The 62,639-nt window shown below is 40.7% G+C and overlaps 4 protein-coding genes across 5 annotated transcripts in view; 3 read left to right on the top strand and 1 right to left on the bottom strand.

Annotated features, from left to right (window-relative positions):
• The first annotated feature begins 4,849 nt into the window (after positions 1 to 4,849).
• On the top strand, positions 4,850 to 13,974 carry nme9 (NME/NM23 family member 9). Its single transcript, XM_069154660.1, has 17 exons — positions 4,850 to 4,931; positions 5,017 to 5,074; positions 5,310 to 5,413; positions 5,552 to 5,623; positions 6,337 to 6,453; positions 7,384 to 7,465; positions 7,640 to 7,722; positions 7,824 to 7,916; positions 8,569 to 8,723; positions 9,044 to 9,240; positions 9,455 to 9,599; positions 9,680 to 9,787; positions 10,305 to 10,456; positions 10,547 to 10,691; positions 11,451 to 11,713; positions 11,886 to 11,975; positions 13,175 to 13,974. Exons 1-17 carry the CDS (start codon positions 4,899 to 4,901, stop codon positions 13,189 to 13,191), a joined length of 1,914 nt encoding a protein of 637 aa, XP_069010761.1. The 5' UTR covers positions 4,850 to 4,898; the 3' UTR covers positions 13,192 to 13,974.
• smarcal1 (SWI/SNF related, matrix associated, actin dependent regulator of chromatin, subfamily a-like 1) lies at positions 13,866 to 26,351 on the bottom strand. The gene is made up of 17 exons (XM_069154658.1): positions 25,680 to 26,351; positions 25,265 to 25,601; positions 24,790 to 24,840; positions 24,431 to 24,691; positions 24,296 to 24,346; positions 24,014 to 24,197; positions 23,661 to 23,811; positions 21,631 to 21,792; positions 21,405 to 21,470; positions 19,661 to 19,801; positions 18,101 to 18,319; positions 17,203 to 17,273; positions 16,893 to 16,995; positions 16,010 to 16,192; positions 14,704 to 14,804; positions 14,392 to 14,488; positions 13,866 to 14,251 (listed from the first exon to the last, which is right to left on the bottom strand). The coding sequence occupies exons 1-17, from the start codon at positions 26,022 to 26,024 to the stop codon at positions 14,054 to 14,056; spliced, it is 2,721 nt and encodes a 906-aa protein (XP_069010759.1). The 5' UTR covers positions 26,025 to 26,351; the 3' UTR covers positions 13,866 to 14,053.
• Positions 26,352 to 28,582: 2,231 nt separating this feature from the next.
• On the top strand, positions 28,583 to 40,702 carry marchf4b (membrane associated ring-CH-type finger 4b). 2 transcript variants are annotated; one of them, XM_069154657.1, is made up of 5 exons: positions 28,583 to 28,874; positions 29,254 to 29,953; positions 37,114 to 37,236; positions 37,988 to 38,180; positions 40,121 to 40,702. In XM_069154657.1, exons 2-5 carry the CDS (start codon positions 29,531 to 29,533, stop codon positions 40,534 to 40,536), a joined length of 1,155 nt encoding a protein of 384 aa, XP_069010758.1. In that variant the 5' UTR covers positions 28,583 to 28,874; positions 29,254 to 29,530; the 3' UTR covers positions 40,537 to 40,702. The 2 variants fall into 2 exon arrangements, with proteins under 2 accessions (XP_069010758.1, XP_069010757.1); XM_069154656.1 differs by having other exon boundaries at positions 28,585 to 28,874; positions 37,114 to 37,269.
• Positions 40,703 to 50,306: 9,604 nt separating this feature from the next.
• LOC138201287 (collagen alpha-2(VI) chain-like) overlaps positions 50,307 to 62,639 on the top strand; it is a 12,640-nt gene continuing 307 nt past the window's right edge. The window contains exons 1-28 of the mRNA XM_069154653.1: positions 50,307 to 50,392; positions 53,050 to 53,203; positions 53,772 to 54,382; positions 54,480 to 54,500; positions 54,653 to 54,718; positions 54,823 to 54,876; positions 55,006 to 55,050; positions 55,155 to 55,181; positions 55,277 to 55,303; positions 55,422 to 55,466; positions 55,552 to 55,605; positions 55,830 to 55,892; positions 56,242 to 56,304; positions 56,394 to 56,447; positions 56,545 to 56,580; positions 56,666 to 56,728; positions 57,262 to 57,324; positions 57,580 to 57,642; positions 57,749 to 57,811; positions 57,904 to 57,954; positions 58,039 to 58,137; positions 59,365 to 59,427; positions 59,518 to 59,553; positions 59,673 to 59,718; positions 59,801 to 59,953; positions 60,646 to 61,101; positions 61,190 to 61,228; positions 61,319 to 62,639. The exon at positions 61,319 to 62,639 is cut by the window's right edge and continues 307 nt beyond it. Coding sequence (XP_069010754.1) covers positions 53,056 to 53,203; positions 53,772 to 54,382; positions 54,480 to 54,500; positions 54,653 to 54,718; positions 54,823 to 54,876; positions 55,006 to 55,050; positions 55,155 to 55,181; positions 55,277 to 55,303; positions 55,422 to 55,466; positions 55,552 to 55,605; positions 55,830 to 55,892; positions 56,242 to 56,304; positions 56,394 to 56,447; positions 56,545 to 56,580; positions 56,666 to 56,728; positions 57,262 to 57,324; positions 57,580 to 57,642; positions 57,749 to 57,811; positions 57,904 to 57,954; positions 58,039 to 58,137; positions 59,365 to 59,427; positions 59,518 to 59,553; positions 59,673 to 59,718; positions 59,801 to 59,953; positions 60,646 to 61,101; positions 61,190 to 61,228; positions 61,319 to 61,920 — 3,111 coding nt within the window. The 5' untranslated portion in view covers positions 50,307 to 50,392; positions 53,050 to 53,055 and the 3' untranslated portion in view covers positions 61,921 to 62,639. The remainder of the gene's footprint in view (positions 50,393 to 53,049; positions 53,204 to 53,771; positions 54,383 to 54,479; positions 54,501 to 54,652; positions 54,719 to 54,822; positions 54,877 to 55,005; positions 55,051 to 55,154; positions 55,182 to 55,276; positions 55,304 to 55,421; positions 55,467 to 55,551; positions 55,606 to 55,829; positions 55,893 to 56,241; positions 56,305 to 56,393; positions 56,448 to 56,544; positions 56,581 to 56,665; positions 56,729 to 57,261; positions 57,325 to 57,579; positions 57,643 to 57,748; positions 57,812 to 57,903; positions 57,955 to 58,038; positions 58,138 to 59,364; positions 59,428 to 59,517; positions 59,554 to 59,672; positions 59,719 to 59,800; positions 59,954 to 60,645; positions 61,102 to 61,189; positions 61,229 to 61,318) is intronic.

The following is a 62,639-nucleotide window of genomic DNA, read 5'->3' as shown; positions in this document are numbered from 1 at the left end:
GCATATCTCCCCCTCCTAAACACAGTCTGGTGGAATAGTGAGATGAAATAGTGTCTCTAATTCTTTCATTTTGACAGTACTTGATAACATACACCATGACTTTTAACAAATATGTCAACAAAAATTAAGCTATTCTGTATTCAATTGCTGTATTGCTTATGGGAAAGTTTTAGGCCTGGAAGAGCTGATAAGCATGCGACCAGCATACTGAAAGCACAAGGCTTCCCTGCTGTTACAGAAACTCACAAGAGCATCAGCCTCTGCTGTTGGATGGTGGATATTAATATCTCCTACCACACAGTTCCGTTTTTCATGAACTTTTTCTTTTAAAAAAACATTTGCGAATCGGCGGGTAATTAAAGTATCACAAATATATACTGGCTTTTTTTCCACATCTGTTTTTTAAAGTGAAATGTTTATTTTGCTTTATCTATAACAGAAATGATTAGTTGTTTCATAAATTAGTCATTGAAGAGAAAAAGTATTAGCAAATATGTTAATAGTCGTTTTCATTAATCTTTTAAGCAAGTGCAACAACAACAAAAAAATGCCATTCTCTGTTTGTTTGTTCAAACAAAAGAAGATATTTGAAAATAGCATATTAATCAAAAGACAAATTAAATGTGAACTTCTCAGTAAGGTTCGGGGGCAGGGCCAAGCCTCAACCACTGCCCTAATCACCTGGCAAGCCTATATATAAAATATACCTGATTAACCTGTCCAGCACTGTTTGTCTATGTTATATTGATAACAGGCTGTGCTTTGTGCCATTAATTCAAAAGCAGATTAACTGTACCTTAAAAAAAAAAAAATCACTTCACCATGTATCCTGAACTACAAGAGATGAATCCATCTGATTCAGGCCTCCATCTTCCACAGCAATTCTCCTATAGTTATGAAATAACCACAGCAGGCACACCACAGCCAAACCTCTCAGCAAAGCAGCTTGCGCTCTGCCTAATACATTCCTTAGCCCTGTGGACACGCCCATCCAAGCTCAAAGCCCAATTCTTTCAGTATCGCATGCAGTCGTTGCATCCCACGGGCGCAGACCTCAGGTTAACTTAGAAATGTCTTGATTAATTGAAGCAGCCTTTAACCAATTGGGATTGTCCATCATGCGCAACAAAATGTTACCATCATTGCAACTACTACTACTAATTAAAAAAAAACAACTAAAAAAAACGTTTTACTTCAACGTCATCACATTCGGCCACCCACACAGGTCTCTGAATGGTCCGCCCTTCAGAGTGGCTGCCCTTTACTCAGAACTTTACTGAGGCATCTTCACAGCTCGTACATCACTCTCCTTTTAGCTACGTGGAGCTCCTTCACATCCGGCCACAGCATACACAGCCATCTCCCACCTTTCCTTGCGAAACACCCCGGTATTTAGTTAGATCAGAAACAAAGGTTGATCTTGTTCTCCAGTGATCATGCAGTTCCTCCACAGACTCACATAGCACAGACCCGCAACTTCATTGCCTATCCATTCTCTTGCTTCTCCTTTCAGAAATTCTGACCCATGGCCCCAGAACGTCCATCCCATACCAGTCCTACCATTTTCAGCCACACTGTTCAACTAGCTCCAGAGTTGGTTAAGCCGTTTAAATGCTTCTCAAGAAGCTATCCTGAACAGCTTTACCCCACGCACAGCTCACCTCACCAGGTGACACTATTTTCAAGGCATCTTGCCACCTACCAACCATCCTCTTCTTTCCAACAGAAACCATGAAAATGGCCACCAGATGCTTCCAACAAATTCTTCACATCCCTAGATTATCCACAAGCACTGTTATATCCATCCCTTCTGTATTGGAGCATCTTCTACCTATAGACTCATTGCTCATCTCAGGCAAATTGTTCTTACATTCGCAATAATCTCAACATCTTCCACCAAGCCCGGGTCACTTCAGATCCATTCTACTCTTAAACTTTTGAGGTCCATAGTCGGCTTGGGAAAACCATCACCTGAGACAAAAGCCCCACCCTAAGTTTCCTCCTCCCCAGCCATCAAATGTCAGAGATGTCTGATGACCTTCACATTCTCATCTTACTTCCATTATTCAATACCATCGTTCAAACTTTATCTTCTCATTAAACCTGTAAACTCACATTGGTTGTAAATTGTTGCAGCTCGACAAAAGAAGAAAAACAAAACAACAACAACAAAAAAATAACTTGAAACCTAAAGCTAAAGACCAACCAAAATTTCATGAAGTAGTTTCCTAATAATAAGACTAAAGTCCTTTGGGTCTCAGCTTTCAGGATGGTAGGATGAAGCCTTTTGCCAAAATAAACATAACAAATGGAGTTATTTTTTAATGAGGCTTAAATATGACTTCTGTGCTTAAGATGTGCTAATGGAGTCTAATCTTCAGCACTGCAGTAGCTTCAAATCTACTGTGTTTCTCATCGTGGAAGAGAGATTAACTGCTATCCAGCAGGGAAGATGATAAGTGTTTTTTTTCCTGGTCCACCTGGGGCCTGCAGGTCTACTGGGAGACTGGGAAATGACCTGTATTGTACCATGAAAGCCTTTAACATTAGTATGGTAACCAACTTTGAGCAAAGACCTTTAAAGTCAGTCAAACAAATGCCCATGGCAGAAACTCTTACATCCTGCAGAGAGAGTCTCTCTGAATTCAGCAGAGGGTCAGTGGCGATGTACTGTTAGAGTTAGATCTCTTATAGAGCTTTTATTTAAGGGAGTTTGTTTGATGTTTATGAAACACAATGTTTTGAGGCCAAGATCTACAAAAAAAAACATCTTTACTTTAAGATAATGTAAGTAGACAAATACGCAGAAGCTTGTCAGTAACTGCACAAGAAGCCTAAATGAATCAGACAATATTTTAAAACCCATTTGGTTCTTAGTTTTGTTGAGAGTTTAAAGAAAATATTAAAGCAATATTGCAGGGCATGATTTCTCACCACCTATGTAGTAAAGGGCAGTACAACATACACACTTGAAGAGTGTACAGCACTCTTTCTTTGAACATGTGCCATACTGACTTAATAATCAGGTCAGCTTTGTGGTGTCGAATGACATCTTGTGTAAACTTCCTCCAACAATCTTATCTCATTGTGTTCTCCAATTTGCAGAAGCGTAACTGTTCGTAACACGGTCAACTGCAGGCAAGCAGCAGCAGTCATTACTGATGACATTTGATGACACAAAGGTCAATGTTTGAATCGGGCACAAGGGACAAAAGCATCAAATCAGTGTTTCTCATTGACTTGATAGCACAAAAGCAATCACTTCGTTGCAACTCACTGATGAAAAGTAGTGCAAAAACACAGCATATTATACACCGTGTGAGCGTTGTTTGTGTGGGCAAGGGGCTCTGTCAGGACCTTGTTACAGCAGCCATGATGGAGGGGAGGTGATTGTTGTTCCCATCTGGCCGCAAAATGAGCTCAGAGTGAGACACGGAGTTACTAATAGAAACATGTGGTACATCCAGCACAGTGGGAGCAAAACAAACTGTACAGCTGTTGTCGATAACATGGAGGACCCTGGCATTTCTTTTTGAGGGTCTCATTATATGATTCTCTTTCTCACTTACTGTCACAGTGCATTGCAATTTGTCCTTTTATAAAATTACTCCAGTTGAACAGCTTGTTTTTCATGGGCCCACTTTGTGAGGGAGGAGGCTGTGGAGCTGAACCACTTAAATGCAGCAGTTCATTGAACTTCATGTGGGAAGAGCATGCAAAAAGTGATCTGATCTCTTCAGAGGACCTATTTCACTTTCAAATAAAATGTTAGAGTTGGAGGGTAACATCTCTGAGGCGTCGGGATGACACGAAGGAAGAACATATCAGAGATCCAACACCAATTTTTGCTTTTTGACTCTGCCTTTGGTATTTTCTCACAAACACATTTACATCTTACAAGACTGGGTAGAGATTAGAGCATTAATATGAGCTCTGACACGGGAAAAAGTCGGATAGATCATCAGGTGACAGCCTGCAATTACAGGAAATGTTATACATGAGGAGTATGGATAAAATACCAGCACCTACAACTACAAAAATGAAGGCTAGGGGGCGATGTTTCAAAAGCTTTTGAGATACATGTCATCACTTTATTTGCACAGTGCAGCTGTAGTGAACATTCATCGATACATCTGCTTAAAGGGGAACTTAAGTGATGCAGTTTTCCACTTCCATAAAGTTTAGGGGCTTGCAAGAGGAGAGAGAATTGTGAAAATGATGCAGCAAGGCAGAAACAACACAAGCTTTAGTCCCCAGTATGGGTGATTCTCCATAATCACATCCAATAATACAACTCTGCAGTATCTGTTACTTTTCTCTTCCTGTCTGGCAGTGAACCACATCTTTCGTTTGTTTAGTCTGCATCTCCTCTTGTAACAGGAACCACAACTTTAGTTTGGTTAATGTCTCATTGGAATAATGTAAATCTGAGTATGCTATGCAAATTGCGTGTTTACGTATAGCCTCTAAATGTTCATTTTCCTATAGCCTCTTATACTATGTGTATAATAATTGTATTTTCAATATCCAAACTAGTAAACTGTAACATTATTTATCAATACAGGTGAGTTTTTCTTGTATTGAAATTGGTTTTAAGATGATGGCTGAAAGAGGGGAAAAAAATAAAAATAATTTTAAAAAAAAAAGGTGCACGAGACGGTAGAAAAGAGATGTGAGCTCCCACTCTGACGTCATTTTCACTGCCATGCCAACAACTCTAATAGGCCTCGTGACAGCGGACAGAGATCCGAGCGGGGATTGCTACGGAAAGCGGAAGGCACCGTTACTTAGCAACGAGGGGGGGCCAAACAAGCGCGAGCAGCATCTGAGGAAAACCCTCGCATTTCTCCGTCGTTAGCGTTTGAGACACAATCATTTCTATTTGACATTGTAGTTAAATGGCGGGCAAGAAGAAAGAGGCGAGCCTCCAGGTTGAACAGACGCAGCATGGTTTCTGTGTTTTAAGTCACTTTTATGAGCCCTGCTGATATTAATGCAGTTTTTTTTCTCGTCCAGGCGTCAGTAACAAACCAAGAACAGTGGGAGGAGATGCTCACAACCAAGGGCTTAACGGGTAAGACCTTCAGAGGGGAAGTTGTTGTTGTTGTCCCCTTAAAGAAGTAATACTTGAAAAAAAAAAAACTGTTTGAATGACCTCTGTCATTATTATTTATTGTATTCTGCTGCCCCACTGTGTTCACTGAGATAACTGCAGATTGTGTGTTTGCACCAGTCTCCCACCCTTCCTCTGTCTCTCTACTTTGTCCCCCAGTCTGACACCAACACGCACACTGTGTCTTACCTTGCAGTTGTAGATGTGTACCAACAGTGGTGTGGTCCCTGTCGAGCCATGGTCAGCCTCCTGAGAAAGATAAAGAACGAACTGGGGGACGACCTGCTTCATTTTGCCACAGTGAGAGTCAATCAAAATGTAAACACACTAAAGTTTGTGAAGGAGTACCTTTTAACATGCCTGTGTGTGTGTGTGTGTGTGTGTGTGTGTGTGTGTGTGTGTGTGTGTGTGTGTGTGTGTGTGTGTGTGTGTGTGTAGGCCGAGGCAGACAGCATTGATGCTCTGGAGAGGTACAGAGGTAAATGTCAACCCACCTTCCACTTCTATGGGGTGAGTGTGTACATATGCTGCATGTGTATTACATGTTTGGTCAAGGCAATGTATCGCTTTTATATTGTCTTGGGTTTTGGATATTGTAATATCATTATGTGACATAAGTGTTGTCATTTCCTGAACATGATTAGTACCAGTCTGCATTTCTACAAGATCACCGCAATTTTATTATCAAAGTATTTGGTCAAAAATATTGTGATATTATATTTGTGTGTGTGTTTATATGCTGTATGTGTATGTTTGTTTGGACAGTAAATGTGTGTGTGCATGGTTCAGTATGAGCCGTCAGGTTTGTGAACATTCAACTGGAGTTATATCACCTTATATCTCAGCCTGGGGTTTACAATGCACTTGTGTTGTATGAATTTGTACATTTAAGTATCACAAGGAACCAGTAAGTGATTCATAAAGTAAAACTCAACTAAAGATTGTTGGCTGTAGCAGAAAATGTTACTGGTATTCCCAATTTATCTGTTTAATTCTCCTCTGTTTGTTTCACCTTTTATCTTGACTTTACGATGCTCTAATGTTGTAGGCCAGGAATTAGGGCTTCCCAGAACATGGCTGACCTTTCAGGAAAGCAATAGTCTTCTATTTTTACATATTTATTTTCACATTTTATTTATCTCATCACACGTTGAGTTCAATTTAATTACAAAATCTTGAGAAAAAAAAAAAGAAGACTTAGCAGGCCTGTGTTGAATGAACAGGGTGGGGAGCTGGTGGCTGTGCTGCGAGGGGCCAACGCTCCAATGCTTCAGAGGCTGATCGTGGATGAGCTGGCCAAAGAGAAGCTGGTCCTGGAACAAGGTGGCGAACGCACAGCGGTGAGCAGTAAGATGTGTGCAATGGCAGATATCCACTCACACATACTGCTGCAGAAACAATGGTGTTTTCACAGCAGGCATCGTGACTTGTCACAGGCTGGAAAAGCACAGCTGCAGCTAATATCACGAACAACAGCTCTGTTTTAAAAACACTTTTTCCACAGCAGACAGTTTGACTTGTCACTTTAGGTAATGCACTGGTGTATTAATGATGACTCAGTTCCATTAAGTGTCTCGATAAGACCAAACCTACTCCAAACCTCCTCCTCCTGTGCTTTTCCTACAATGACTGCTGTGAAGAAGGTCGATACAATAGGTCACAACAGCGGGGCAGTGAGCCAGCGTGCCAAAGACCAGCACACTGGCACTCAACCAAATAATGCAAATCGATCATCATCAAATGTATTATTTACACGTGCTTTTCCTACTGTGTTATGTCAACATGTCCTCCGCCAAAAATAAATCAAAACAAATCAAAAAAACTGAAAATCAATCAAGCAGTTAGTTTGACAACTTCTTCGGTGTTTGTGACTTTGTCTGTTTTTTTACTTTTAAAAATAAATATATACAAAAACACAACCTAAAGACAACAAAACAGAAAAAAAAAAACACTTCCCCCAATACTTCTGCTGACATACAATCAAAGTAAAAGAAAAAAGTTGCTGGAGTTGTGAGTAATTGTCCATATTAGATCTCAGGTGCAGTCACACTGTCTGTGCGATGTCGCAATCTGCCATTTTTCCCAGTTTTGTGCCATTTTATAAATCAAATAATTATAGATTGACCAAGACTATAACAGGCAGATTAATCAATAATAAAGTAACCAGTGGTGGTGGCTGTATTCATACAAGAGAATATTTCTGCTAGTGTTTATTGACAGCATTGTTTAGCGATCTAGTGTTTTTATTTGGTCTCGTTGTGTCTTGACAGGTTAAAGATGATAATCTGCTGGATGATGAGAACAAAGAGGAGGAGTCGCCTCAGCGGTCAGAAAATGAAGAAAGCATAATTGGTAATGTGGAAACTATCTAATATAATATAGATTCAATCTTTATTGGCGTAAGTATCATTTTCAGTACTGTTGTTGTCGTGATTACTAGTGTTGTTTCCCGGTGATTCTGTGGACCGTTTAGTTTTTTTGATCAGTACTACTGATCATCATTCAAGCTCCTCTCTTCTCCTGTAGTTCCTGCCAGTAAATCCTACACAGTCGCCCTCATTAAACCAGATGCTGTTGCTCACGGCAAGGCAAATGAGATCATTATGAAGGTACACACAGACCAGCACTGCTCACATATTGAGAAGACAAGATTGTCTCAAGCCTGCCTGCTGACAGTAATTCATTATGATGACATTACTCCCCCGGCTAGATTCAAGATGCTGGGTTTGAGATCTTGGCCCACGAGGAACGGACAATGACTGAGGTTGAGGCTCGAGATTTTTATCAACACAAAGCAGCAGAGGTAGAGTACATTGAGTCACATGAAATCAAAGAAAATAGCCTAGAATAATAGAAAAAGTTCATATAATGCATTTGTATATCTGGACAATATTTTTGCCAGACGGTCGCCTGTTGTACAGATTGGCTTACTAGTCAAAAACTCCTGATGGTGCAGTTTATGTTTGTGAGGTTAGTCACGCCCATTAATATTCTGACTCTACATACTAATGAGAGAGCAGTCACGACCAGTGCAAAAGAGTATTTCAGTTACTTTGCAATACCTTACACATCCATCTGCATTTCTGCACGAGGCTCAAAATAGAGTTGCTGTGTAAGCAGCTTCTTTTTTTTTTTTTTTTTGCTTATGTTTTTTGTTTGTGACGAAAGCAAATTGTTCGGGACACAGAAATACAAAATATGGGAGAAAAGGTGGCCAGGTTAAGCAGAAATGTTGATTAAATTATAAACATGTACATTCCCTGTAGTGTATTTATTACATTTTCTCTCTTTCTCCTTGTATAATCTGTAAATCCTCCAAAAAGGTTTTCTGAATTATCTGGATAACTTTGCTGAGTAAAACCACCAATGTAAAGCATTGATAGATTTGATGTATTCGATGGATGAACATAGTGTCTGCTCTCGCCTCTGCCTTTGTGTGTAATGGTGGTTTGTAGGCCTGCTTTGAGGACTTGGTGCAGTTCATGTCCAGTGGTCCCTCCCACACTCTGGTACTCTCTCAGGTAGAGAGCTCAGCCAGCGTTGTCCCCTCATGGCGCCAGTTCATTGGTCCGGCAGACGTAGAGGAAGCCAGGAGAGAAATGCCCGAAAGGTCAGTTAGTGAAAATTATACACATGCTGCATTCAGTAAAACATTAACATCATTAAAAAAGTGTAAGATAAGGTGATGAAATTATCATTCCTATGCAACAAAACAAAAAAAACACATCCGTTTCTCGCGTAGATATTTGTTTCTGCACTGCTGATTTCAGTGTGAAACAATATCAGTCTAATGTCTGGAAAAGGGAGTGAACGGCACATTCTCGCCGGCTCCGTCGGACACACCCAAACATTATGCTTCTCTCTGGTTGAGCGCCAGCCGAGCAACCATCTGGTCTCCTCTCCTCTTTCTCCCCCCCTGGCTTCCTGCAGCTTGCGGGCACAATACGGCACAGAGACACTGTTCAACGCGGTGCACGGTAGCGAGGACAGCGACCAGGCCAGCAGGGAGCTCGCCTTCTTCTTCCCCAACTTCAGGACGGCCTCGGTAACGGAGCAGGATGGGGAGGAAGAGCGTGTGGAGAGGACACTGGCTCTTATCCGGCCCGACATTGCCAGGGAGAACAGAGGTGGGGCTCGTGCCAAATACGCAAGCACAAGTATACACGTGTGCGATCACACACACACACGCACACGCTTCATATTAACATCGAGGGATTTCTCCTTGATTCCTGTAGCAAAGGTGTTAAATGGCACAGGTGCAGAATTGTTTTAACGTCACAAACCAGCAGTTGTTACCATTGACAGGGTAAATGTCTATATTTCATTTGTGTAATTTTTCAGAGGAGATCTTGGCTCAGATCCACAAGTCCGGCTTCACAATAGCCCTCCAGAGAGAGGTGATGTTGAAAGTTGAGCAGGTCAGAGACTTTTACTTCCAACATGTTGACGAGGATTACTTCCCCGCACTGCTCCAAAGCATGACCAGGTAACTTTGACATGCTCTATTATTGATGTAAAGATTAGCGTGCCACTGCAGACGTTTATTCTCCATGTATGTATTTGCAGTGGGCCAGTGCTGGCTTTGGCTCTAGCCAGAACAGGGGCTGTACATCACTGGAAAAACATCCTTGGTCCTTCTGACATTAATAAAGCCAAAGAAGAGAGTCCTGACTGGTGAGCGATGTCTACTTCTCTTTACTCACTTGCTGAAGTGAGAACAAAGTCACTGTGGTATAATTACACATAGAAAAGGAATGGACTTCTCACCGCTAATCTTTGCGACAGCTTGTCAGAATGAACTCAGTCCTCCTCGTCTGACCTTTCTTAAGAGTAAAGGCTTTCCTTTCAGCGCCGTCATTTTACAATCACACAAGAAGAAGTCCAGTCGATGACTGTTTCTTTTCCAGCAGTAGAGTGGTCAGAAGAAGAAAAAAAAAAAAAGTTTCTCTCTTTTGTTGTGTTTCTTCACCTGCAATGCACCATGTCCACTCCAACCACTGTGAATTAAAATTAGTAGCTAAAGAAAAGTACAGTCGATTAGACAAAATTATCCCAAAATAATTCTCTGAAATTGCATGTTTTCACCCAAAAATCATTTCCAGAAACTATCAAATGTTCACTATTAGAAATGGATGATAACTAACAGTCTAGTAACACCTGTAATAAAGGCTTCTGTGTACCTCATGTTCAGTTTAAGGGCCCAGTTTGCTGTGGAGAACGAACCTATTAACCAGCTTCATGGCAGTGAAGGCCACGAAGAGGCAGAACGAGAGATCGACTTCTTCTTCCCTAAACAACGGACACTGGCAGTGATCAAACCGAATGCACTGGAGGAGCACAAAGGTTCTTTATGGTTATTTAGAACATGAACATGTTAACATTTACTCAATAGTGACACGATCTTTATCCTTTTTATTCCCTTCACTCTGACAGAGGAAATTCTGGATGAGATTGGTGGCAGAGGTTTCTCTGTAACGCATCTGAAGGAGACGGTTCTTTCCAGGGAGATGGCGGAGGAGTTTTACAAAGAGCACAAGGACAAGCCTTTTTTCAGCAAGCTGGTGGAGTTCATGTGTCGGTGAGTCTGTCCCTGCACATAGCCACAGGAGCAGGGCAAAGTGACTACAGCAGACATGCCCTGATTCCTGTTGCCGCTGCAAGTTTTTAACAGCACTTTTAACAGTAATCTCAGCAGCTCAGTATCACGGCTGCCTCAGGCAAGTGGCTCGGAAGTCCATCTCAATTTCATTCTTTGTTCCACCGCACATCTCGATTTTATAGTTATCTTCCGCTCCCATTAGCCCCTTCACTTGGTTATTACACAACCGCTTGAACACAGTCAGTAGACGGTGCAGCTGAGCACTTCAGCCTGAGAAACTACCTTTTCTGTCACAACACCTCAATATCAGCTCAGTTTGAGCCTTAATTGTAGTTTTGTTTTCTGACCACCTGCAAATGTTTTACAATTTTGCTCTTATATGTATTTAAAGAGTAACAAAACTCCTGGACTAAGTGTGTTGCCGAGCTCTCTGGCTCTAACCAGTATGGATGTGGTTTGTTGCATCGGTAGCCACACTTCACAGTGACATCATGACGTCCTGAAGTACACCTGAACATTACTACCAGCAAGGTGGAGCACTGGATGTAAAAAACAGTCATTCTTTAAAGTTGGTAATACAAAGTGGATAGGTGCATCATTCTTTCCCTGCATGGTTGAAATTTGCCCAATACTTTGGCAGTAAAAAGTTCATCAGTCATCACATAATCCAACACTGCGGTACTTACATTAGACCAACTTGTGCATGTTACGTGAACATCCCGTCATTGTTTGCTTCAGGGGACCTTGTCTCATGCTGGTCCTGACCAAGGAAAATGCAGTGGAGGACTGGAGGGCCATGATGGGCCCCACGGACCCGGACAAAGCTCAGGAAACATCCCCAGAGTCTCTGAGGGCCCGCTTTGCTGCAGACATCCTCCACAACTCGGTTCACGGCTCCTCCAATGAACAGCATGCCGAGGAGAAGATCCGATTTATCTTCGGCGATATCAGCACAGACGCAGAGCTCACCAGTGATGGAGAGGCTGACAAAGCCATTTCAGGTGATCATGTGCTGTGTGTGTCAGTCAATTCCACCTGTCACACCATCTGGTATCAATTCTGTCCTGATGTTTTTGATGCTTATTCCTGCTAGAATTTTTTTTTTTTTTTTTTCCTATGGTTCTAATAACATACTAAAAACATGAGCTTTGAATAAAAATCTATTTCTTTCAGCAAAAGAGAAAGACAATTCAGCAGATGAAAACACAGGAATGTCCAGATCTTCCACTGAAGAAATGTCCACTATCTATCACCAGCATGAAGGTACGTATGAAGTAAGAAAAAGGAATTTCACTGACATTTTCACTGTCCCACTTCAATGGCTTAATCCTTCAAAGTCTGCATTTCTAGACATCATAACAGCTCAACAAAGGCTCCTCCTGTTCAAAGGCTAACTGAGGCAAACACAATCCCACAGTCTCTCACTGCTCTTTATCAGCTTTTCTTACAAAAAAAACCCCTAGAAAATCAATCAACTCTCCATCGTCTTGTATCAAGTGCTTTGATAGGGTGTTAAACGTACAGGAAACAGTCATGCTACCATAGAGTCTGCCAAAATAAAAGAACAAATGACTTCTGTGAATTCTATGACAGCTACACATATTAACAAAAGTTGGACATTAAAACAGAATCTAATTTTAAAACTCAGATTTTGCATTCAGGCCCTCTGCTGTTGATGATTGCGTCATTTTTGCCAGTTATTGGTCATCAGTCCCTGGCAAACAGAGCACTTTAATATGTTGTTAATCACGGGATATTACAGAGAATGATGTAAACATATGGATGGACTGTTCGGCTATTGGCCATTTTTCCATGTTTAGTAAAAAGTTATTACTGATCTCTAACCACAGCAGTTTGAGAAAACCTTTTTGGTGATAACCTTCTCTTGACAGAGAAATGCCTGAAAACACAATAACTTATGGTCTTTGTGACTTTATCTTTGGTATGAGCTGCATCTTTCAGAGGATCCGTCATGAATTGGCACACAGCAATTACTGCGCTATATCCTGTGAGCTGCGAGTGGCAAGCAAGCAGACACTTGTCTTCATACTGACAATTCAGAGGCGTCTCTCCTGATTCGGAGAAAGCTGACGCCCACTTATCTTCGTAACGTCACGCACAGCAACTGGAATTGCAATCGAGACTGCTCTTACAGTCTGTGTGTGTGGAGAATGAGGTGAATCATAATGAATTCAGACCAGCTGCGCTCAAAGCTCTGGGGAAGAAGTGCAGCTCAATTGTGCTATGCTTTCTTGTGACCCCATTTTGTTGACACATAAATAGGGCCGGGAGACAAAGTCGTGCATCTGTGCGCATCCTGCGATTGATGCAACACTATTATCTAAAACTCTTATTGATTGCGAGCCGCTATTGCACAGTAACGGTATTGAGTTTGTTTTTGTTTTTTTTATCAGCAGCATCATTCAGAAGAGTTAACTTTATCGACCTCCTTTACTTTGCAGATAAGCCACATAATTAAAGTCCCAGCAGTCCACAAACAGGAGGAAGTGGCCAACAGGAGCACTCGAACTGAAACAGAACACCTAATGCTGTTTCCCGTCTTCCAAAATAAATGCGCAACATCATGTGAACAACACAATACCCGTCATCCTATGAATCATGAAATAAAGATAAATATATCAGACGTTTACACCTTGTGGAGGTGGGGTTTCATGACTGCCTTTTCAGGGAGTTCAGTTCTCAGTTGCATGGCCGTCTCAGCAGCTTTAAACTACGTGACTAAATACAAGATCATACAATCACCAAAACGACACAAATCATTTCAGTGTTTACTCAGAGAACATTTTGTCACTGTCAGTTAGGTTGTCTATAATTAATTACCTACCGCCATGCTGTGATAATAACAGTCTCCTGTGGCGAGACTATGAGGGACTGTAACAGAGAGATAAGGCTGCAGTACTCTTTCCTGTTAGCTTAATGATGGCAGGATGCAGTGGCTTATAAATGGAGCATAACGACTGGCTATATTAGTTGTGTGTATGTCAAGAGCAGCAAGTTGTAAAAGTTACATCCGAGAGTTTTTGGCAATATTAGTTCCTCCTGTTGGACCGACTGAACTGTGATTCATGAATTAAACCAAGAAATAATTTCTCCATGGTGAGTGGTCAGCTTCATGAGGATTCTCAAACAGGCTTATTTATAGAAACAAAAATATAGGTTTATTTGGGTATCATTGTACATGTTTTAAAAAAACTGAAGCATGTGTTACCATGTGTTATAAAATCAGTCATGATGAAAACGAGGAGCTGCGTCCAATAATATGTTCCAAAAAGCAAACCAAAACGATGTTGATATTATTGGTTAATTTAACATTTTCCGAGCTATCTGCCAAAATAGTCCAATAAGCTGCTTTTGCCGTTTGGTCCGACCGCAGCGGTGCCGTGGTTTTTACCGGAGGGGTTTTCAGGTGGCGTGTCCTCCCAGTCATCTGCAGCCTCCATCAAGATGGCTTCGTCCACGTCGTCATCCGCATTGAAAGAACTCTGGAACATCTCCATGATGCTCCTCTGGTTAGAGTCCTAAACAAAACCAAACCAAACCATCAGGTTCAGGACTAAATGTGTCTGAATGGGTTTCATGTTTGTACATGTATCATGTTTGTATATGTTTAATGCCATTTAAACCGGTAACAACATTATAGCCTACATAATTGATTTACCTTAGAGTGGAAGCTGGTGTTTACTGCATTGTCCGAGAGGTTTGACTCAGACAGACCCACTTGCTCCAGGACATTCATTTTTTCCTGGATAATTGGCCTGGATTGATACATGAATAAATGATAACAATCGGGCAGTTCAATTCACTGTTTGTAACAATATGCATATTAGTCGACCCACATTAACGGGACCCCCTGCTGCTTCAGTTTTGGTTCAGTAGCCGGCAAAAGATTGATGAATGTGGGAGGAAACTGTCTGAATGACCATAATAACCCCTACAGTTTATTCAGTACTTCCACATGACTGACACATACCACAGGTGATCATCAGCAGTTCCCTTGGCAACCAGGTAGTGAATGTTCACATTGCTGGTTTGTCCGATACGGTGAACTCTATCCTCGGCCTGAAGGAGAATCTGCAGTAAAAAAATAAAAATAAAATTAAAAAAAAAAAAATCCTTTAAAGCAATGAAAAATGAAAGTGCGCTGGAGGTTTCACTGTATTACAAAATGTTTCCTGCTTTCACTGCAATGACCCCCAAAAGGTTGAAGATTGATTGAGAAAAATATCAATAAAAAGAAAAGTAATTATTCAAGCATATCATTTATCTGCTGACAGATGAAATTAAAGCACTATTAAAATTCCTTGTGGAGCTGAAGCTGTTGTTAGCGGCACAGAAGTCAGGTTGAGTGCAAGGTTTTTGGTCTGTTCAGAGTGAATGGAATGATTTTTTTTTTTTAAAAGTCCCATAATTCACACTTTGCAATCTTTATATCCATAAAAAGGATATTTTTGTGGTTTTGAAGTACCAAAAAAACATCTCAACATAGTTTTACATCTCTCGGAAGCTCTACCAATAAAAGGCCATTTCATGCCTGTCTTCAAGGCACATCAGTGTCATTTATTCTTTCTTCTGATTGGCTGACACTTTTCTGAGCGTTGCCCAAACCAACGACAGGTTTTCTTTGGTCACTTTGCCGGAATGACCGCTATGTTTTCTCTTAAAAAAAAAGTTTGGATAGTTGGCCATGCTGAGGGCCAACATGACATGGACACGAGTTTGTGATATCACAAACTTACAGAAAAATGAAATGGAAATCTAAATTCATACAATATGGGACCGTTAAAGTTGCATTTATTAGTTCTTAAACATGAAAACACATGGGCAGATCATCAAATACACCATATCACTGGGTTTTTAAAATGTAATGGCTGATTTGTTTGCAAATATTTCCCCCGAAGACACAGAACCACATCAGCATTTCTCACGTTTGTTGCAACCTGAAGTTCTCTTCACTAATACTTAGCTACTTACAAGCTTAGTTTAGATGTATTCCAACTCCAGAGAAGAATATGTCTTAAGCAACTCAATTTTTTACTTTCTTCAACAGCTACTTTGTAAATTTCTCTTTCATTTAATGTTGGCAGGCGGCTTAAATTGGTTTAGCAGATTTTTTTTTTTTTTTTCTCTTGTAAACAGTTTTCTACCTTTCACTAAATACTACATGCGGGCCTAAAAAACAAAAGTTGGCTGGGGACCAAAATACTTCAATTGCGTTCTTTACAAAGTAGTAACAATAAATAGACAGTATTTTGCAGTGATAAGTTTCCATATCTTACCCCGGGGTTCCAGAAAAGTTCAGCGAAGATCACCAGGTCTGCTGCGTGCAGGGTGACGCCCATATTAGCTGCAGTGATTGACAGTGCAGCCACACACGTTTTGGTCGAGAACTGAAACTTTTCACAAAGCTGCTGTCGCTCTGCGGACGAAGTCGACCCATCGATACGGATGAAACTGACATTCTGTGAGAGAAATTAAGGGCCGCTTTCATTTCTCTGTCCAAAGAAAAAAAAATCCCGTGATTCTAATTTGGAGCTGCGACCCAAATTTTGGGAGTTTTTGTGCCACTTAGATTAAGTTTCACAAAACAATTGTGCAGTGAAACACATTCAACAACGAAAAAGTGCAACTAGGGCCAAAAACCCAATGAAATACAAAGGCAGACTCGTACGAGGTGCTGAGTGCCTCCTTTTGCTCCTAACATGAAGACAATTGGCACTTGTGCAATGCCCTCAGCTCTTTAAAAGTATTCAACAGCTTTGTCTTAATGAGTGACATGTTACGTGTTTAAATGCCATTTGATTTTTGGCTTCATGTTTTCATATGCCGGATAATTTACAGATAATTTGGTCCCTTTCTTTTGTCCTCAGTGTAAAAAACTTGAAATGGCCTTGCGAAGCACTTTCGGGTGGCAACCCACAACTTGAGAATCAACAAGCTAGTTTCTCAACTATGTCCTTATTAAACTTAGAACAATCAGTCGCAGTACTAGTACTAAGCTCAAACATGCTCAGACCTGCCCACACTTGTTCCCCGCAGCTCCTGATGGAGTTGACCTTTTTGACTTTAACTCCCACAAATGATCTCATCTGAGCTGCTGGTTCAAAAACATCTAAAAACACTCTCTTATGTTTATGTCTAAAAACTGTGCGTCTTACTCACCTTTTTTCTCAGTTCGGCGGTGATATGATCCAGGACCAATTTATGATGGGCAAACACGAGAAACTTCTCCCTCCCACACTGCAGCATGTCTGTGATGTACTCCCTGACAGGGACGGAGCAACGTACTGTTCAGCTGAACTGGCTCAAAGAAAGACATTCAATATTCTTTATGTGGAGTCTTATCTCAAATCCAGTGCATCACAACGCTCTGACAAAAGATTCTGTGTCGTTTCACATTTTAATCTCCGCACTCATCAAATCTAAGCTGATTCGACTACCTGATCCCCACCATTAGAAGGTCGGTACTTACATAATGGCTTGTAGCTTGGCTTCGGCTGTGTGGTTATAAAAGATGAGGAGGGCTTCCTTCTCTTCCACTTTCTGAAAAAGAGATAAGGACGCGCACAAGATAAGAACTGACAGGAAACTCTGTTTGATGATTTGATAAGACTGCCAGTGCTCTGAGGAGCAGTATGATTATGCACAAATCAAGCTCCCATCGGAGCGTATAAACACTCTTAAAGTAAGATGGACTTCGGTATTCTGGGTCCTTTAAAAGCACTTGGAGCCTGAAACTATTCCCTCATGCACCCTCATGTGTGAGGACGGACCCAGTGCATCTGAACAAAAGGTTTCTCAGCCTCAATATTGTGATATTTTATACAACAAATATGAAATATGAATCCATCAGTCAGAGTTCCATGACTTCACGAGTCCTACACGAATCCCAAACAACTCCTACTTGGTATTTACTGTATATGTGCAGTGAGCATGCGCCATGTTCATCTATTTTCCATAGAGTTCTTTTGAACACATTTAATCAAAAAGTTTGGATATTTAATATTTTAAAAGTCAGACTGTTATTTTCAGCCAACATTTACATCGTCAACAAGATCTTAGTTTTCTGTAACTACAGCTACAGATCTTTCATTGACTTCTCTTACTGCATAAATAGCATCTGTAACGCAATTGGCTGTACTATTCGGTTATTACATTTCTTCCCATTAGATTTTTCGGGGCGGGGATTCAGAAAGGAATGTGTAAGGTCTTGCTAATAATGTAATAATTTGTAGAAAGACATTATGATTGTCAGGAGATTTGTGAAGTTTTTGCTATTTCCTTTAAAAAAAAAAAAAAAAAACTAAAAACATTCGAATTCTGTGACTTCTCTGTTTTTTTTCAAAGTAATAGGTACATTTAGGACTTACGTTGCGATGCCCCTTCGCTAACTCCTTGGCCGCTGCAGAGAGAGCAGCTTTAGTGCGGGTGCTGATCTCACTTATGGTCACCGTGACCACCTTGCGCTGTTTGGCAGGGAGCTGCGAAAGGACTTCGGACTTGAGCCGGCGCAGCATCAGACTCTCCTCCAACAACAGCTTTAACTCGCCAAGATTAGACGAGCCCGAGTAGTCCCAGCCCCATGTGGTCTGTGCGTGGAGGGCAATTTAAAAAAAAAAAAAAAAAAAAAGAACATATGACAGCGGGAAAGAGTAGTGCACTGACAGGAGGTGAAGGTGACATATAATACGTTTTTTTTTTTTCTCTAAAAACAGTTGAATCTAAAAGTTAGGCTTGATTTTTATTTATTTATTTATTTTATTTTTTTAACAACGCCGGGCAAAAAAGACTTAAAATCCACTTTGAAAATATTTTGGGAGAAACAGACATGTTAGGGCTGGATGGCGTCCCAGCTCCGACACGGCCACCAGAACACTGCCACACTCCACAAAGCTCGTGTGCCACCAGACGCGCCGCAGCACATATCAGCAGCGGCCCAGGAATCGTCTCTCCGGCACGCTTTGCTAAAAAAAAATATGCATCCAGTCTATTTTTGATGGAAGCCGGACTGAAGCCGCGTGAAGCTGCTCGGTGCAGATCAGCCAGGCAGGGCGTCGGACGCGGGAACGCCGTAGAGCATCTGGTCAACTTTCGGAACAAACAGCCTGCGCAGACTCCCAATTTTCTATCACGTATACGACATCGAGGTCTCCGAAGAAATGTATCCTCCTCTTGCTAACAGGAATGGATGCGAAATAATTTGGAAATAAATACGAGGATTCACGTTTGTCTGCAGGCTACAGCACAACAAGATCGATTTTTAACAATAAACACAAAACAGATATATAAAAAAAAAAAAAGTATTAGTTGTGAACATTTAGCTATAAACACAACTATCAAGGAAAAATGTCCAAATCAGGAAGTCAACAAAGTCAGACGGATAAAAGACTTCATTTGTGAAACGCAGGCGGTGAAGTATGAAGACCAAACAAAACAAAACCCACACGTTAGAACGGCATATAGAAAATGTGTTTTCAAAATTAACACTGGATTGAAACATAACTTTCGCTTGTCAGCAAGAAAACTCCACGCGGCTCCCTTAAGGAAATATAAGAGGCGCCAGACGACCAACAGAAGAAGATCAAATAAACGGATTAAGTTGTCACCCTAAAGCCTCAATGAGTTTTAACGTTTACACTCTTCACCGGCGCACACTGGCTTCAGAGTGCACTAATTCTACCTTTCAATCCTATTCTGTGCTTGTCAGCAGACCTGTCAAATCGTCCCAGCCGAGTGCACAAACTGGCCCGTCCCCCTCCGGGAGATGCAAAACTAAACAATGCAAGCAAGGAGCACAAATAAACGTTCGCTAATCCCACACTTGAAGTCTTCTCATCTTCTCCAAGATGTCCTGAAATCTCTGCCAATTACAACTCGGCAGCATTAAGCGTCACACTTGAACAGACGTGGATTCTCCGGACTGAAGCTACCTGTTTGGCATCGCAGTAACGCATCCCGAACTCGTGGAAGCGAGGAAAGAGCGTCGGCCTGACAGCCAGAATCTGGGTGTAGAGCTCGGAGGGTCTGGACATGGCGGGAGTCCCAGACAGGAGAATCACTCTCTTCGCTGCCTGAGGATGGAAAAAAAAAAAACAACTCTAACATTAGAGGAAATGTTTTATGGATGTACAGTATGTCACCTATCAGTATTCATACACTCTATAGATACAAAACAAAAATCTCTCAAATACCGTGGCACAGACAAAGCTGTGTATTCATGCTGGTATCCCATAAGCACCTGCAGCAGGTGCCTCGGTAAGTACAAAATGTTTTGGTTGTTGTTTTTTCAGATTTAGATACTAAACCACCAGACAAACTGATCCACCACGATACAATATATACCTGTCACTCAAAGGGACAATTAGTAATATCGACCTGTTAAACTACATGTATATTTACATATATTACAAATAGTTTGATGTGTAGCTGAAAAAAAGGTACTTAATTTATTTACTTTTGACCTACATGTGTATAAAGGATCTGTTTTAACGCGATAACAAGTTTCAATTCAGTCTTCTCAATATTGGTGATGAAACATGTTAACATTTGTTTGGAAATTTTGCATTAATTGTTCACGTAACTGTAAGACTCTGTTGGTTGATATCAAAAAGAAAAAGATACTTGTCTGATGGCAGAAATCCCAGATTTGCTTGGGCTTGAAATCAAACTTTCACTTCGCCTCAGGTCTATCTGACAAACCACTTTATTCAAATCTGGCTTTCACACGAGCTCCCTGTCCCTCCAGAAAATCAAGATCTTGCGATCACAATAATGAATGCAAATCCAGCCATTCTTTGCAATATATATGGGCGCTTTTGCAAAAAAAAAAAAATCCTTTGATTTCTCTTCAACGTAGTTGACAAAAGCTCTGCCGACAGCATTACGTCACAAAGTGAGCCTTTCAAAACAAAACTTTGCGAACAACAGCAGTATAACAGGGAGCGAGGCTCTTCTACCTCTCCTCTCATCATTAAAACAAGACATGCCAGCTGACTGGAAAGAAACGGCAAAACAGGAAGTGCTGGAGTTGAGGTGAAACGTGATCTCATGTTGTGTCTTCGAAGTACATCAACCACTAAACACAACCGCAGTGGTGCTTTGGATGGGAAGAAGATGAAGAGCGATACAGTGGAGCCTGAATTGTAGTTTCACTCATGTCCTCGTACGCCCTTACAGCTGGAGGAGATGGCGTTACAGAATGTGTTGACTTAAAATGACTTAAAAAAAACTTTAAAAGCACTTGGTTTTTTTTTACAGAAGATGTAGCCTATGTTTTATATTCTGCTTTGAAATGTGACCTTTTTTTTTGTAACATTTAAGGCCCTGCGTCTATAAGTTCAGAAAATAAAAGGAATAAGACGGAAACTAAAATAATTCCGGCCACTGTATTTCTGTCGTGTGCATTATACTTATTATCATCATGATTACCAATGACTCTCTCTCCAAAATTACAATTCTTTTTAATTTTACCTTCAAATTGTATCACAGTTCTTTATTAAATGAAGCACTTTTGAGCAACAATCACAAAGAAATTCTGCAAGATCCTGGAAGGTTTTAATAAATTATTTGACAATCTTGCTGGAAGTCTGATTTCTGACCAAATGTAAAGTTTAGAAAAATACAACCCCTTTGATGTACATCACAAAAAAAAAAAAAAAAGAGCAAAACACTCACCTTCACCAGAGGCAGGGCTGCTTTAAAACGAGCAGTCTTCATGTTCTTCAGAAAGTGAGACTCATCCTGCACAGAATCACACAAATATATCTTTAAAAAATACTTGAAAAGGACAAAAATAATAAGAAAATAATGAATCAACCGACTGAGATGCAAAAAGGACTGAGGATCCATTACTTGGCTGTAAATTTGAAATGGAAACAGCCACGTTTAAAGAACAGCTGACCATGATGAGGACGTTGAAGGGGTTTCCCGGCTGCTGCTTGTCCATCCGACTCAGCAGGTCGTAGCTGATGATGCTGATCAAACCAGACCGCAGATTGTCTTTGGCCTTCACCACCACGTTGATGCTGTCAGGATTCAGGGAGGGGAGCCAGCGTCTGAAGGCCTTCAGGCATAAATGATGGTTCATGTAAGAGGCGCAGACTGAAACAGAAGGCCTCAGAGTAACAGCACTGGTTTTCATGTTCTCATTTATTGCTGCCACTGGAAACACGCCAGTTCCTGAAATTTATAGTTAACATTATCTTGTGGCTAACAGCTGGTGTGCTGCTACATATCACAATTAATTCATGCTCGGCACTGTAACAGTCATCATCCATTAAAACAGTCACTCGTGGTTCAGAAAAATGTCCAGTGTGGCTCGGAAGTTTCGGACAACTCACTTTCTTCGCTCGCTATTCGCTTGTCAGCCTGATTTAAACTCATTACGTTATAGCTCCCATGCTTTGCCGTATATTTGGCCAAAAGCACACGACTGACAGTGCAGATAAGAGCCCAGCCAGACAAAGTGAGCGTCCTTTAATGGGACGACATTCTCCTCTGTGATTTCAGCTCCCGATTGGGGGTAGAGGCTGTGTTTGATCCAAGATATCTATTTAAAGAACAGACTGTCTCGTCTGGTCAATAGACAGAAAGCCGAGTGAAGCTCCTCTGAAAATGTGCTGCCGAAGCGGCTCAGTAATGCTGCTGCTAGTTACGCAAAGAATAAATGCAGCAAAACATGAAACAAACAAACGAGAAATGAGAAAACACTGAAGTCGCTGAGGGAAAACCGGGACAGAGAGGTGCTCACATTTCCACTTGTCTGCTTCTCGGCTGCATGCAATCAAATGAAATTGCAGATAAAACATAAATACCCAAGGAAAACAAAAGACTGCTGTCACGACATCTGATTTTCACCACACGATTATTGTGGCCAAAAGAATAAATTTCAACAATATTATCACAATATCTATCGAAAATTTGAACAAATGTGTTTGTTGTGTATTTAGTCTCTCTTTTGGCAAATTACACTCAAAACACAATTGAAAAGTCCTTCGGTATGAAGTAGGCTTATGATTTAGTGATGGATACATCCTAACATACACTAGCCATGTATGCTTTTCTTTTCTTGGTCATTGCCTGGATTATTTACAAAACAGCAATATTTTTTTTTTTTTTTAAATAACAGTTATTGTCAATAACAGTATTTTGTTCAACCCCTAGAAAAGAGCTGAAATAAGTGACAGCTTGGTTATTCTCTCGGCCCCTAGTAAAATATGAATTGTTTCTGTTTGTATACAAGTTGAAAATGTTCTGATTCCACTTGTTCTTTGTAGCACATGGTAAACTGAGCGACAGCAGGCTGCTTGGATAAAACAATATGAATATAGTACCTCTGGATGTGGTTAATTATAATGGGATTTTCTTACACTGACATTTTACAGACAAAACAAGTGATTGCACGTGAAAGTGATAAACAAATCCATAGATAATGATGATGATTATTGGTTTCAGCACCTGTTAACAATTTGTAGAATCCAACAAAGTACCCTAAAAAATACACCGCATTTAGCGCGTCAAACTTCAATTTGTACTTCACAACTCAACTTATCAACTGCACCCGTGAGACACGGAAATGGAAGCATGAAATTCACAGCTGCCATCTTCCCTACTGGAGATAAAGTACATGGCAGAGTGCGAGCAGTCCTCGGGGAGCCGCATTACCTTCCTCAAATTCACAGAGCTTTATGCAGAAACCTGCGTTATGATGTGCAGCACAGAGCTTTTTTCAAAGGAGACCAGAAGGATATCTTTAAGACGGTGGCTGCTGACTTAAGGCAGGCCGATCATGACACCGGTAAACAGGGAAAAAAAAGGGGATGAACTCCTACTAAGTATTGAGTGACTTATTATTATTATTTTTTTTTTTTTCAAAATAAACTTTTGATTGAGAGAAACAGTTTGCTGAATGTTTTTGTTTTGTTTTTTTACCTCAGCCCAGGTGAATCGTACGGAGGAGGGAGCCACCACCAACAGAGGCCACTCACTCCTGTAGTAAGCAGCTATGCAGATGGCCTGCACCGTCTTCCCCAGGCCCATGTCGTCAGCCAGGAGGAGGCGGCCTTCTTTAGACACCGCAAAGCTATTAGGGCGCAGAGAAACTTTCAAATCAAAGCTCTTTTTCATCTACAAATTTTATATATATCAAAAGTGGCACACAAATATCAACCTGTTATAAGTATCTCTTCATTTGTAGTAGACTGAGAAGATTACGTGCATATAACCGTGTCCTATCGGTTGCACCGTGCAGAAAGTCCACTACTGGCTGCCCAAAATGCACCTACTTGACCCCGTCCCTCTGGAAGGGCATGAGGCTGCAGGTGAGCGTCGGCTCGATGCCGGACAGGTCTGCTTCAGGGACGTCTAAAGACCTGGCTTCAGTCCCGTCAAACCTGGCAGAGAAGGCCTGGATTATTGCCTTGGGCAGAGGCTCCACCTCCACGGCTGCCATCCCACCGAGGACATCCACTGGGTGTGGAACACAGCACGGTGAGACAACATGGCGAAATGTGACAAGAAAGAGCACAATGATATACCAGCTGAATAAAAGACTTCTGTCCACTCACTGAGTCTCTTGTAATCGTCAAGCGAAAAGCTCCACTTTCTTGTTTTCATGTCTGCGACATCAACAAAATATTGCTTCAGAGGCCATGAAAGAAAATACGTCAGGACGGTCGCGAAAGCAAAAATGATCACGTTACCGTAGTTCTTTGACGGCATTTGCTTAAACGCCGCGACGACATCGACTTGGTAACCGACGTCCACCTCGAACTTGGCGGGAGACACCAGGAAGCACTGGCCCTGCAGCGCGGCTCCAGGTTTCTGCCAGCCTTTACACAGCCTCAGCAGCGGCGCCAGCGCCGCGCTGTCCCGAGCTCGGCCGCCCGCTGCGGCGACCTCCAGCGCTTCCATTCCCTCCAGAGGCCTCAAAGACACAGAGGGCAGAGCAGCGGCCTCCTCCACTGCAACAGGACAGACGATCACAAACCATGCTGTGAAACTAAGTTTGCTCCAAAAAGAAAAAAATAATATTCCTTCAAATATTCCTTCATTTTCATACTTAGCTGTTGATAGTCCTCCAGACTGAAGTTCCACATCTTTGTGGCAGGGTCTGACACAGAGCAGAACATTTAATTATGACAAGAGAAAGCGCTGACATCAACCGAGAACAACCTAAAAACCAAAATAAGTCCATTTGTTAATGTGGTATTCCAGATGAGGTTGAAAGAACTGTGCAGCCGGCATGTTGTACAGAAAAGAAGATAAAGGTTCATTTTGTTTTTACAGTGGTGATTTCAGTCAGACATTCAGTCTGTCTTGTATTAAGTGTAAATTCCAGCTCCGTCCTGAATGTATGAAGTACTTTCACACATCTGTACGACCTCTAACAATGGACCGACACTGACAGAGCTCGTGTCGTCAATCTTTAGAATGACAGAAAATGGATTTTGTGGTGATCGTGAGGAATGTGGGGCCGAAAAAAAAAAAGCTCCAGTCAGCTGTGAAACAGTAAAGTTACGCTGGCAGATACTCACCGTAGTTCTTTGAAGGGATGGATTTGAAAACGGCAATAAGTTCCGCATGGTAGCTCACTTCCACTCTGAAACGCTCCTCTGTGTGAGACGTACATGTCCCCCTCACAGAGACGGCAGGCTTCTTTGCAGGGACAGTCGTGGAGTTGGAGGGAAAGTGGGCCACAGCATTTTGAGCATGCGTGTTTGTGTGCTTGTGGAAGGAGCTGCCTGAACCCCCAGAGCTGCAGGTGAGGTTAGGTCTGGGCTGGGCTGGCTTGACACCTACGTGTCCTCCGCCAGATAAGACACGCCTGTTCAAATGGTGACTTGTCTGAGGAAGAGGATCGATGACTTGCGTCTGCATAGAAAATATGATAGGAGACATGAAAAGCCTGATCCGTCACCGCATCGTTGCACATTGAAGCAGAAATCTTACCCGTCTCGGAGGAGCAGAGTTACTCTGGTGGGTTTGAGTGCGAGAGCCAAAAAACTGCTTTAGGTTTGGGCATTTATTTTGGCTGCTGGAGCTCTGGGAGTCTTTTTTGAAGGGAGGAACAAACCATGTTGGTGCTGAGGTTGAGGTCGGTCTGTGCTGGGGGACGGTAGCAGGACGGGCGCCTGGTTGAGGGAGCTGTGGCTGCTCTGCAGGGCTGTGCGCAGCTGCGGAGGTGTGCTTCGTGGTGCTGCTGGTCTGTCCGAGTCTTTGGGCTCTTCTCTCTAAAGCCTTCCGTCTGTTCTCCTCAATCTTTCGCTGCTGCTCCGCAGTCAGCTGATTGGACATGTTGACTGTTGCTGTGTGACAGCTAAAGCCGTGAGAGGACCCCTTCCGGTCTCCCGGGATAATTACGAGCGTTCAAGTCTGAAGTTTGCAAACGCACGGTTGCCTCCTGTGCTAATAGTAGCAGCTAACGAGCCAGTCGTGTCACCAAACGGAGCGACGAAATATATCAACAGGGTCGCGGTGGTTTTAAACTTAAAGTGAACAATCATTCGTAGAAAGCCAGGAGACCAACAGTGGGATCTGAAAACTGTAAAGTTTGTACGAACCGCGTAAAGTGTCTCTGGTTGACGAACCGCCGCCTGGTTCAGGACGGCTCTGACGCAGCAGGAAGTGACGTAGGAAAACAAGCCGGTGTTGCGCGGTTGTCGGTGTCCCGTTCAAACCATCACCGACCGACCTGCGGGTCACGGAATCTGATGGGTCACCGAAAAAGGTGCAACGCCGGCTCGTGCAGGTGGCAGCTGCTTAATGACGCTGGCAAATGGCAAAAACAATATATATATATATATATATATATATATATATCTGTCAATATTATTTTTGCAAAGTTTTACATGGCATGTTGTATTAGGAGAAGCCTGAGTATTTATGTGATATGTTATTGTAAAAAAAAAAAATAGGCAACACTTTCATTGAAAAGAAGATCGATTTATATCTTATCTGAAAGTAAATCAATAATAATGATACAATGAAAAAAAAAATCCACATTCAGCAGAACAAAGTGGAAAATGTTTCAGATGTAAAACTCTTTATACATCATTGTGCACAAAGAAGGTCAAACATCCAAGTGAAGTAACACAACAAATTTAAGTGAAGGATTTTAATACTTCTTCCACCACGAGTACAATCCTAGTTTGTGTCTTTCTGAAAATGATCAGCTATCTTGGTAGTCTATTATCTTCAATAGTGATTGATCGCTTTGCACCTGAGATGTGATGTCAAAGTAATCATGACCTGAGAGAATAAAAAAAACAATTCAATCATTCATTCAAGCTGCCCAGCTGCTCTGACCAGCCAGCTCATTGCCCTCCCTCCCCCGTGGATGGAGTTTCTGTCCAGCATGCCCTGAACTGTTCATTTTTGTCTCTGAAAATAAGCCAAGTAAAGCTGTTAACATATTGTATAGATAATATTACACACTATTATTCATGAAACTACCCAAATTAGCTCTATCTTAAGTAGCTTCAACACCAAAAGACTGCTTACATGCATTAGTAGTACATAATATAATAACATAGCACTCTGCAATGGGTCATGTTGCATTGTGAGAATACTTCTCCAAATACAGGATTGATAATACCTCTGTAACCTTACTCAAAAATTTGAATTGTAAAACTCTAAAACTTTCATTGTTTATGGACTGCTTAAAAAACTTTAGTTTCGGCAGAATGATGTCGGTTTTTAGACAACACAAAGATTTAGTTGGTCAGAAAATCTTGATATTGAATAAACCTAGATGAGCTTTGGGAAAGTATGATGAAATGTGTGATAGATTGTCTAATTTCTGCTATTTAGAAACCAAATAATTCATGGGTTAATCAAGACATAAGTCAGAACAGATCATAATCACAATCAGGGTAAGGCAGAGTATGTTACCATGAGGAACGTGCTTTGGTATGCAGCAGCTCTCAGTGCACATCCAACAACAGACATCAAAAGAAGTAGCTTAAAGAGTAAAACACATTCTAGAGGAAAAAACAAGGCAGGCCAAAGACTAAAAACAAGATAACAACAGCAACACAAATCTATATATGTTTACCTGTATTTAAAGGTGGTGCCATTAGGACCTCACTGCATGTGCAAATGGATTTAAATTAGATATTGAAATATTTGTCTGCAGTAAAGAATTTAAAACTGTGCATGAATAATGGTAATTAGTAACTGAATTGGAAATTAATCAAATTTCATCTTTGTTAGCCAAGTATGTTTAAGAAATTTCCCTTTGGGTCTAGTGTCTTTCAATGTTGGTCAAACTTTACTGGATTTTATACAAGTAGTGCAAAGATATAAGTGTGCATAGAGTAGCAGTAGGCTACATGATTCAATAATGAAAATAAACATAAGTTGTAGCCCTGCTGCTCAAATGTTCATCAACAACTGGGGTTTGAACACTGTTTTTATTTTGTGTTCCTGACAAGTTATATCGACAAAAATGTGATGCTGCTATTAGGACTTGTATAGCTGCCTAACATTTCTTTTACACCCTTTTAGCCTCCATGATTTTTAATATTTAGTCCACTTTAACCTCATTAATATTTATTTTGAGCTAAATGACACTATCCAGTGGAGATATTATGAATAATTTGTGTTTTCGTAATTTAATTGTTTGATTATCAAGTATTAACTGTAGCCACCAACACCTTAATATTCTCTCTTTTTGCGTTATGTGCAGGAGAAAGCATCTCCCCCTTTGAAAACATTTGAAAAAAAAAACATCATTGTCACCTTTAAGTTAATGTCTCCTTGTATTATTTATTCCTGTGTATTAGTCTCAGTCCACAGTTGTAGTAATGAGTTGGCTGCTTGCATCACTGTGCGGTGGTGACGTGTGGCGTCTGGGAGCTGTCCCAGGAATCATGGTGCTGAAGCTGCAGCAGCGATTCAGCAGCCAATGATCACAGGAGAATCCGGGGCTACGGATGCTTTCACCCGGAGTAGGACAGTCCGACAATCGTGTTGGATTTTAACGGGCGGATTTAAAACCTTCTGCTTGTTCTTCGGGCATGGAAATTCGATAATCGGGGATGTAAGCTTCACACATACTTGCCAGCCACCTGCAGTCTCGCTGAAAATCAATGGGAAAGGAAAAAAAACCCTGAAACTGTGAATCGTATCGGAATCGGTCGCCAGGTAAGACAGATTTTGCTACCTAACATGGCACGCCATCGATTGACTTAATTTGGTGTGAAAGCACTTCGACAGCAATCTGAGCTCTGCTGTTTTGAAACGTGTCTTTCATTGTTGTTGGAATATTTGCATTTGAAGACTGAGTGCTGACATTTTGATTTCTAGTCTATTTCAGTTCATTGTACCACAGGCAGATTTGGCTCTTGGTCTCTTCACTCGTCGTGAATGTGGAGGGAGAAGCCTGTCTTAGATAGTTTATGTTGTACAGAGCAGGCAGACTATTAGGGCCATGAAATGACAGTGGACACTGAGTGAACGGGCCATAGTATTATTACTTGAATGCATTTTCCTATCGGTCTAACATTTGACTTTCCTCTTTTAGCTGTTTCCTTTTTTGAACTTAATGGCTTCAGACACTTGTTTGCATCGATGGAATTTATTTGCCTTTTGCATTTACATCTTCGTGGGAAGACAATAGAACGCAAAGGATTAGAATATATCAGCATAAAAAACTAAAAGGCTGCTTTAAACACTGGAAAAGGCACCCCACTATCCCATCCCACGACATATGAAGAAGTGTTTGCTTATGACGGGGACACACACCGGGTTCTTCCAGCACCTTTGCATGGTGCTGTGAGTTTTTAGCCGGAGACAGCCTGATGCTGCGCAGCCAAGGCATGCTGAAGAGCCGCTGTTGCGTCCTGCTTGGTGACCTGAGGGTGCTCCTGCTCGGGCCACCGGCACCGCCGACACCGCTGCCTCCGCTGACCCCCATGAGTGGCCAAGCTTCGGAAAGCCATGAGACAGGCGTCACCGTCCCCGACAACAACAACACGTTAACGCGGAGCCACCAGCACGCAGGGGACCGGAGTGCCCCACCTGCAACGGGAGCCACCGGGCCACCGAGTGGAGAGGCGGGCTGGGTTGACGCTGCAGAGCTGTCGGCGGCCCTGCGCGGCTGCAGCAGCTCCTCTGATGACTGCTCAAAGGGCAAACTGGAGGAGAGGTTCTCCCTCACCAGCTACTCTGAAAGTGGCTTCAGGACGCCTGTGTGCAGGATCTGCTTCCAGGGGCCAGAACATGTAAGTCAATGGAAAATACATTTATGCCATGTGGTGTTCATCTAATCCATTAATTAGTATCACTCTCCCACACCTTCTCTCTGAGGATTCATAAAATAATGTTATCTGATCTGAATATTTCATGTCCAAGGAGCAGAGGTTAACTATAGCAACAAGTCCCCCCATGCTGTAACCCTGAGGTGGTGGACATGTTGCACATTTTGATCCAAGACTCAGCTCCTCTGTTACAAGCAGGCTTTCTGTTACATGAGGATCCAGTGGTCAAGCTTGTTTTCTTGTGGAAGAAAAAAAAAAACTGGCTCTGTCTTTGGGCAGGCCACACAGCTGGAGAGCCCTCCGAGCAGGGATCCCACTGCATCCTGCGCTCATCCCATTGCATGGCTTGAAAAGACAGCTATAGCGAGCAGTGGGAGGATAATGAAAGACCTTGTCCCTGTGGTAGACAAGTGTGGAGGATACACATACATTCAGTAACAACTTATCATAGCCAAACAATGTGAATTCACACTGAAGCATTAGATGCATGAAAAAAAAAATCTAATCGTACCTCTCACTCTGCTGCTCACCACCTAGAAACAGCAAAAAAAAAAAAAAGAATAATAATACGGTGCACACAGAACAGAAGGAAAGAGCCTTCAGGTTAATCGCACCGCATGCCTCCGGCTTTGGGGCCATATTGATGATAATGTCACACTACATCAATCAGGTGAGGAAAATGTGAAAGAAGATAGCGACAATAAATAAGATTAAATTATATCAGAGAAGCAGACACTTAGCAATTTGCAGATACATTAGTTACACTGTTTGACAGAGCTTTTGAGACCACATTGATGAATATGTCACACCTCACCAGTTGGTAATGGAGGTAGGGAGGTTGTAAAAAAAAAATCAAGAAGCAAGACGACTGAGGTGTAGAGCATAACTTTTTATCTGACAGTCTGTGCTTATGGTTCCTTTACCCAGCCAGCAGATTCACTGTATCATTTCATGGTCAATGCACTTTGTATAGCCTATAATCTGTCTATGTTTCATCAGCTAATTACTCCAACAGCAATTTTGTGCATCATTCCACCTCTGAGCTCAGACTTTGTAATTGTTACTGACATGGGGTCTAGTTATGAGATCGGAAGACAAGGCCTCATCCTTGTTTTTTTCAAAAACTCCACAGATAGTCAGCAGACTCTGCTGCGCATATAAAGTACTGCCTTCAAAATGTGCTGTATTTCCCATGGCCTCCTCCAACACATCTCATTAATGCTTCCTTGAGACATTGCAGCAAGTCAATAGTACTTGATTTCATGTTGTCTTATCATTATGCAAGTTTTTTATCTCTCACCGGCCTTCCTCTTGCTGTCGACTCTGAGTTGTTGGTTTGGGTGAGGTCCAGATATGGATCTGCTGAGGTGTAAATGGGCACAAGGAGAATGAGGCTCCATTTGAGAAGAGAGATGAGTGGACTGTCTGTGTGTCACATGCAGTGGGGACATTAGTTATCCTCTATTCTCCCTTAGCCTCCAGGATGTCACATAGACCAAGGCAGCCAGTATCTGATCTGACAATCCACCTCCAAAACACTTCCATCCCCAAGGCTGAGAGAGTCAAGACAGAGTGAAGAAAGGGAGCAAAAGACATAGCTTTCCTCAAGCATCCCACTAGGAATGGGCCTTGAGTGTCTGAGAGAGGCAACCACTGAAAAAATGGTTGTGCACTGATTTAATATGACACCGAGCAATGTAATAAGTCTGTGTAATCGAATCCCTGTCCGTGTTTTTGAGGTGAGATTCACAACCAAAGCCCTGTTGTTTCTGAGGATAGATTCACATTTTTCTTTCTAAATTTGTCTCAGTACACGAATGTTCAAATGTAGATTTAAAGAGGCATTGGCCACTGTAATCATTCCTCTTCACACACACACTATGAAGCGATCCCTTCAGAAGCCTGCAAGCTAAAATCAAGAAGAATCACAAGAGTATGAAATTCCCTCAATGGGATACTATCACTTCTCCACAGCTCAACAGAGAGACACTGTGCAGCATTTCACATTACATTCATGGTAACTGTGGATAAGACTTTTGATTGCACTACTCAAAAACTGTAAATGTTGCTCTCCATCTCTTATACTGAAATCATCATAGGAAGGTATCACTTAATGGCCAGTATGGACAGGAGGAATGATTATACTGACAAATAACTCATGCATATACTGTGTGAGCATGGGAGTTATTTATTGAGACAGATTTGGGAAAAAATAAACTTAACTAATTCTTTAAGTGACACCACTATTGCTTGAGACACATAATGTACAATATAATAAACAGGTGATCTAATGTCAGATTTTTACCTAAATTCTTCAGGTTATTCAACTACTTTTTTATAAACAGCTGACACTAGAAATATTTTACTCTATTATCAGTTCTATTTAGCTTCACAGAGGACTCTGCTTGCTTTATTCAGGCTTCTTCTTTCAGACTTAATCTTGACACTGTTGCTCAAAGAATAAGCTATTTTTCTTCTGTATTTTTGGATCATAGAGATTTCTAGGAAGTATTCGTGCAGGGCACAAACTTATAAAGGAAACATAAAAAGTAATATATAACAAAAAAAAAAAGTCATGGCATATTTCCATGAGGAATCCTGAAGCATCATGAACTACAGTCTTAAATTTAAAATTTATTCATTCTTGTCTTGTCTTAACTTCAGCTGTATGTTGGAGGTATACGAGTCTCTGCAGCTTAGAAAAGAAAAAAACCATCTGCTTTCCCTCTTAAGTCGTATCACAGATAATGCACTGGCACAGCATGTTTGTCTGAGGCACGATGAGAAGCCTCGAGGGGTCAAGTTAGCATCGTTCTTCCTATACAGCGCAGAGGCACTATGTTTTCTGTATGCCATCACAGACGGGATGGCTGCTCTGCCATTTGTTGGGAATGGGATATAAACAAGTTATATAAGCACATGACATTTTTTGGCTTTGCTGAGGTCTGTCTATAGGAGCTGTGAATTCATAAACTTAAATTAGAAACCCTTGTTTCTCTTTTACCCAATTTCCTTTTAAGGAGTTATTAACTGTCCCTACAGGCCCAAGTGTTCCTGTAAAACCAGCAATGAGTGGAACGACGTTATAGCTAAATACATTTGAAATTATATAACCTTCAATTAAATTTTACTTGAACTTTTCCCTCTAACTTGTTGAATATGATTGCAATGTAGAGTATATATATGAAGCTGTTTTTCAGATGACTGCAGGTTTTTATAGAAGAACTGCTTGTGGCGTGAATATTATTGGTCATTGTAAAAATCACTTTCATTCCATTTATGTGCGAGCTAGTTCATTACACTACAATTTCCCTTTGCTTAGAGTTAATGGAGTTCACTTCCATTGATTCCAGACCCGTAAGAAATGCGTATCGCCGTCTCTAATTTATTTTCACGTCATTATATATATCAGGAGAGGATCTAATTTTATAAGGAGAAAATAGGTGTTCTGGGAAAACACAGCTCAGAGAAATGGAATAAAACAGCTAAAGTTATCAGACGTATCTTTTTAAGACATTGTTCTATTGTGGGTTTTTTTTCAGTGATTATTTCTGTTTGATCAACAAAAGGACATTTAGTTATCACTTTCTGTATGCGTGTGCTGTAGTGCCACGTTTGTTATCGGTCTCTCTTGCTCTTTCTCCAGCCTCAGTTGTATTGGAATGATCTAGGTTTCAGCTCTTGGCTGCCATCAGGCCAGTCACAGTGAGCGGCCTGAGTCCCACTGGACTCGGCAGAAGTGTTCTGGTGCTCCTGCCAATACACTCCCACCCTGGCCATCTGTAGATGGGCCTTTTCTCCTCTAACTCCCTGCTTTTTTCCCTCTCTTCTCATCAACCGGGGTGCTGTTCCGTCTGTCTGAGATGTCAGCACAATAAAGGCGTGCAGAAATAATTTGGAAACTTAATGTTTTGCTGTTGTTTTTTTTACTGTATTTTGCATTGCTTCCTATAATCTTTAGACAGAGAGGGAATACTGAATTATCAATATCTTAGAAATGAAATGCCTCAGCTTGGAGATAGGAGAAGGGGAGGGGGGATTTCTTACAGCAGACAGTTAGTCGATTTATTTTTTTCATTCACTAGAGGCTTTTTATTCAGTCCCATTAAGATTAAAACATCTATACAAGAAGGTCATGATATGAATTATATAGATCCACGTTTCTTTAGTGCATATCAGGACCTAAAAAGGGTGGCATGCTTACATCATCTTTTGGGTCATCATCAATATCCAATATGACAAGATTAGTAATATATTTTAATGAGCTTGGGGCCCAGGGTGAGATTATAAAACCCTCATCTGTTCCTCAGGCTGAGTACAGCTTAAGGAGAATGGATGGTTAAGAATATGGCCGAGCACATATTGCTCCTAAGTGAAAACCGTGTGATGCCAAATTTAGTGAACGTCAAGGTTTCACTTCAGTTGAAGGATTTAAGAGAGTATGACGGGCTGAAAACCCAAAATGTTTTGGTTTTCTAAAATGTTGTAGCACTGAAATGAGTAAGTTGAAAACAAGATGGAAAGGCTAAAAAAAATGGAAGGGCTGCTAAATCTCAGCTGCTTCACCTGACAGCAGTGATATTTTCAGTGATGCAAGAGTTAACCACCGTTGACCTCCGAGCATATACAGACCTTTACTTCAACTGTGTTAAGGTGTTGAAGCAAAGGTCATGGCTGTGACTCAACTCGTGTACTTTGGTTAGTAGATTTACATGTAGCCCTTTACATGTCAGCACACTTACTTGCGTAGTGTGTGAATTTCGACACAGTATTATTGTCTCAAATTCCACATGGCCATTGTTCACTCACTGGAAATAATGGCAGCAACATTTAAAAGCATCACTTACTAACATATCTTCCAGCTTTTAGTCATTTTACTCCTAAATCTGTTTAACGTATGCTGCTGGCTTCTATCCTACAGCAGTGTAGTGGTACTTGGTGCAAAACTTGTTTTTTTAAAGTGCAGTTTTTTGCAACAGCTGCAGGTTCCTCGACTGCCAATTTCAGGAGCTTGAAAATAGGTTGGTGGTCCCTACTCTTTCACTATGTTGCCAAGGCGGTGGCCATTCATATTCAATATATTTTACACCATCCAGCCTTGGACGCCACCTTACGTGTTCATGTAAAGGCACTCAAAATAGCAAGTTTAGTATGCGTATTTGAGACTCCCCCATGGTATTATCTACTTGGTCTCTTCAACATACCGTCTAAGACCATCGACAGGTTAAACACACAACACAGGCATTGTTATTCTGATATTCAGTTACATCAAACACACTGTGTGTGGCTGTCACCAAGCTGACACAGGATTTGAAATGCCCTCAGTTACGCTGACATCTGGATTGACTGACAGCAAGTTCAAAAAATGTCACTGAAAGATGACATGTTTGTATAGAAACCATACTTTTACAGTAAGTATTGGATCTTGTTTAAAATTGTCTCCTGAATACAGAACAACCAGACGCAAGATTTTAAGTTTAACATCAACTCTGTACGTTAAGGTGCAGAGAAACAAGGCAAAGACATAAAGAGAAGGGAGGAAATGGCCTGAAGTCACCATATTTATAACTATACAGGAATATCTATGTATATATGACAACTCTATTCATTTCAGGAGCTGTCAGTATAATGTACGTGCAGTATTTTGCAGTTTTGTTGGGATTTTTTCTTTCACAGAAGCTTCAGTCACTAATCCTCCACTTTCAGCAGTACCAGTAATCAAGTATTTTGCCTGTCAACGAGGTGTAAGGTGCTGTTTTCATTTCACACCTGAACTGGTGCTCTGCTTTAATAAAACTGATGCTGTGTACTCAATGTGAGTGAGTGAGTGAGTGTGTGTGTGTGTGTGTGTGTGTGTGTGTGTGTGTGTGTGTGTGTGTGTGTGTGTGTGTGTGTGCCTGCTTGCTTAACAGTGCACAAAAACCATTTGGAAAGTCAATAAGCTATGTACAGAGGTACAAAGAGCAGCAAAGAAATATAAATATACTGTGTTTGTTTACTATATTGAATGTTAAAGCGTTACTGCAGGTGGTAAATAAGATGAGTAAACTAAGAATTGTTTGCCAGTCAGTGACTGCTGAGTAGCCTCAGAAAGGCTAAATAACAACAACGTAGGGTCCTGTTTCAAAAACAAATTCATACATTTATTAAACAAGTGCACCAAAACAGCAGCTTTTGGAGCTTGTGGACATTTTAAAATGTCCTCTTTCCGCAGTTAAAATCAACGTCTGCCGAGACCCAACCTAACGTTAGCGTTATGCTATGTCCCGTCAACCTATGTGGCTGAACACAGGCAAATTTGATTTCTAAAATGTTTTCATGGTTGAAAGCTAATTTTTACATTGCCCAGTATTACGACAAAGTGTGTAATACACCCACCATACCACTGGAGGGGAGCTAGTCCTTGCGAAAGATAACATAACATAAATTGTGGACTTCCACCCAGGAGGTGATGCAGATTTCTTTTAAGTAATATAGTTTTGTTTTGTAATCCTAACGACATATTTTTTTCCCCCAAACCCTAAGCACGTGTTTTGTTTTATTTTTCGAACACGAGCCATGTGCTTTTCTTCCTGCATGGTATTTAACTAATGAGCCAAAGCCGTGACTCTGACACACTGTCCTCTAGGGGACTGGCAGGTGTACTACACGATTTGGTGTGATACCGAGTTGTTTTTACATCGCTGTAATGTGATGTTTATGTGTAATAACTGTTGTCTGTAATAAGATCAAATTAAATTAAAATGTTTTAGACATGGGCCAGTTAAGAGTGCAATTGTTCGGTCGCTCAGTAAGGCTCTTGCAAACCACAAGGAGGAGCCACGCGTCCTATCTTGGCGATGCAGTTTTGAATATCAGTGCTGCAGGCAGATATTTCATCTGAATCCCTCCCTCGAGTATTCTGCTCATAAGCACGGAAACGTTGCAATTCTCAAATTTTGTAGAGCGGTATTTTTGTTACATTTTTAGCTTATTCTGAAAATGTATAAAAATATTCCTCAGTACAATGTTGTATTTCCACTGAAAGAAAACATGCAGTATATTTATGCACTAACTTGGAAGGAATTATCAAAATCTCTTGTAATGGGTGGCATGTATTGAATGACTCAACGTCTTTCCTGCAGGGGGAGCTCCTGAGCCCGTGTCGGTGCAGTGGGTCAGTGCGCTGCACCCATCATCCCTGCCTCATCAAATGGATCAGTGAGAGGGGTTCCTGGGCCTGTGAGCTCTGCTACTACAAATATCAGGTCATTGCCATTAGCACCAAGAACCCACTACAGGTGAGCTGTGGGTGTAAAAATCACGCCGTAGAAATTTAGAGGGGAAAAAAAGCTGGGTGACAAGCTACGATTTTTATTAGGTTGTGCAAAAAATATTTACAAATTAGGAATTATTACCAAGTGGAGTAATGAAAAATGTATGTTTTGCTATGTTAGGAGATATGTTATGTTTGTTAGGAGAATGAAACTTTTCCTCTGGGATTCATTTAGAAGCTTTTCTGGTTTTCATAGAAGAATTTATTTTGGAACGTAAAACCTAAAACACTGTTTTCAGAAAAGACTGAGTAACTGCAGCTGCAGCTCTGCTTTGATCATAAATTGAGGAATTCAGAAAAAAATGAAAGATTTTGAATTAAACAAAGCTTTTCCCCTTTGATCCTTGGAACAGAAAGCTTGCAGAAGCAATGTTTCTTGTTTTTTTTTTAGGTTTTTCCTGGCAACACTGATGTGTGAAAGACTTTTTGATTTTGTAACTCATAGAGTTGATACTAAAGCATGATGCTTTTATTGGAGTCAAATAAATATATATCTGACAATTAGCTGGATTAATTTATAATGTGAATTTTTCTGTTGATTTTTTTTACCTATAAATTTGATAATGTTTACATCTTTTTTTTCTTTGTGTTTATTTGCTTTTGGCCTCTATCAGTACTGAGTCAAGTCAAAAGAGAAATAAGACAAAAAAAAAAAAACTAATCTGTACTGTGTCTTCTTGCAGTGGCAGGCCATCTCCCTGACAGTAATAGAGAAAGTGCAGATAGCAGCAGCCATCTTGGGGTCCTTGTTCCTGATGGCCAGCATCTCCTGGCTGGTGTGGTCATCTTTTAGCCCGTCGGCCCGCTGGCAGCGTCAAGATCTGCTCTTCCAGATCTGCTACGGCATGTACGGCTTCATGGATGTCGTCTGCATCGGTGAGGTGTTAATGCGATAACACTGATTACTGTCAAATTAAATGTTTACACTTCCTCTTGGAATGAGTTGGAGCAATTTTACAATTGAGAATAATAATACATGTTTTCCAGTCTGCTCACATTAATCAAGCTGCTTTCAACAGGCAAAAGTAAATGTCAAAAGTGTTCAGCAGAGTCGGTAATCATACCTGACATCTGTCCACAAATTATTGTGAAAGCCATGAACAATTTACACTATTGACAATCAATGCAATTAATCTATAGAGCACAATCAGCTGCTTCAAAGCAATATTCAGAGTGTGGAGACTAAATAGGCTCAATAATTACATACATGATTGTTTTGCCAAATAATGAATATTTCGGTAATATTGTATTTATTTCAGTTACTATATAAAACATGCTGAAATGCTGCATTAAAGTTTACTTTATAAATCAAACTTAAATGTTCGGAAGTCCGTTTTTGCACCAACTGAAGTCATTGCATACACTAAAATGTATTTCAATATATGATAAAAAAGCTGCAAAACCAAATTCAGGCAAACTTTGAGGACCATTGCGCACTGTTATAACACAGTGAAAAAAAAACGTTTTGTGAATTTGTGTGTGTGTCCAAATGGAAACTTAAAGCATCCGTTTTAAGCCGGCTGTCCTTCTCCGGAGCTCTCGAGAGCCCACGTGTCTTTCATGACTGCGTGATGGAATCTCACATTAAGAAAAACTCTTGACTGCCGCTGCAGCAGACAGCAGGCTGAGAGGAAGAGGAGATTGATTGTCTCCGGTTTGGTGGTGAGGATTGACTGTGGAGTCATTAACTCTGCACTTTACGGAGATTAACTTGTCACCTGGTAGATGTTAAAGAGCAAAGACCTGACTTTCACTTATCCACAAAGTCCAGAGTAGGAGGAAAGCAGAGTTAAGTAAAAGCGACACCATTTTTTTTCAATAAACTGCTGTCACTAAGGTCGTTGCCTTATGTAACAGCTCATATAACGGGGCAATGTGACAGACTACTAAACTGCAATAAAATACTTTGTTTATTACAATTGCTTATCTGTATGATGGTCTACGTACACTTTAACATCCCCCCATTTCTCATATATAAGCCGCATATGAACATAATAGATTTAAAACACACTACAATGCAGTTATAAAAAGATTTAAGGACATTTTAGGTGGTTTAATGGACAGTATTCCTGACCATTACAATGTCTCCCATCACGAACATATATTTTATACTATTACAACTGTTATATTATAATGCCATTCATTAATCTCTTTATTATGCAAGTATCCAGCTCTGGATGCAGGAGGAGTTTAAGTTTTTGACAATAACCTGAATAAACACTTAAAAAGACCTTATATATGCTTAAAACTACAATAAAGTGTGTAATAAGGAATATTCAATATTTGTATGTTGCTTATAAATACAAAATGGAGGGTAAAATAAAGTAGTATAAATAAATATACTAAACAAACCATGCATAGCTTCCTGTATTACCCTTTGGAAGACTTTCATGTGAAAAAGCTGCAGTAAAATCAAGGTTCATGCATCTGTTGTTACAGATTGATTTCAATTTTCTAGATACTGAGTGCAATGAACATGAATCGATAAGCAATTTTGAACTGAGATAAGATGTTATCGAACAACCCCAGAGAACAGATGCATCATTTCTGCTAAGCTAAATCTAAAAGTGGCGAGTATCGCTGTGTCAGATGTTGCTCCATGTCTCTGCTTTTTCCAAGAAATAAAGATCTTATCTGAGGGTTGTGGTGCGGCACTTTAGAGATGAGTTGTTTTGTTCTGCTTCTGCCTCAGCTAATACTTCCTGCAGGCTTTAACACACTGAATCTTACACTGCAGGGAGATATATCACTTTGTAGTGTCATTACGACTGCTGCCAGACAGTGACATTGTCTAACTGATGTTCTGCTCTCCACAGCATTAATTGTCCACGAGGGACCTTCTGTGTTTCGTATCTTCCACCGCTGGCAGGCTGTGAACCAGCAGTGGAAGGTCCTGAACTATGATAAGTCTTTGGACAGTGGCGACCTGAAGGCCACCACTGCAGACAGGACTCTGTCTCAGCCCAGCCAGGGCTACCAGACTGGGGTAGGAGTGTCCACCTCCACCTCCTCGCTGATGGTGGTGGCCTCCACAGCCGCCGGCACCACCTCCACGATCATGGTGACGGCTGCGGGAGGACTGGGGACAGAACTGGACCCCAACAGCGCAGTGCCAGACCAACACTGTCCCTACAACATCCTCCACCTGCTGAGCCACCTGAGGCCGCCGGAGGCCCGCAGCCAACCCAGCAATAGCACAAGAGAGCTGGTCATGAGAGTCACTACAGTCTGAGGAGTCCGATGAGGCCTTATCTCACATGGAGAGGAAAGATTTATGAACCAGCTGACAGTTGAAAAAAGGTCCTATCTTAACTGCACTGGATTAATATGTTCCTGTTTGTTTCAAAATGCATCTCTGATGTCCTTACATTGATTGAATAAAAGTGGTTTGATTTACAGATTTGGTTGGAAACATTTCATTTTGAGGATTTGGGGGAAAGGAAGACTTTCAGTGAAGTGCATGGACGGTCCAAGATGGTCAATATTTTCACTATTATATTTTTTTAGCCATAGCCATAATTTTTCTGACACAGACAACCCGTCTGGCAATTTAAAAAAGCCAATAAGCAACAAACACACTGCTGATACCGATTCTACTCTACTCGCTTTTGGCATCAGGTACTTTTCTAGACGTAATTTTCACTGCAATTATTACCCCCTCGAGGTGGTGGCGTTGCTATAGCAATGATGCATGAAACTGCCGGGACATCATTTTCAAAATTCCTTCAACAAAATCAGTCGCACTGTGGAAGTTTGTGGTCTGCAGTGTTTCAACATCTCAGCTCGCTTGGAACCTCATCAAAGGTGAAACTAAAATAATATCAGCTACCAGATACCATCAGAGAGAGAGTTCAGCCAAGTCGAGCCGAGCCGAGCCGAGCCGAGCTGAGCCGATACTGTCAGTAAAGAATGGGTTTAGGTTCCTGTTCATTAATTGTTAACATTTGTATCTGGACGTGTGTCTGCGATGCAAAAGAACTCAGAGAGCTCAAACCAAAATGGCACAATCCTCTAAATTAGATTGAACAACAGAAAATGTCTGGAAGTTTTAAATATTCATCCAAATTTCAGTCAAAATAGTGACAGACCTACGTAGAATGCATTTAGATTTTTTTTTTTTTTTTTATCATAGGTCAAAATAATACTATTGGTGATGTACATGACACACTATGGGTTTTTGTCCATTGTTCTGATGCTTTGTTGTGTTAAGGCTGCAAATACAAAGATGCAGCACTCAAAACGTGGAATGTATTTATATCAACTTAAGGTTTTCAGATATTTCTTATCTAAATATCCCTCTGAAATAACGTTTTACTGATGAAGAATGAATCACCATTGCACATTTCCACACAGAAATGTGGCTTCAATCGTATGTAGTACAGCAGTTTAGCTGATACTCTGAATCTGGTGCAAGAAAATCAAATGTCTCCTCTGCGATCTTTAACATTCACAAAGGTAAGACATTATTTTTCTAGATTTTGCAAACCTCTCGTGCAGGTCCGGCCCACTTAAGTCAGACTGCTGATGATCACACTGCAGCAAGATGTCAACAATTGAATTTGTCACACAAAGATTTTCTATCCAAGGTTCATGATCAAAGAAAATATGACAATAGGTGTGATATGGATTAAACAGTTTGGCCCACCAAGATGTGGAGAAGTAAACAGGTAACCTAAAATTATTTATTGTTATTATTTATAGCAAAAACAATTGTTACCATTACATCAAAGCCGGTTTGAAGCACTATTTTTAAAAAAATAATACAATTTTGTTTCTACTGTCTTTGATGGGCCTTTTTTTTTTTTGAAGCATTTTCTTTTCAGACACTATCATGTGATTTTTGTTGATTGCAGGAAGAATCTTGAAAACAAATTTGTTGTGTTTGAGCAACTTTAAAAAAAAAAATAAACTGAGTGAGGGCTTTTACATTGTTTGTAACGATGCAGCTGAACAATGGAAAGAAGCTGCAAAGAAGTCATGCGCTGGTTTGTTCGATTGTTTCTGCAAGCATTCCCTCCCTATTCATGAAATCACATTCCTGCTCCAAAGCTGGTGGTGTCACTTGCAGTCTATTAGGCACACATTCATCTTCACATTTGGCTCACAAAGCCAGTGATTTCCTCATCTCTCAGCTCTCAGATTCAGATATGCTCTTTCATATCTCTTCATGTCTCTTGTTTCATGTCCATGAAGGATCAGCTTTGTCTCAGGGGCTACCAGATCTCCTTAACTATGTTGTGGGAGGGAAGAAATGCTGTTAGAAAACATCTTCAGAGCGGCGTGTGGTGGCTATTGATGTTACCCCTTGTGTTTTTTCCACAACAGACTGACACTGGAATATTGGAAAGTGACGGCACTGTGCAGTAATATGCAGTCTCTCATTCGGATAGCACGTTGATGTAAATATTATCCATTACAAGCAACATCATTGTGTAAAACGTTTTTCAGGAACTCTGCCTCAGATGCCTTTGAGCCTTTTCCAACATGCATCACATTAAAACACATCATTAGTTTAAAAATGCCTCTGATATGAATGATATGGATTCATTTAAGAGAAGCTGGCGCTTAAATTGATACTGTTTTCTACTACTAAGTTCTTGCAGTGAAGCAATGTAAACTTATACAACGCCTTTGTGACACTCGTTTAACAATTATTTAACGATAAATGATTCCATGTGTATTGATTTGCTGTCAAAATGCATACTCAAGTATCTGCTTTCTTTTTAGCCTTTAGCATTATTTTTTATTGTTAATGCGTTTAATCTCCACATTAATCTCCACTTGGTGGATCTGCTGTCGTACAATCCTGCTATCCTTCATCATAATCAAACGCCAGGAGTACAGTATCTGCAGAGAATCAGGTAGCTCCATGGTTTTCTGCTGAATTATTTAAACCATGAAGTGCTGATATCAATGGGTCGGAGCTGCTGTACGAGAACCAACTTGCAAGGAGCTGAAAGGTTGCAGAGAGTTCACCATTAATGTGCCTCTTTGAATTCGCAGACGCACAAACCTAGCTTTGATAAAACACCAGAATGCACAGGAATTTATAATCTGACTATCTTTCAGGATTGATGTGTTGCACACATCTCTCGCACTATTAGAATCTTGAACTGTGCTCGAATGTTGCACATGTTAAGATCATGCTTATTAAACATGGGTCATATTAAAATTCAGTTCAGATTCAGATTCCTGGGGCAGAGAGTATGAAGTCAATTACTTAAAATGTTGCCTTGTCAATGCAAATAATATTTCTGTTCTTAAAACCATTTCACATCCTTTGGATTATAGTTTTTAGGTTTAATTTTTTTAGATAACCTCCACTTTGGAGTTTTTAGCCTGAAGAAATCCAGGCTGTTAATGGAACTCAGTCAGATTTTATATCCAAATTAAAAGCTTTTAGTATTTCTGATATTTTTGCTCTTTGTGAAGCATGAACATGTAAAATGAACATGAACCTGTGATTTCTGGTTGGTACATCGTGACACGATTACTTTCATTTGCAGAAAATTGACCCCTGAAAAATGAGTTTTTGCAGACTGTATAGAACACTGAACCTTTGAAATGGAATAAATTGCATACAGCTAATATGCTATTCATGCAGATTGTCTGAAGTCTAAATCACAAGAGAAGAAAGTGCTGCATTCACTCTCTGCATCTTCTTCTGACACTGAAAATGAAAAGGAGCCTTTTGAAGAGCTGCCTTTTTTGTTGGGCTGGAGATGAATTGACAGGTATTATAGAGGAGATAGAAGCATCTACAGTCAGAGACAAATTGGCGGAGAGTAGCCTTAACGCGTTTGGGTAAGACTCTACCTCCTTTTAAATGCAGAGAGGCGTCTGTCCTTCTTCCGTAACCACTTGTTCCTCTTCAGGGTCAGAGGCTGCTGAAGGCTGATGAACCATTCACTGGGCAATTCTCTGAAAAACAGACCTATGGGCAATTTAGAGGTTGTACAGTTGTTGTTGCTGTGGGAGGAAAAGCGGAGGACTCAGAGGAAACCTATACACACGCAAACACAGGAAGAAACTCCAAACAGGAAGACAGAGCAGAGATTCACGCCCAAGATAGCTGAGATGACATAAGAATCCACTGAGTCACAACCATGCCTCCTTTTAAAGACTTTAACTGTGTCAGAAAAAAACCCTCATATTACTTTATCTGGGATCTTTTATTATGTTTAAATAGACTTTTACACGAGTGGATCCAATTGACAAGATGAAATTTGTTTTATACTTCACTTGTCAAAAATAATCATCAGCGCTAGAAATGATTCTCCGTCACATGTTTTTGCAGCAGCTTGTGTTCACCCCCTGGTGGCTCATTCATACACTGCTCTTGACGACATTCAAAAACAGGTTCTCACAACATTGATATTGACACTAAACTGTGGAGGTGTAGGCACAGAGTTAAAGGTCTGTAACTCTCAGTATGCACCTTCAACATTGCTGCAACTGCAAGAAGGATCGGCAGCGTAAACAGCATTGTCCATCTGTGCGATCATGACGATACAGTTTATAAAATCACAAGTGGCGGTGCCTCAGGATGTTTACTCAGGCTCTTTTGCTGTAAACATCATTTGAATTTGAATCGCTTGAGTGTTTTTACTGAATCATTATTTACGTGGCCTTGCTATGCTTAAATGTAAATAATGTAAAGTACTTATGGCTTTGACATTGCACATCTGACAATCAGGAGCTTAGAAATATTGGAGGTCACAAGTCCTCCTAGCCCACCCAACAACATTAAAGCACCTAAAATGAAAGATTTTAGTTATACCTTATGTCAATTTATTTTCTAGCATAAATGTTTTTAGTGGGGCTTCAAAGCATTGGCAGGAATCTTTGACAATACCTACCACACTTACGTTTCAACTGTAGGACCAAAACTCCATCCAGGCTGCTAAAATCCAACAAATTTAAATAAAACAAATCAGGATCCTTTTGAACTCATTTGTGTTGAAATAAAGCTATGTACAAAATATTTAAAATTTCTTTACTTTGCTGCCATCAAGTCGTAGTGTCAAGAGTGATGCCGTTGCAGAAACTTACTGTGCTCCCTTCATGACTGATTTATTTTTCTATAAACCAAATGATAATTTGAAAAATGAACTCTTTAATGCAGTACTTTTACTTGTGAGGATGGTGGTTTGATTTCAGTTTATGTTGCAGTTCAACAGGGCAAAGAACCCAGAAGCCAACAAAATCCAGGCACTTGGCAAAGCTGACAATATACTGACGAAGACACAAAACTGGAGGAAAACTGAGGTTTGAGCTCCAAGAGACGAAGACTTATGACCCACACACTGGAAGTGTCCCACTGGCCAAACCCCAGCGCCCACCCGCGCACACTCACGCACTCTGAGGCGCATCCCCGGTGAGTCCGCGATGGTTTATGGTTGTCCTACTGTCACATCATCGAGTATGGGAGTCTGTGAGGAGTCTGTGCATGTTGAGCCCTTTAAGCACCCTTTCCGTAAGTCCGCATTTCTGCAGACTTTGTCTGAGGGAATTACCCATAGTTCATAGCAAAATTCGCCACGTATTAAACGTGGTCGTCTTCTCTCCAATAAGGTCCAGATACAGCTGGAGCCTTCTCGTTGTATCTATCTATCTATCTATCTATCTATCTATCTATCTATCTATCTATCTATCTATCTATCTATCTATCTATCTATCTATCTATCTATCTATCTATCTATCTATCTATCTATCTATCTATCTATCTATCTATCTATCTATCTATCTATCTATCTATCTATCTATCTATCTATCTATCTATCTATCTATCTATCTATCTAAACTTCTATCTGAAGTTTCTGCCTGTTTTAAAAAAAAAACACCAACATTGTTTCTGACTTCTGTAGATTATTTTTTTTTTCCAATGATGATGCAGGCATGGTTTGATTTAGCCTTTTATACTATTTCAGCCTTCATGAACTCAAACACTCAAACACAAGTCAGTTAGAGTTTAGAGTTTAGCATTTAGGGTTTAGAGTTTAGAGTTTAGAGTTGGGGAAGCCAGGTGATGAGGGCGAGCAGGAGGCTGGGCAGGACCGAGGACCTCTGGTGGGTGGAAGGAGTGACACTGGGAAGAAACTGAAGAACTGAAAGGCAGTGTCACTGTGATTTTTCCAGTTGGTTCAGTGCTATGAAATGCCACTAGGGTTGTCGGGTTACTCTGAGGCTTCGACTTCACTCAAGTCTACAACATTCGACATAAAACAAACGGACTCACAGGATCTCTGACATTTCTTGAATATTCATTAAAAGGATGGGCTGACTGATTACTGTAAAGATCCAAAACTGTGACACTTAGAAAATAATAGAACTAAATCATGCTCAAAAACTGTTTGGTTGGAGGCATTTCATTTTTAACTGCATTACAAATTATCATTACAACTATCAATTATCAGAAATCACACTTAGACTAGCTTCTACGGACAGAAAGATCAAAACCGTGACAGTGTATTGACAACACTTTATTATATTGTATAAATCCAATATACTAGAAAAATAAGCCCTGGACTTATTTTCAGTGTTTGGTGTTTATCTGTACAGAGGCTTTTTACTCAAGAGAAAAATCTTCAATACTTGTGCACCTCGTTTCATACATACTGATATGTTCATAAACAAAATACCAGAGTCATAGATGTGTTCATGTTTAATATAACGGAGTCTGTGGAGATCACGACAATCTTTCCTGCTGGTTTCTCTTTTCATTCAAATGCAAACGTTCATCTGGATGCAGCAGGCGTTTAACAAGAGTGTTGCCCAGGAAAAAGACTCTCAGATTGCCTGCCTCTTGCTTAATCGCTCACTTGCTCAGTCAGCATCCCTTCAGAAATGCACCCCAACCCTTCACACAAACACACACACACACACACACACACACACACACACACACACACACACACACACACGCACGCACACGCACACACACACACACACACACACACACACACACACACACACACACACGCACGCACGCACACACACACATACACACACTTGGGTGCTCTATAAACAGCAGCAACTCTCTCTGTGCAGGTCAGTGGCAGTATCGCTGCATTTCTCTAATTGAGCTCCTGATGAGGGACTTCCTGAGCTCACTGCTTTTGAACGTCAATAGCCGAGTGTGTACTGATGACTTCCTGCTGATAGTCACACAGTGTCAGACCACAGTGTGACCTGATTAAAAAAACATCTCTCAAACTAGGGCACATGCCTCTCACTGTCCAATCTTAAAGCACAGTGTTCCTACATCACCTCGTTTTTAACATGACTGCCTTCTTTTGTCTGCACTGGGAAACCTGTTCTAAACAACTCAGCAGCGCTGCTCGCTGGGAAAGACCTGTTTTGACACCTTCAACATATCTTCTGGACATTTTTAGTTTTGTATTGACTGTGAAGATTTGGCCTTTCACTCAAAGCTGGCAGGATTACATTTTGCGGTGGTGGAAATCTGGTATTTCCAAGTAGGCGTAGCTGCATTCCCTTTGCAAATTGATATGTGTGATGAAGGAACTAAGCGGTAAATATTTTTCTGAGGGTTGGGTCTCCTGATCTATTATCAATTCTGTTATCAAGGATATTCCATGCCTTCGTTTCTAGTTTTGTAGCTTTAATTATTGTGCTGGTGGAAAAGTAAGATAGTCTTCCAAATCAGATGCAAAAAAAGTCCCATGTAATCTAAAAATAAAATATTACCATATAATTCAAGGTTTTAAATCAGTTCTGAAATCATCAACAGCAATTAAACCTCAGCTAAGAGCTATAAATAGCAGACTCAACTTAAAATATGTTTAACCTTTACTTACATGAGCATACCATCATTTAAAATAATCATACAAATTATGATTGTAAATCTCTTTAACAATATGTGACTAAAAAAAAAAAGGATAATTACAGTGACAAGCTGTATCTTTAGATTCACCACAGCCTCCCTGCAGGAAACTGTAATTGAATGATCTGGAAGGTGGGAGTCTGTGGTCAGCTGTAGGACAACCTCCAGTGTAGTTATACACTCCAGAGTCTGTAAGCACCTCTCATAATATGTTCACCAAAGCATAACTGCACTTGCTTTTAAATACTAAAGTTAAATGAAGCATAAAGTTTCAATCATCAGTGCCACCGGGTGACCTCGTCACAGCTACTACAGAGAGGACGTGTCTCTGCCCTTGATTCATTAAAGTATGAATAAAATCACAGAGGCATGAAAAGACAGCCAGGTCATCTGTAATAATCTATTCATGGCGTATGACAGGAAAAATGTCCTTCAAGAGACAATGAAAAATTGATTGTGTGTCTCCTGGCAATGAGAACAAAGCTCGTGCTGCAGCATCGATGGTGCCATCGAATTCAGAGGACCCATGTATTGAATGCTTTTTCCCCAAAAATATTCATATTTGGTAAGTAAAACAAATTAAATAACAGCTGAGTTACCTAACAATGAAAATGTAAAAATTAAAGTGACATCAAAAAATATTGAGCTATGGCTTGAGCCTCATAGTGAGTCACAGGTAGATGGTCCTTTACTTATAGTTCCTCTCCTGGCAGCGATTAAACCCCTAAAAAACTCATCTCTATCTATTATTAGAGTTTATTCCCAAGAAAAAAATCTATAAAGCCTTAAAGTGGCTCAGATTAAACTCTACACCTTTTCCCCCATGAGCATAGATCTAACATGCAAATAGTCTCTACCTGAATCTTCACCCACCCTCCACTGCTTGCCTGCAGCCATAGACTGGAAGTGAACGTAGCTTTCTGGTCTGAAAAATGCACATTGTGAATGTGCCTTAAGCTGTAATACCACCGTGAGCCACTAGAGGTTGTCTCTAAAAAGCCCCTGGCTTCATAGGCTCCAATTCAACTTCTCTCATGATTTTTAAAGTCAATACATTTTTTTCCACAAGTTATTTTGGTGTTGCTAGCTAAAGTCGCTCCTTATTAGTTTAACAGGCCTTTGGTGCCGTCAGGTTGCGGCTATCGGTGGGCGGGATGTCGCCAGGTTTCCAATCAAATCGAGTCAAATCCATCGCTCGCTCCGTCCCAGCTCCTCCAAATATGATTTAATGTTCAATTAAATTACAGTTGAGGCATGAAATATAATCTCATGTTAAATGAGGCCATATTTGGTCGAATGGTCAAATTACCTAATGTTAACATTAGAACAACAACAAACCATATTATCTCCCAGGATGAGACGCCATATCTAACACTTGGTCATTTTATCCCATTAGATTTTGAGTGAAATGTTATTATACTGTAACTAGCAAATAAATTCTTGAGTTACAGCCACAAACCTGTTTTGTGAGGCAGTTTTAATTCTTGCACCATGAGGCACTGGCCCGCTAGTGAGTATAATAGTATAGAGTATAATCTATTATATATTACATTATTTATATGAATATTAATTCAATGTGACATTTAGAAATACATTGATATTTAACAGAGAAAAGAAGAAAATCCTCACATTGACAGTCTGGAATCAGCAGATGGATCAAATTTGTGCAACTATTTCCCCATTAATAGGTTACTGATCAGTTAGCTGAATAAGCTGTTGTTTTTGGAGGGTTGCAGCAATTAAATTCCAACATGACATCTATCATGCTGCACAGCCCTGAAATCTAAACAGTGTGAGTGTGAGCAGCTCTCTCCATGTAAGGATGTGCGGCGGTGGAAGTCGATGTGTTTGTAAAGCTGCTCTTTGGAGAGAAACAGTCTGTGACTCTGACATTTATTCTGTCAAATCAGGGAGACAAATGTTGGTGTTCATTCCAAACCACTTGGTCTCCAGAGTTGTGTTGGAGCCTGTGCTGCCCCCCCCACCCACCCCAGCCAGACATTCACACCCCTGCACGTGCGTGCGAGCCTGCGTGAACGCGCGCTTGATTCAGGCGCGCTCTTTCGTTAGTTGAGGATAAGTCAAAAGGGAGCTTCCCCTCGACCAGGACCTGACCCCAAATGAGTCCTCTGATATGGGAACTTTCCGACTGAGATGATAATCTCTAGTTCAGAGTCTGTAGAAATTGCTTGAATTTCCTGACGGTCTCAAGTCGCAGCTTGGAGTTCACAATCTGCTGCCGGTGAGTAACCTGTTCTTTATTTGATCTTTACTGAAGGTTCAGAGCAGTGAAGTGAAGGTAGTTCACTTGTACTGAATTATTTCCGTTTGATGGTACTTTAAATTTCCACTCTACTACATTTCAGTGGGAAATATTTCTACTTCACATTTTATTGAAAGCTTATGTTACTTTTAGACGAGGATTTGACACGTTGGATAACATTACACACTTTTAAAATTCATTGTACAACACGTTGTTAAACTTAAACCAGCGGTTACCAACCTTTTTAGCTTCTTCCAAAAATCTGAGTGTGGTCGAATCCCATTTCAGATGTCTGAGTTGTTAACAGCTTCACCAAACAGTGAAACTATCATAGTCAACTTCTAACATTTCAGTGTATGTTCAAATGATCCAATATTTCACCAAAAATCAAATAGAAGAAAAGTCAAAAAACTGAAAACTGTTTTTTTTTTTGTTTTTCCTTCCTTCTTCCGGTAATCATCTGACCCCTCAGATTTATCTGCTGTCTGTGTGTATGAAACTATATCAAGTAGCTCAAACTAGCTCCACCTGCAGCAGTTACAACACAGCGATGCTGCAATATTATTAATCTAATGATGTCATGTATAATAATATATCACTCAGAGGGAACAAACCAGTACTTTTACAACATTTTTACTGCTAATACTTAATTTTAACGAGTAGGACTGCCAGGTCCATCACACTGCAGCTCCTCCTCCAACCCCCTCCACAGGACTAAAGCATCTACTCTGTATACTATGCATGATAACAACTTGGTTCAAACTTTCAGTTGTGATATTGTTTGTAGAAGGAATCACTGATCATGATCAGACTGAGACCAAACATCTAATAAGTCAGTTTGGCACAATATACATATATCATTTTCTTACCTATGTGAGAGGGACTCGCCAACAACACTGGAAAAGGGAATCAGATGTGCGACCGTCCAACTTTTGGTTGGTGTTGATGTTGTAGATAAAGAAGCTCCTCGATATCTGCAAGAAAACATACAGAACACAATCAGTCTGTTCTAAAAAAAATAGAGGCTGAATAAATGCATAAAGTGAGGTTATATCCTTCTAACACGTGTTATCTGGGGGTTATTATTATCTTATAAACGTCCGACTGCAGTTGAAGAAGCTGCAACAGAACAAGATCTGAAAAGCTGCATTGATTTTCACTGAATTATTTCACATTGTGAAGCTGGCCAGAGCTGCTGAGGCTGGACCTTACTGTTGTGAAATGTCAACACTGCTGGCCAACTAATAAGCAGAATTAAATCTTTTCAACATAAAAAAAAATCATCTTTGACAATCGGGGTTACCTTCTTCAACCTTAAAGGGGCAATATGTAAGGTTTCAGTGTTTGTCTTGTGATATCACTTTGCGTGTTAAGAGGTAATAACCAAGTCACTCGTTTAGTCTGGCTAGCTGGTTAACATGATAACTTCAGTAAACATCTGAGCAACACAACTCATGTAGGTCTTGGACAAAATGTCAACTGTTATATGTTCATATTCTGTGACTAATTTAGTTCATTTTATAAGGTTTTAAACTAGAAAACTAGATAAACGTACATATTCTTCCATGAAGTAAAAGTACAGAAGTACGAATAGCATTTATTGATGAAAGCATTTTAATGTTAGCTGGTCAAAGTGGAGCTATTTATAACAATGTAACTGTTTATGGCTTAATCTTTACTGAAGCATCATTTCTTAGCGACGGAAAAGCAGCAAAGTATTAATATAAAGCTGAGCGGCAATCGCCTGAGACGTCACCCACTGCTTCCCGACCTGCTGGTCTGAAGCCTCAAGTTCTGTATTTTGGCGGATCCGACCCGATCTGATGGGAAACCTGACGATACTACGTTCCGCCCACCGATGGCCGTAACCTGACGGCACAAAAGGCCTGTCAATCAAACAGACACGCCCCCAAAAAACTGGTTTTTGAAGCTTATTTTATATAATTAATGACAGGATCATTTTCAGATGGACGGCCAGAAAACTAATAAAAAAAAGAGTGACTTTAGCTAATAACACTGTGATAACTCATGGAGAAATTAAATAATAAAAAGTTATACAAAATCATGTTTTAAAGTACAGGAATCAAATGAATATGTTTAGTTTCATTCATAAATGTATAACATTTAAATGCTTCCTGCATTAGATTTCCATTTGTTGGAACGAACACCGACTGCAGATGAAGTTCATCCACTAAACCAACAGTTTAATATTTGTCATTTTTGGTTTGTTGATTTTTGGTTATACTGTAGGAATTTTCCGCTTCCAGTAAAGTGCTCCTCACTTCCGCCTTGCTCTTCTATCAACTCTTATCAAACATGACTCATTTATGATGTGAGTTCCTCACAAAAACATCTCATGTAGTTTTGGGATTTCCTGCTGTGAATTTCAGCTTCACTAAACTGGTGGGACGCAACAAAAGAGGACCGAATATTGTCTTCTTTTTCCAAACAGTGTGGTTATTTGCCAACATTATTTAAAGCAACGATAAACATTGTAAAGCTCCAAGGAGAAGCCGCCTCCTGTGAAGACTCACTTGTTTGACAGCTACTTCCTGCTTTTAAAAGGAGCTTTGGAGTCAAAAGTAAGGCTTCAACAATCGTTCTGTTCACCCCGGTCTCTCTTGTCTTTTTTGCAGGAAAAAATGGCAATGATTTCAGGGTTCATGTTTCTATGCTTGCTCCAAACTGCAATCTCTCAAGTTGCGTCACCTCGAGGACCCCGGCCCATACCTGGGCAAAGAGACTCGCCAACAATACTTCCACCCCCTCCTCAGCCGTCAAGTTGTGATGGTGAGCTTCCTAAATTTCTTTTCAGCTCAAGAAAATTGGATCACAACGTCATTTTTGTTCGGCTTTGCCGTATAAAAATGTAGGCCTTTTGTTAATGGAAGTATTCAGGGGAGTAACATGTTCAACTTTTCCCTCTGAAATGTAGTGAAGTAGCAAAGGGTAGAAATACACAAGTCAAGTAAGATTACCTCAAAACTGTACTCATGTATCAGTGGTGGAAAAATACTTAATGACAAGTAAAATCTTGCATATAAAATGTTACATCTGATCGTATTTAAATGCAATGTGGATAGTAGACCCAAAGAATTGCAAGTAAAAGTATTCAATGCAGAACAAATTTCCTGTGTGAGTTTTGTCACGCTACTTGTCCAAACTTCAAAATGATAAAAAGTTATAAGATAATTGCAGGAATAAGAAGCAAAGCATCATATCTCATTTGCTCTGCATTTGTTTGGATGCAAACATCTGAATCACAGTATTTGCCCAAATGTCCATTTGTGATTAGTGCCCAAGACAACAAACAGTGCAGAAAAGGCATTTACAGTTTTGCCAATGTTTTCTCGTGCAGCAACGATAGTGGACTGTCCCATCAAGCTGTATTTCACCATCGACACCTCAGAGAGCATCGCCCTGCAGGAAGAACCTCCTGGTAGTATGGTGAGAAGCATCAAGGACTTCGTAAAGATCTTTGTGCAAGATCTAAATGATGAGATCTACATGAACCAGGTCAAGCTCTCTTGGTCCATTGGAGGCCTGCACTTCTCCCAGACACAGGTGGTATTCAGCCAGATCACAAGCAAAGAGATATTCATCAACAATGTTGAAAGTATTAATTACCTGGGCAAAGGCACCTACACCGACTGTGCCCTCCAAGAAATGACTCGACAAATAACCCAACACCACTCAGGGACGACGGCTGCGCTCTTCTCTGTGATCATCACTGACGGCCACGTGACCGGAAGCCCGTGTCAGGGGATGAAGACGCAGGCAGACAGGGCCCGGAATCAAGGGATCCAGATTTTCTCAGTGGCACCGTCCAGACGCTTCAATAAAGAAGGAATGGAAGAGCTAGCCAACAGCCCCCCCGGAGTCTACTTTGATGACTACATCGTCGTGGAGTTGGAGGGAAATAAACCACAACTAAGCAATGAAACCATGAGTCGAATCAAGAAAGCCCTGGTGATATGAAATCATTTTACCTTTTTGCTTATATTTCAATTGAGATTTAAACTTTAGTATCATGTTATTCTCACTGACTGTTGTCTTTTCTTTACAGAAATTTCAAGCCTTTCAACAGGTAAGAAAGACTGTATATTAACAAGACTAATATTTAAAAAGGAAGTGTTGATACATTTCTGCTTTTAGAAATTAAACTCTTGTCTCTTGTTATCTATATTGTCATTTAGTACCATATTTAAAAATGTGTCGTTTTCCTCTTTGATCTTGTAGTGTTATAAACCATCATGCTACACAGTTCCTGGGGATCACGGACCAAAAGGGTATCCAGGTCCAAAAGTGAGTATTGAAAAAGTTGAATCAAAACTAAATTAAAATCAGTTTATTTCTGCTTGTGCCAAAGATCATTTTATTGAAATGTCAATATTTGTGCTTATTAACAGGGCCAGAAAGGAGATCATGGAATTAAGGGGTTAAACGGTGAAAAGGGTATAACGGTTTGTAGAATATATGTCAAGAAACTGAAAACATAATTGCACTTAAAGTTTTATAAAATATATATATATGTATATTTTATTATAACATATTGCTGAATAAAATAAATACAAATATTTAATATTTTTCAGGGTGATCCTGGCATTGAAGGTCCGATTGGACCACCCGGTACAAAGGTTTGCTGAGGCCTACTGGTTGATGATTTTTTTGGTGCTTTGCATTTGTTATTCAATGTGTAATTTTTAATCTCATGAATTTATCCTTCTTTCTTTTTGCATAGGGAGAGAAGGGTTTGAAAGGTGACGAGGTGAAAGCCAAATCTTTTATGTTCCTGCTCTTCTGTTCATCTTTCAATCTGAATAAAATGTTTCTGGGACTAACAGATCTGTTTCATCTCAACAGGGTGACATCGGAGTGACTGGAGCAAAGGTAAATAGGTGTTTTAATGTTATGCCTGCATTTATGTTTTGTTTTCATACTTCATATGACATCCAACACTGTCAGACGGTATTTTAATATATCTCTTCACTGACGTCCAAACACTCAGGGAGTGGCAGGTACATTTGGCAAGAATGGAACTGAAGGACAAAAGGTGAGTGCCGGTACTACGACATGCAACATGGCATCAATATGTTTAATATACTGTTGTGATATATTTGTCTCTGTGAAACTTTCAGGGTAGAATTGGTCGAATTGGAACCCATGGTTGCAAAGGTGACCCGGGTGACAAGGTAAGTCTGGTGCTTTTACAGAATCAGGGTGCTAGGAATCACTGTCATGCAGAACACAGTAGCTGCTACCGCTAACCGCCAGTTACATTCAAAATATTTCTGTACAAACCATTTTATTTAATCATATAATGCACGTGGATGTTTTATTTTGTAAATATTTCACAGATTTAGTTTAGAGTCTGTATTATTACAGTATTTTTACGGTTTTCTGATTTTGTCTTTAGGGACTAGATGGCTACCATGGAGAAGTTGGTGACCCTGGGCAACAAGGTGACAAAGGAGGAAAGGTCTGAATTAAATCTAAACTAAGATACTTTCTTTCAATTTAAATTACATAGATTAAAAGTAAAAGAATAATGCAGTATTTACCAGCTCTAAAGAGCCACTAGAGCTGTGCAGCAGCACTGGGCACTGATACGAACTGATATCCACAGTACACCACCGCTTACAAGTTTTGAGCGTTGATAAAAAAAAACAAAAAAAACAGACAACACTTACACCACATTAGATCACAATCTGGGCACTCATACTCCAAACATTTATCTTATGGGCCTCGTGAACTTCATGTTTTAAATTTTAAATGTGTCAGTTTATATCTTTAGTTATGTATCTTTGTTTTATTTATGTTTTTTTTAGGGTGACGCAGGCCTCGATGGGAAGTCAGGCCCCTCTGGCCCTAAGGGTAATCCAGGATCAAAGGTAATGTTTGAAATAAAATACATGTAAGAAAACAGTAGGCAAAAATAATGGTCGTGGTTTATTTTAAAAACGGAATCCCTGTTCCTTAGGGTGATATTGGAAATCCCGGATATCCAGGGCTACCAGGAGATAAGGGCGGTCCGGTACAGACCAGAATTTATTTTTATTCTACTTACGTCCGATATAAAGTATGTTAATGATATAAAGCTGACTTTTAAATAAAACTATCAACTCTCGCAGGGTCCTAAGGGCATACCTGGACCAAAGGGAAAACCGGTATTTAAAACACTTTTATTCAAAAAATGTACTTTGATAATGTGCCTTAGTTTGCAGTAAATTCTTATTCTCAAAATATTAACAGGGGCAGAGCGGTGACCCTGGTATAAGAGGGACACCAGGAATTAATGGGCAAAAAGGGATAAAGGTACGTACAGAGAAAGCTTTATCATATTGTTTAATCAGTTTCCCATTCATAACTCATTTTATGTTTTACGTGTTTTTGAAACAGGTTGGTGGCGTTTACAACCTTTTTAAAGTTTAAAGTTTCCTACAACAAAATACTGGAATGTGACTCATTTTACTGTTTGTAAGAACATGAAGGAAAGAGAGCGGGTGATCTTAAAGGCAAAAAATTACTTATTTTGAAACCGTGACAGACGGCACTGGTTTCCATTGACCTTAACAAAGATTTCAACAGTGTAAAAAAGACAAATCCTTCTTGTTTCAGAACATCTTGGCTGGGTTTGTATCCTCCAGAGAAAAACCTAAGAACACTACCCTCGCCTCGTACAGTTTGTTACCGTGTTGCTATAGATCATCCTTCGATCAGATTCACTGGAAATTTCTTCACACAGTCCCTCAAATAGAATTATTGCCTCCCAGTTACTGTTGTTTTGTACACACTAGGCGATGATTGATGACATGGTGCAGATTCTGACACATTCAATTATTTTCCAGGGAGAACGAGGGCCACTGGGAGTCAGAGGTCGGCCTGGAGAAGACGGACCGAAGGGCTCTAAGGTGAGGAGATCACGCTGTGGGTGGATTTTGGCAGAGGGATGACTTAGCAGCTTCCTGAGAGCTCAGCAAGCCTTTGCTAGACCTCCAGTACTGGAGCTATGCTCAGCTGTTCTTAGAAAAACACATTTTCCAGGGAAACTGCTCAGAAATAATAAGCTTTTTAAAAATGACTTCTCCAGTATTTAGCATTAACAAATTCCCATCAGAACGAGCGTCAAGGTCAGGTCCAGTAAAAGCATTTTCTCTCGCTGCCAGGGAGACCATGGACTACCAGGACAGAGGGGTTTGTCAGGATTACCAGGGGGCCCTGGAGGAAATGTGAGTTGTCAATTGCATCATAAAAATCGGCACTAACTGCTCACTGTTGGAGCGCCTGTTTTGAGTGGATTCCTGCTGACACAACTTTTATCCTCTGTGGCTGCAGGGCACAATCGGAAATCCTGGAGATCCTGGAACAAGAGGAGACTCTGGGCCACCTGGTTCGCCGGTGAGGAGTGACAAGTCTTGTGTTCATCACTTTCAGCTAATTTTAAATAAACTACATCATTTAGTGATCGTTATCATTTTGCTCTTGTAAAGGGCGACAAAGGAAGAGACGGATTCAACTATCCTGGACCGAGAGGACCAAGTGTATGCTTTTCTGTTTACCTCGTGAAATTTCCTGCATGTCTTAAATGTCCCTGCTTGAGTGTAAAGTGACTCTGCTCTTTCCAGGGGGACAGAGGTGATCCTGGCAGGAAGGGACCCAGAGGGGGCAGAGGTGACTGTGGCCAGAAAGGAGACTCTGGACTGAAAGGACTGCCAGGAGCGCCCGTAAGTTAGTAATAAAATGTTTTAAGTGGAGGTGGAAGTTGGATTTTAACCAGAGATATAGGTACATGGAGATTTAACACTCACTCCCAATAAAAAAATTTGACTTTTTAACCTTATTAACAATATCTGTGTGGTGTTTTTATATGCTAAAAGATAATGAGCATAATAAGCATTTGTTTTTCAGCTGCAGGGGTGAGGCTTTCTATATCATGGAGCTGCGTTGTTGAGCAGCGGAGGGGCGGGAGGAGGTAGAGGCGTAGACTATTTCTCTACATATATCAGCGCATACTGAATGAAGGCAGTGGCACAGTTACATCTGAGCCGCTTTCATAATTCCTTGGGATGAACTGAATAAGTAATTTTGATGAACAGACGGGAGTTTTTCGGAGTTTAATCAATGCCAGGAGAGGAACTTTAAGAAAACAAATATTTGTGTTCAGGATGTCTGGTGCAGCAATCCACAATTTACATGCTGCTCAGCCTCAAAAAGTTCAAAGTTGCTCTCAAAACATATTTTCTCACTTCCCACTTGGACTATCTAGTATTTGCACAGGTTTCAGATGTCTTTTCAAAAACTATCCCACAATAATGCACAGACCTCACTGTGACCACTTTTCGGTTGGACTATTTCCTCGGTAGAAAATAGTTCCAAAGAAAACTCTTCAAAAGCAGGCCTCTAGTGTCCTGGGACATTGTTTCTATAAACAGATGTCACTGTTGATTAATTGACTACTGAACACCAATGAAGCTTTATCCAGCTGTGCTGTTTTGGGATTGAGGCAGAATTTTCAGAGAGCGATGTCAAATCCTCAGCTGATGACATTGAAAATGTCTGTTTGAAGTTTATTGAAGGGAATGTGGGAAAGCCACTTTGCCTTACACAGTAGTGACACAGAACACAGAAGAGGCATTTGTCTTGCATGAATTAAGTTGAAAAACAAAGCTGTGAAGTTATTTAGACACAATCCAAATGATGACATCACAGCAGCCCAGGGGATCATGTGACACCAGCCGTATTGCTGAGGTGTGATTTCTCTTGGTCATCCTCGTCACGAACACTCAATAACGTGTAATTGAACAATGTTTTGGTGACTCATCCATGTTTCCCCCGCAGCAAGTTTCTTGAGAAACTTGTAACATCTGCAGAAGAATACTTGCAATGAAATGCAAAGGTTATTGCTGTGTAGAAAAATGAGTCACTTCCACGGAATAATGTTTTGTGTTTAGGGGGATCCAAGCCAGGCAGGAGAGCCAGGACTGAGAGGAGCCAAGGGAGAGCCTGGACCTGATGTAAGCAGCAGCACAACCACTCAAATAATGACTTGACCGTGCATGCAAATTTGAGATACAATTGCATTGCTCTCTCGTTGTGCTGTGCAGGGAGATCCAGGACCACAGGGCGATCCTGGACTCACTGTGAGTAAACACTGGTAAAATAACCTGAGCCGAGCAGAGTTAAAACACTACAGATTTTAAATTACAATAATATCTGTGTTTTCTCTCACCTTAATACATGTCTGAATACATGAATACAGGAGTGCGATGTCATGACTTACATCAGGGAGACATGTGGTTGTTGTGGTAAGCAAATATCACCAATGAAAAACAGCGCCATAGTCATTATCCTCCATCATGCTCATCATCCGCTTTTCTTTGGTCTCAGATTGCGAGAAGCACTGTGGGGCTATGGACATCGTATTTGTGATTGATAGCTCGGAGAGCATCGGGCTGACAAACTTCACCCAGGAAAAGAACTTTGTCATCAACACCATCAGCAGGTTGGGATCGATGGCCTCTGACCCTGCATCACCAAACGGTAAAGTCCCGCAGAGACAGATGTCCCTGTAAACCCTTAACAGACAAAGTAGAAGGTTTCTATAAAAGATTTACAAAAGAGGTATTCACTTAATTCACCACTGAACATGCAGTTATGAGGTCCAGTGTTGCATGTTTTTCAGCCATCAAAAGTGTAAACGGTTAATATTTTAACTCAGTACTGCAAACACAGTCAGGCTGGAAACAAAATATCAAATGATCAGATGTTTTTACTTGTTGAATACAGCCTCTTAAAAAATATTCGACAAATAAAAAAAACAAAAGATTCTTCTTCCAACTAATTAACAAACCAAAAACAACAATTATGTTATGCAACTAAGGTATTACCCCTCACTACAGTATGCAGTCCAAGCCTGGTATATTTTATTCCTCTTTGCTGTAGACCTACTATGAAACTATGAAAATCATAATGTTACAAGGCAACACCGGGGAAAAATACAAAGAAACATACTCCAGCTTCCTTCCTGCTGTTGTAAATACAACAGATGTCGCTCATAAGTCGTCCCCAAAACTTCTCAATTTCCATCTGTTTGAATAACAACTACTAGAATAAAAAAGCCAAATAATAATGCACAGATGGTAAGGAATCTTCATGTGATTTGGGAGTAACTTCAGCCTTATTATTCAAAACGGAACTGGCAGATTAATCTCCAACATGTCTGCATCTTCTAGGCACAAGAGTCGGAGTCGTACAGTTCAGTCACAACGGGACCTTTGAGGCGATTCGTCTCGATGACCCGAAAATAAACTCCGTGTCTGCCTTTAAAACGGCAGTGAGGAACCTAGAGTGGATTGCCGGCGGCACTTTCACAGCCTCCGCTCTCAAGTACGCCTACGACAACCTCATCAAGAACAGAAAGAGAGCCCGAACCAAGGTCAACGTCATCGTGGTCACGGACGGCCGCTACGACCCTCGCGACAGCGACGGACAACTCAGATACCTTTGCGACGACCCCAACGTGGTGGTGAATGCCATCGGGGTCGGTGATATATTTTACAAGAGACAGGATACGGAGACTCTGGTGTCCATAGCGTGCAACAAAAGAAACCGGGTCACTGAGATGAGGCGTTACACGGACTTGCTGGCGGAGGACTTCGTACACAAGATTGAAACTGTGCTCTGTCCCAGTAAGCCTGAAGCAACACACCCAGCAGGATGACAATAGCGGTCCTTCAGGCAGATGTCTCACCCGTATCTATTTGATTTCCCTTCCAGATCCAGTGATTCAGTGCCCCGATCTGCCCTGTAGAACTGGTAGGTTGAATTTGCGGCTAGATCATCGGTGTGTAGTTTGAATTAAGTGCAGCTCAATTCGTGATTTATTTTTTTTTTTTTTCATTACAGAACTCTATGTAGCTCCGTGTGTCGAGCGGCCAGTGGATTTGGTCTTCCTGGTAGACGGCTCAGAGCGCATGGGAATCGAGAACTTCCGCTACGTTCGTGAATTTGTGGGGATGGTGGCCAACAGTCTGGGACTAGCCAGGAGCAAGACCGATCGCATGCGAGCCCGACTGGCAATGATGGAGTTCGGCAGGGAGAACGAGAATCACATGGCCTTCTCTCTAACACACGACCCTGCCGCCATTGCCAAAGGTATAGTGGATTTACCTTATTTGGATTCTTCGTCAAGCGTGGGGCCTGCCATCTTCAGCGCCATCAACAGCATCTTGGAGAGAGGAAACGTTCGCCAGACGAGACGCAATGCAGAGGTTTCATTTGTTTTCATCACCGATGGCAACACCAACAGCAGCAACCTGGAGGAAGCGGTTAGTGCCATGCGCGGGAAACAGGTCATCTCCACAGTGGTCGCCACAGGAAGTGACATTGATCAAGAAGTCGTCACAAAGCTGGCTATGAACGACCGGGACGCCATCTTTAAGGAAACAAAATTTTCTGATCTGGTAGAGTCCAGTTTTTTTGACCGTTTCATCCGGTGGGTGTGTTAAAGCGAGACCGTGCTCATGTGAGCATCGTACTGGTGCTACAGCTGTTAATTTACTATTTTAAAAGGATGAGACCTCTTTATTTCAACCTAGTGTAAAATCTCAGTTTGGAGATGATGGCTTTATGGGTCATGTTTACTGCACACTCTCCACCTCTGTTGTGGAGATTCGAGGAAATGATGAGTCACACAAAACGATGTATTTCAGGGTAAAAAATGCCAGCACCCTGCAGCTTTCCAAAAAAAAAAAAACTTTTAAAAGTTTTTACCCAAGTCTTACTGAAAGTTACCACAGAAACTAGCTGGCTGGAATGGCTATTTTACTGAATGCATTGCAGATCTCCATCGGGGCAACTTGCCGGCTTTCCTAGGTACGCTGCCACTCAGGACGGTCCTGTTGTCTTTCTACTCTGCCTCCGTCCTCTGTGTCTCGTCTTTCATTTTATTTAGTGCGTACTTGGGTTCAAATAGTTTCAGCAACCATCAGATGAAAATGACTTGTGATCATCGTGCACTGATGAATATGTCTGTGATCTGGTCAGCTGGCAAGTATCCTCAGATCTCTAAGGCAGTTAGGCCAAGGGGGGGTGATATTTATAGGTGATTAAGGTCAGACTCGAAAACAAACGCATGAATGATTCATGTAAAAATAAAAAAATTTTTAGAAAGCTACAGGGAGCTTGAAATTGTTGCCTCAACATTTGCTGTTTTGTGTGACTTCTT

Source organism: Embiotoca jacksoni, unplaced genomic scaffold (assembly GCF_022577435.1).
Source record: "Embiotoca jacksoni isolate LCO1_2020_lvr unplaced genomic scaffold, fEmbJac1.0.p SCAF_2, whole genome shotgun sequence".
Classification (NCBI taxonomy): domain Eukaryota; kingdom Metazoa; phylum Chordata; class Actinopteri; family Embiotocidae; genus Embiotoca; species Embiotoca jacksoni.
This window is presented reverse-complemented; position numbering and strand designations above follow the sequence as displayed.

Coding starts and splice junctions, on each gene's coding strand:
- smarcal1 (XM_069154658.1), bottom strand. CDS start 26,024: ATGTCCAATCAGCTGACTGCGGAGCAGCAGCGAAAGATTGAGGAGAAC. Junction 21,793..23,660: donor TACGATTCACCTGGGCTGAG/GTAAAAAAACAA, acceptor TTATGCCTGAAG/GCCTTCAGACGCTGGCTCCC. Junction 18,320..19,660: donor GTTACTGCGATGCCAAACAG/GTAGCTTCAGTC, acceptor CTCCACGCACAG/ACCACATGGGGCTGGGACTA.
- nme9 (XM_069154660.1), top strand. CDS start 4,899: ATGGCGGGCAAGAAGAAAGAGGCGAGCCTCCAG. Junction 5,075..5,309: donor CACAACCAAGGGCTTAACGG/GTAAGACCTTCA, acceptor CTTACCTTGCAG/TTGTAGATGTGTACCAACAG. Junction 5,624..6,336: donor CCACCTTCCACTTCTATGGG/GTGAGTGTGTAC, acceptor TTGAATGAACAG/GGTGGGGAGCTGGTGGCTGT.
- marchf4b (XM_069154656.1), top strand. CDS start 29,531: ATGCTGCGCAGCCAAGGCATGCTGAAGAGCCGCTGTTGCGTCCTGCTT. Junction 29,954..37,113: donor GCTTCCAGGGGCCAGAACAT/GTAAGTCAATGG, acceptor TCTTTCCTGCAG/GGGGAGCTCCTGAGCCCGTG. Junction 38,181..40,120: donor CATGGATGTCGTCTGCATCG/GTGAGGTGTTAA, acceptor TGCTCTCCACAG/CATTAATTGTCCACGAGGGA.